We start from the raw sequence: 72,089 nt of genomic DNA, 5'->3' as shown, positions 1-72,089 counted from the left end.
ATTTATAACTGCATGATCTAGGGGCCACCGCCACGGACTCCTCTGTGGTCTAACAGAGTTCAGGTTTGCTGCATAAAGAGAGGGACATACCACAGCGGTGTCACCACTTTGACTTGTTTCCTCCCAAACAGCAGGTGACAGCCAAGATTTAGGTAGGTACCAGCCAAACGGTTTGGTGGGCGGATTTTCAAAAGAACAGTTGTGCACATATGATGAGCACTTAATTTGTGTACAGCACAGCTGCTGCATTGCACGTGTTAATAAGCTTTTTGCACAAGCAAATGCTAGTCTGTTTTGAACATGTTATACTGTCTGTGGGTGTGTTGTACCAGGCTCATGTTGCATTAGCCAGGTGTAAAGGATTTCACTGAAAACCCAGTTTTTAATGTCTGGGGAATAAGGACAGTATTACACTTAACACTCAGACTGCAGAAGATTGCCTAACCGAACACAAAGATGGTTTAGACTCATTTTTGCCATTAAAAATAGGGGGAACACTTTATTTTCCTAACACCTCCTCCGCACCTTGTGCTATAACTGAATTTCATAAACCTTTCCTAACTTTCTGGAAAAGGCTTTAATTGCAGTATTTGTTAGCATTACCTTGTTGCAAACACGAGCAGGACTCTGAAATCTATTCTTTTCATTTTAATAAACATGTCAATAGCAGAATGGGAAGAGATCTGCTATTCTATTTTTAGCCTGAACAAAACAACCTGTTTACTCTTCCGTGCTTCTAAGTGACCTGGTAATTGCATCTGGCCATGAGGGGAAAATAAAATAAGAAGAAAAGCACGATGTGGCCTGATGAAAACGCATTTGGGTTGAACAGAAACCAAAGGCTTACCTTTCTGACACGCTCTGCAGGCTGCAGCCCCGGATTCATTAGCGAAATGGCCGGGCGGGCAAGGGATGCAGGTGATGCTCCTGGTGGTGCTGGGAGAAAAGAGGGGGCAAAGCTGGTTGAAGTCACCCAACCTCCCCACACTCGAAGAGGAGAAAGCAGAGCACAGCTCTTTTTTTCACTAACAAGCCTAGAAATAGCATGATTAGAACATAATGGAGTTCAGGCACAAGAATGTCAAAGGTCCGCTGCAAAAATGAAGCTTTTTCTATATTATTAACGTCAGAGATAACCTATGCTTGCGGGCTGCATGGAAAGGGTTAGCTTTCTGAGCCTGAATTCTAGGTCTTGAAAAATATGTCGTAGCCAGGCTTAAAAAATTTGTTTTAAAGTCAGGCTCTTAAATTCACGCTTGAATTGAGTTGGAAAGGTGCTCGGTGTTCACCATCCGTCAGCAACTTTAAAGCGAGCTGCTCTAGTGTTGAAAACTCAGGTCACTCAGGAGTTGAAAAAAGGGGCTAAACCACAGGCACTGATGTGTGAGTCCTGACCTTAAATAACAGGGACTGTGGGAAAGGGGATGTGATACGTTAGGCCTCCGGGAGGAGGAGGGAAAGGCAGAGGAAAAGGAAAGCAATTGCATTCATTGCCAACAGAGCCAAATCCCCCACAACAAGCATGTGGGTGTAAGAATCTGCTAACATAGGAGGAGAAGCTCTGGAGGAAAACAAGGACATGCTCTTTAATTCCTCCTGAAACCCCAGGGCTGAGCAAGGTTTGTGGAAAAAAAGACTTAAAATCAATTGGAAACATCACAAATGCTTTGCTGAAAACAAACCAATGCAGGGGCTGTGCCAGCCAGAGCCGCTCAAACCTCAGGGCAGCCTGGATTCTCCAAATGCCACAAAAACGTTAAATGGTCCCATCGGAGCCCTGAGGCCTGAGCAGCTGCCACAGAGATGGCCATGAATGTGCTGCTCCCTCCACTACCCCGCATCTCCCCATCTTCTGGTCCCCTTCTCTGCTTCCCCACGTCTCCCCATCTTCTGGTCCATCCCTCCGCTTCCCCACATCTCCTCATCTTCTGGTCCCCTTCTCTGCTTCCCCACATCTCCCCATCTTCTGGTCCATCCCTCCGCTTCCCCACATCTCCCCATCTTCTGGTCCCCTTCTCTGCTTCCCCACGTCTCCCCATCTTTTGGTCCATCCCTCCGCTTCCCCACATCTCCTCATCTTCTGGTCCCCTTCTCTGCTTCCCCACATCTCCCCATCTTCTGATCCATCCCTCCGCTTCCCCACATCTCCTCATCTTCTGGTCCCTACACCAGCACATGGAACCCTATTGCTTTCTACTGACCCTTTCTGGTCCCCAGTTCTGCGCTGTCCTCTCTGACATCCCAATAGGAATATTTGTGTGCTGCCCCAGGGACTGATCCTGATTGGGTTTTTTAAGTGCTTTTTGGGGAAATAAGGCAGGGCAACACAAACAGCAAGGAGGGAGCTGGAGGAGCAAGCTGGGGGCTTCAAACCCAGGGGCTGCTGCAAACAACCTGCATGGTCCGGTCGCCCTTCCCTGTGTCCAGGTTTTGTCCCCTCTTGTCTCTTGCCAGGGCTGAGCCAAACGGAGCCGCTCGGTGGGGACACAGCCCCGGGAAGCTGTTGTCACCCGTCCTGTCCCCGCAGACACCCAAGGGACAAAACTTGCAGAACACATCAGATACACCAAGGGAAAACCCGATGGGGAATGGTGAGAGCGACACGTGCGTGTCCCCACAGCCAGAGGACACGTGCTCGGTGCCTCTGGGATGAGGCAGCCAGGTGACAAGTCTGGGCTTCTGGCTGGGATGTCTCAATAGCTCTTCCACACTCCACCAGCTAAGGATGTTGCTTTGGTTGCCAGCGACTTAAATGCAATGAGATCCCTTGGAGGCAATAAAATAAAGACTGAGAAAGTGATTGGGCAAATGACAGAGACGAAGCCAGTTGGCCACAGGTGTCCAGAGGAAAGCCAAGGAGATGAACCCCACTTCACTCCCAAGAGTCCCCCCACCCCAAAAAGCCATGTGATCTCCTAATACATACAAAAGGCCATGGAAAAAGAAAAGGGCAGCCTGCAGAGAGCTGGAGTCGGCTGCTGGGAGCCCTCGGCACAAGCTGTGGGGTTTCCTGGTGGGAAGTTCTGCAGCGCTGAAGAGCTGCACCCCTCACACCTGCCCTACAGGGACCTCGTTCAAAGCGCAGACCAAAGGCACCCCGGGGCATTCTCCAGCGTTTGGGCTGTCTGCTGTTAGTTTGGCATGCACTTAGTTACTTCAGCTTTGCAGCGAATGAGCTGCCTGCCCCAGTTTGCCGCAAAGCCCTGCGAGGAGCTGGGGAGCACGTGGCCTCTCGCTGCCTCTGCCGAGTGTTCTGCACCACGGGTGGGTGCTGGGGCAGCAAAACCCCGTGTGCTTCCCACCGAGAAAACACCCCGGCAGCACTTCTCCCTTAGCCCAAGGGAGGGGGTTTTGCTGGCTGGGAAGTGTTTCGAGGGAGAACATCCATCACACCGGGGCTCGGCCACTTACTTGGCATAACGGCCCTGCGGACAGGGCAGACATGACGGTTGCCCGCTCAGGGGCTGGTAGTGGCCCAGCGGGCAGGAGGTGCAGGCAGCGGGGTCGGTGCACGAGCCTCCCGCACAGCACGAGCAGCTCCAGGTGCCTAAATCAGAACAAAAAGGTCAGGATCAGGACCGGGAGACTGGACTTAAACCGCTTTGCTCATCAGGACAGGTCACTGCAATGAATGAAGTAGTGTTGGGATGCAACCGCTCCAGCAAGAGGATCCTAGGGGGTGGAGAAATGTAATATTAACACAAATTATGGTGCTGTGCATTATTGCTAAGCAGAAGAATGGCCATAAGGTCTCAAGTCTATTCAATGTGGATTTCTGCTTTTTAGTCTTTTAATCTGAGCAGCCAGGAGGGTTTTCCTTTTTTTCCTCACCAACACACAAACAAAACCCCCCCCAAAACATACTCCTTTCATTTCCTGATAACTTAAGCTTGTGGGAAGCAGAACTGAAGAGTAAAACCCCAGAGCAGAGGATCGGCCTAAGAAGCAACAGCTTTTCTTCAAGCACAGGTACTACGGTGTTCCCACCAGGCACAAGCTCTCACCCTCCATGCTCCACAAAACAGACCCGAGCTACACAGAGTAACTGGGTGGGATTTGCTGGAGCTGCAGCCATCAGACCTGCAGCCATCAGACCTGCTGTCCCACCACCTGAAGGAACCAGCCCTTGGTGCTGCAGCAACCAAGCTCAGGCATGATGAGGAGATGCCGTGGATGAAGATCTGCACACAAGGGTGGTGGGAATCACCTCCTGTCTTCTGCAGATTTACCCTAAAACATCATCATTCTTAAAAAGTGCCCTGCAGTGGGGGAGGAAAGCAAAAAGTACATGGCTTCTATTTTAGGGATGTTTTATTCGGGATATTTTTCAGGGTGGGGTGGAGGTGTAAAAAAAACCCAACCAACCAACCAACCAACCACATTACAACATAAATAACCTCTAAAAAAAAAGTAATATCATGCACTCCTAACCACGATAGAGGTTGATCAGGTGGTTTCTTAAGCTCAAGTTGAAAGGCTGTTTCTTAGCCAAGATTCTCTTCCAAACGTTTGAGACAGATAGCTGGCACTGTACCTCAAAACAACATCCTCCTGCCAAAAAATCAGGTTGCACTTGTGTTATGCTTTGCAGCCACAACCCTACTGCTCCTTCAGGCTACTGGGAAGCTTTGGGAAGACCAAAGAACAGAACAAAGGCAGCAAAGGCTGAGTTTTTAACTTCAGAAAGGTGCAGTGAATGAACTGTCACTCCTGCTGCGTGTCCAAGGCTCCAACAGCAGAACATGTGCCAGTTTCACCACCCTTGAAAAGTCACTTTTGCACCTGATGGGAGAGCTGGGGTGAGCAGGGCTCTTACCCGCGCTGGGAAACGTCCCCGGGGAGCAGCGGGCACAGGCGGTCACGTTCACTCCGCTGCAGTTCGAGGGCCTGGCCGTGGTGAGGAACGGACCTGCTGATGGGACCCCAGGAGACGTCGTCACGCCTGGAGGGGACACTGAGGTGCTGGTGGATGCGGCCATCGGTCCTGTAGATGCTGGTGAGGTGGCTGTGCTGCCAGAGGTGAGGACGGTCACATTGGTGGTGGCAGGCAAAGTCTGAGAAGGTGTTTTTGTGCTGGGATCGGCAGACGGTGCTGTCGTGGATGCGCCAAGGTCTGCAGGGGTTGATGCTTCTCCAGCCGAGAGCGTCGCAGAGGCAGGTGGAGGAGCAGATGCCGTGGAGGCGGTTGCACTGGAAGGTGCTGAAGTTGATGCAATGGGGACCTGGGGGGTGGTTGCACTGGAAGGTGCTGAAGTTGATGCAATGGGGACCTGGGGGGTGGATGCACTAGGAGACACTGGGGTTGATGCAATGGGGACCTGGGGGGTGGCTGCACTGGGAGGCGCTGGGGTTGATGCAATGGGGACCTGGGGGGTGGTTGCACTAGGAGGCGCTGGGGTTGATGCAATGGGGACCTGGGGGGTGGTTGCACTGGGAGGCGCTGGGGTTGATGCAATGGGGACCTGGGGGGTGGTTGCACTGGGAGGCACTGCGGTTGATGCAATGGGGACCTGGGGGGTGGCTGCACTGGGAGGCGCTGGGGTTGATGCAATGGGGACTTGGGTGACAGTTGTCTGGCCTAAAGCAATACCTAAGAGAAGAAAAAACATAATTAGTGGTTCAAATTATTGTTCTCCCTTTAAAGGAGGCTTCCCATTAGGTCTTTACCCACTGTTTAAGCTGTGTATCCTTGCTCTATGTCCAAAACTCCCTTTTGCTGTGGTCCACAACAGAGCAATACAGAAGGAAGGAGGCAAACAGCACGAGCAGCATCTGAGCATCCCAGGCACACGGGAGACTTATCAAGGAAATAAATTAGAAACTCCATGAATCCACAGCTCACTGATGCCAATGTCCAGGAGGCCTGACTCTCCCAGATAAAAGGGTGAGAGAATTGCCTGCAACACCTGGTTTTGTTAGCAGCAGCTCATGACAGTTTACCCTGAGATCCCACGAGAATCTGATTTAAGATGCTTGTCAAGTAGCTGGCTGTTTTATCCAATTCCTGTTAAAGTGATCAGTAAAGAAAAGTCACGAGTTTGGGATTTTTTTGTTTTTCCAAAGCTGTTCTGGAGAGACATCCAATAACCAGAAGGGAACCCATAGGCCAAGACTTGCTTTGATTCTGAAATCCCCCATGGCAGGAGTGACAGCTGTAATCTTCAGAGAAAAGGGGTGTTACTGCAGTTCATGTTATTTTGCTGTAGCACAGAGCCGACTAAAGTGCTGTCTTGCTGGTGAAAGCCGCTCTCAGCACACAACCACGGGGGATGGCTTCCAGTCTCCAAACAGAGGAGAAAGCCATAAAACTAAACATGAAAAGCAGCAAGTTGCTTTAAATTTAACCATGTGGTACACAGAATCACAGAATGTCAGGGATTGGAAGGGACCTCAAAAGCTCATCCAGTCCAATCCCCCCATGGAGCAGGAACACCCAGATGAGGTTACACAGGAAGGTGTCCAGGCAGGTTTTGAATGTCTCCAGAGAAGGAGACTCCACAACCCCCCTGGGCAGCCTGTTCCAGTGTCTGTCACCGTCACTGAGAAGAAGCTGCTTCTCATATTTAAGTGGAACCTTTTGTGTTCCAGTTTGAACCCATTACCCCTTGTCCTATCATTGGTTGTCACCGAGAAGAGCCTGGCTCCATCCTCGTGACGCTCACCCATTATATATCTGTAAACATTAATGAGGTCACCCCTCAGTCTCCTCTTCTCCAAGCTAAAGAGCCCCAGCTCCCTCAGCCTTTCCTCATAAGGGAGATGCTCCACTCCCTTCAGCATCTTCATTGCCCGGCACTGGATGAAGCAAAACAAAACCAAAATAGCCAGCTCCTGCCACAACAAATGTCACATGGGTTTGGGTCAGGGATTTACTCTGAAATAACCAAAGCTTCTGGACTTATCCAGCTTCATACAGCATCAGGATTGGACTGCGGTTGGTAACATGGTGTTTACATTCTCAAAACCAGCACAGATCTGCTAAGCCGGCATAGCAAGAAAGCCTGATCAATCAGGTGGCCACTGGCACAGAAAATAAAAGGACTATTTAAAGAAACTGCTTTATGGGTTTCAAGGAGCCCAAAGAGCACAGCCAATGGCAAGATGTGGATGAGAAAGGACACAAAGAGGATGAGAAGCTGGAGGCTTGGAGGGACCACATGTTTGGGTGGTGACAGCACAGGTACCAGGTCCCTGCAGACCCAGAGGTCCCTGCAGGCTTTTTCCTAAGCCCAGTTCTGCCCTGGCCTTTGATTTCTCTCTTGATTTGGGCTACACCACATGAGGCCGGGGTCCATGGGTATCAGTGCTTAGCACCGCCATGGTATGAACAACAATATACAGACCACATTGATAAATAACTCCAGTTAAATTTCTACAGCAAGACCAGGACATAGAATAAAAGAGTCCTTAGACAGTTGGGATCACATGGAGAGCTCCCATTGGGAGTGGTCCCTCCTCTTGCACACTGCCTGCTTTGTCCTCCATGGAGTGCAAACCCATCTTTCTGTAACTATTGAGTACAGCAGCAGAGGAGAACCCAGCCAGCTGGGCCACTGCCCATGTTCTCTTGCTGTAGCCCCCAAAACAGAGATGCTGAATTTAACAGTCATTGCTTTGTGGCATATATGTTTGCTCCAGGCCCAAATCCAAGTGACCTGAAGATGGTCAGGGCTGGACCTACGCAAGGAGAGCTGCTCTGCGGTACCCACAGAGGACACCTTGGCCAGGCCTTCATCCAGGATGAAGATGCGATTCCCCTTGGCTGACTCACCTGCCCAAAGGGCTGAAGTCAGCCTGCTTCTTTTCCCTCGCGTTTGGTGATGAGCCGAGTCAATCACTAGTAAACACTAGTGGTAAGTCAAGGGCACCATCAAGTTCTCCTGGGAAAAGCTCTCAGAAGGACCACTGGGATCAAAGTCCAACCTGCCAGAACAGCCTGTCCCCAACATTTCCTCGGCTCCACCAGCCAGAGACACTGCAGTGGATTTACACACCGTGGGCTGCACACAGCTGGATGAATTTTGTTGTATTTGTTTTTTAAAACAATATATATTTTTTTAGTTAAATATTGCCTCTTCATGAGCTTTCATTGCCTGGTTGGTTCTGGTGTAAAATGGTGGTACTATTACGATGAAAATTTTAATAGGAAAATATGTTTTCATAACATGTTTCTAAAATAGTCATTAAAGAGTTGCTTGCAGAACTTCAGTAGCCAACAATAGCCTTCAGTAGCCAGTACTTCATAAACTCATTTAAACAACTTCAGGAGAAGAAAATAAGTAGGCAGGCTGGAAAAAAACAGTTTTGAGCATCTAGTAAAAATGGGTGACGTTTCGTTTTACCAGCTGTAGTATCACAGGTGTGAAAAAAAAATAAACCACTTTAGCTTCATCATTTTCTCTCCTGTACTTACACTGTCTATGCCAGGGAGCAGTGATTTTGCTTTCTAGAGACTTTTTTTTGAGGGGGCGACACTGTGACTCAACAGAAGTATCTCCAGGGACACTCCAAGGATGGGACTTTTTGTGACACCTCAGCCGATGTTTCACTCCAGGAGCCTTGAGGATGTCAGGGAAGGTTACTGAACTCTTAATTGCAGAGCTAATCCTCCCTGATGTATGAAGGCAGCCCTGCTGACTTGTGAGACACACAGACCCTGCTCGGGACTCACCAAATGCAGAAACAGGATGGACAACCCCTTATTTTTTTCCTTCCCTCCAACTTGCACAACCGCACAGCCTGCCCTTCCGAAGAACTAACCCTTCCAGCCAAACAAAACACAACCAAGTCATTTACAGAACCAGGTGAAGACAACCATCATCTTTGATGAATTCAACAGGTGAATAATTGGTTCCTGAAATGGAGCATTTCTCCAAGTTGTTTCATTTCATGAGAGTGGCCTTTCAGTGCTTAAAAGAAGCCAATAAGAAAGATGGAGACAGACTTTTTAGCAGGGCCTGTTACAACAAGACAAGGGGCGATGGTTTTAAAGTAAAAGGGGAAAAATTCAAGCCAGACACGAGGAAGAAATGTTTTACACTGAGGGTGGTGAGACACTGTCCCAGGTTGGCCAGAGAGGTGGTGGATGAACCATCCCTGGAGACATCCCAGGCCAGGCTGGATGGGGCTCTGAGCAACCTGATCTGGTGAAGATGTCCCTGCTCATGGCAGGGGTGGCACTGGATGGGCTTTGAAGGTCCCTTCCCACCCAAAATATTTTATGTTCTGAATTGCAACAAGCATTGCAGACACCACAGAGCAAAAACATGAACTATAAGAATGCAGACTTTTTTTTTTGATAGGTAAGCAGTACAAAAGGATGAGAAGAATGAAGAGCAGATAGAGGCATGATCACAAAAACATTCAGGCATTGTTATACGTGCTCTTTTTCATATCAAGACCCAGTTAGCAAAACACCCCAAGAAAGTGCTGCTATCCTGTCCCTTGGGGTTTACAAAAAGCTGTGCAGAGGCCACTACAAATCCTCAACAGGCAGAGTAGTACAGCTCTATTTTTCCTCTTTCTTTTTACGTTTTCCTTGTAAAAGCAGGTTTCTGTGTTTACCACGTTCAGCCCGCTTCCCACACTGCCTGCCTTACCACACTTATTTCCTCCGCTGCCTTCCCCTGCCCCCTGCAGCACCCCAGCACGGTGAAGCCCAGCCTTGCATAAGCCTGTTTCAGTTTTACCCATGTCCGTGCTCAGAAACGCCGCGTCGGGAGGACTTACCTGTTAAACACGCCGTGGTTAAGCTCCAAAGCAGAGGAGAGGGCCAGGCGCTCATTTTCCCTTGAGGAGTAACGCAGCTTGTCAAGAGGCAAGATCAGCAGCTAATCTCCTCCACCCAACTGTTTATTCTCCTCCAGTTTTGTGCCCAATATTGTCACCTGACTCTGATCATGCGGCTCAGTCAAATCAACCTCCCCTCCAACAAAGGGGGGTTTTATATTCGGAGGCTGCAACAAGTCTTAAGACACTACTGGCCTTCTCAAAGCATAGTGCAAGCTAAACGCTGGGCAGAAGAGCAAACCTGAGCCTCTTCTTGTGGTGTACAGGAATACATGCGAGACGAGCGTCCTGGAGGAAGCGACGGGTTGGTCGAGAGGAGCGGGCAGAGCCGCAGGAGCCCTGTGCCTGGCTGCCGGCCAGCCCCCCGTGACCTCGTCAGGCGAAAGGATTTCATGTTGTAGACACCCAGGATTTCCTGCAAGAAGAAAAACAACCCCAGAGAGGTCCCCGGTTCAAAACATCTCCCATTTTAACTGGCGCCAACCATGCCATTACCAAAACTCACCCTCTGGTGAGTGTAGAGCTTTCCCAATCAGCATTTAACCCCTGCCTTCTTGCCCTGAAGGTGTTAAACTTGGCGCATCAAGTTGTGATTGGCATCAAACTCAATGATCCTGATTATGATGAATTTGAAGTGAGGGTGTTAAGTTCAGCAAGGCCCATCCCATTTTCCATGCGTTATCTGGTGGCTCTCCTGCTTGCTGTTCATGCCCTGAGGCTGAGTTTTCCTGCCTGTGCCCACGCTGCGCAAGGATACAGATGTCCACATGGTTTCCTCACCATGCAGCCCTCCTTTGAAAGATTCCCCAAATCCCTCAACAATTGGAGTTGCTGAGCCCCCACTGCGATACAGCATTTCCTTTTGCATATGGCTGAGTGCTGCATCTCACCTATGTCATATCTTCCCCCAAATTCAGGCCACACATGTAGGATTGTGGATGCTCAACATGCTGAGCACCCCCGGTCATGCATTTGATGAGCAGACTGGGCGCTGGCATGTGCTGCCTGTGTCTTTTGTGCTCCAAAATCTTCCACAGGGCCAATCCTTAGCAGGCTCTAACCCAAGCCCGCAAGCTTTCTTCACAGTGGCCCAGGTAGGGTCAGTTCAGCATCACACACAGTGCCCTGGCATCACCGTGCTGCAAGTGTGGTTGCTCCTCCGCAACGTGTGGCCACCACACAAGCTGGGGGTTGTGCAATGGACAATGCTCACACAATCCTCGCTTGCACAAGCTGCACAGAGAGGCACAGCCCCCACTACACCATTTGCAAGCACTCACTAGTCCCCACCCAAGGACCTTCTCTGATACCCACAGCTTTGCTGGGAACACTCTCTTGTCCTCCTGTCTCCATCAGCAGCACTCTGTTGATACCTTGTGGTAGCTTCAAGGAGACAAGGCAGTCTCCATGACTCTGGTCACGGTCACTCTGGTATCACCAGTTTGGGTGGGGTATAGGTCAGTCAGTGACCAGCTGGCTTCTAGCTGTCAAATATAACCTTAATCTGAACTACTGCCAGCATGCAAAATATCACACTTAAGGAGACAACCCAGGCCCAGCACTCCGTCCCCACAGCTTTTCAGCTCTGCCCAAGCAGCCCCTTGCAGAGACACTGCCTAGCTGCTCCGGACAAGGCAGGGATGGAGCCGCCCTTCCCTGCAGGCAGGCAAGCTCTCAACGTGACATTTCTCACCTGGGCTTTATAGGTTTTACAAGTGCCTCTACAGGATGTTTGGTTTCAGTTTACGTAAATCACATAACGACCTATTCCACCCAGACCTGTGGGGGGCTGATGATCTGCAGCGGTGGACACGTTCTGCACCAGCATCACTGCCAGAGGAAGCAGCCCTGAGTGCTGATAACGCACCACCAGCAGCTACCCAGCGAGATGTGTTCTGTTAGAGGAGCTGATGGCAAATCACAGTATCACAGTATGTTTGGGATTGGAAGGGACCTCAAAAGATCATCTAGTCCAATCCCCCTGCTGAAGCAGGAACGCCTAGGTGAGGTTGCACAGGAACATGTCCAGGCGGGTTTTGAATGTCTCCAGAGAAGGAGACTCCACAACTCCCCTGGGCAGCCTGTTCCAGGCTCTGTCACCCTCACTGAGAAGAAGTTTTTTCTCAAATTTAAGTGGCACCTCTTGTGTTCCAGCTTGATTCCATTACCCCTTGTCCTATCATTGTTTGCTACCGAGAAGAGCCTGGCTGCATCCTCATGGCACTCACCCTTTATATATTTATAAACATAAATAAGGTCACCCCTCAGTCTCCTCCAAACTAAACAGACCCAGCTCCTTCAGCCTTTCTTCACATGGGAGATGCTCCACTCCCTTCAGCATCTTTGTTGCCCTGTGCTGGACTCTCTCCAGCAGTTCCCTGTCCTGCTGGAACTGAGGGGCCCAGAACTGGACACAATATTCCAGGTGTGGTCTCACCAGGGCAGAGTAGAGGGGAAGGAGAACCTCTCTGACCTACTAACCACACCCCTTCTAATATACCCCAGGTACCATTGGCCTTCCTGGCCACAAGGGCCCAGTGTTGGCTCATGGTCATCCTGCTGTCCACCAGGACCCCCAGGTCCCTTTCCCCTACACTGCTCTCTAATATGTAATTTCCCAATTTCTGGAGATCCTTCCCTACACCCCAAGGGCCAGGAGCAAGTCACGCATTTCCCGAGCAGCTACAATACACATGTACACGCACTGGAAAAGCAATTAAGAACTGGATGTTGACACTGAGCGCTTTGACAGCACTTTCAGGTGCAAGTTTGGGGCTGATACATGGAAAAGAAAATTGCATCTTAAACCCCTTCCCCCGCCCTCAAAGCCCCTTCTTGGATAAGTGACCACAGCCCAGCTGGGAGGTGAGACAGGCTGCTTTTCTCTTAGTTACTTTAGCAACTGGATGAGTTGGAAATACTCTTCTGCCAGGAAAAGTCCAATACCACTTGAGGGCAGAGAAGTACAAATAGGTTAATTTATAAACTCCTGACCTGCCCTGGCTCGCCTCTGTTGAGATTAAATACTTTTGCTAGTTGGTTCACAGTGAATAAAAAAGGTGTCATGGCTGATCAAAAGCAATGTCCTAGGCTGGCACAGGGCCCTCTTCTTGTCAGTTTGGTTGCTCTTCCATGGGTGGGGAACCTTGTGTCTCCAAATAAACCAGACACTGCCCTGCACCTTCAAGACTTGTCTGTCTCCATGCAGGCCAGGGGCAGCAGTGGAGACGTTTCTCCTGGGAACACATCATCCTGCTCACACATGCTGGTAGTTTGTGTTTGGAAAGGACAGCTGCTGTTCAAGGCTGCCTGGGATCAGAGCTCCATCCAAGCTGGGCAAGTAGAAAAAGTGTTATACCATGGGGGATTTAATCTGCTGAGGGCAGACTTGTATTTCTGAGCTATCCAGGCATCACAAACCTGAGGGCGAGACCAGGACCTCTCACAAGTGGACTGCAAGTCCCTTGGGTGTCTCATATCCAAGTGACCTGTCTGTTTACTAGGAGAGCTACTTAGTTATTGAATAAAAAAAAAACCCTGAGCAAGGAAAGTATCTCAAACACCAGCCCTTGCAATGGCAAGTGGGAGCCGGCACCACCCCAGTTTTTATTAACTGGGATGTGATGGTAAGTGCTGTGGGGGTGAAAATCCCCAGATGAGGACCCACCTACAGTGACAGCGATGAAAAGTGCACAAGCTGAGAGTGGACGGACATATGCATCACCTTGAAAATAGTTACAGTCACTGGGTGAGCCACGCAGCTCAGAAAGTCCCTGCTAGCTGACAGCAGGTGAGAGCAGAAAGATCACTTTATTCTTGTATCTTTAGGCTCTTCCCATGATCATCCACCACTCTGCTGTCACTGCTGAGGTCCTGGGCTTAACAGACTTGTTCCAGTGCCAAATTACTGTCCTGCTCCAAGCTCAGCAAGCTACTGCAAAATGATCTTGTTTCTAACTATGCCAGGGGAAATTATGGTCCTTGGTGCATTGCATCCAGCCATGTGGCAGAACTGTGGTCCTTCAGCACGTTCCTGATTTGCACCATATTGCTGAGCAAGTACCTGGGGGACTGGGCTACACCCATTGCCTGGGAAAGAGCAAGATATCCCCAGAAACTGCAGGTTGGCTTCTGACAGGTGCTTTTCTGAGAAAAAGAGTTTTCTTCAAGCAATACAGCTTGCAAGTTATACCAAAACCTGGCTGCACATTAAAGAGATACCAGCCAGCAGGTACCATGTCCTGTGCAGACAAAAAGACACTGAAGCATTCCAGACACCCATGGGATTCACTGCCCTGTGTGCTGGATTGGGAAGCAACTGATCCAGAATTCTCTTTCAGATGCAAAGTTCTTCAAGTCCTCGGTACATCAATTGAACACAGGAGATCAGACTTCAGGAACACAGGTCCAGCATCAGACATCAACGTGCAGGTCAGCAGCATAAATCCAGCTTATCCTCTGCAGGCTCTTCAGCAGCTTACCTGCAAAACCATCGTGAGCACATGCAGTGGATGAGCCTCCCAGTCAGGAGGACCCTTCCTACAGAATTGTGACCAGGCTCAACAGCTCTAGGTAGATCTTGAATTCAATAAGCTGGAAGGAAAGCACCAGGAGTCTCACATTTCAGGTAAGAAGTTCTGCCATACTGTGCTAGTCCTCAATGATACTGAAACCAGCTTAGTGCCCAAGAGAAGAGGCCAAGACACTTCTACACAGGCAAGAAAGAAAAACAGCAAGTCAAAGCCTCAGCGCTCCTGGGGAAACGCACACATTTTCATACTCTGAAGAGACATTAAAACCTGTACCTGACCAAATGGCCACATGATGGCACCACAGCTTTGGGGAGCGAGGAAATCACTACAGAGTCAAGACTAAAAAACCCTCTTAACCAAAAGAAAGAAAGAGTAGTGTTCTTCCCAAACTCCACCAGCAGAAACCTCCATTGTTGGTGGTGTGGAGATGGAATAACGAAGCACACAAAGGAGAGCTGAAGGAATTTCAGTATCAAAAAGTTATTACAGCCACTCTGAAACAAATAACTCAAAGCATTTTTTTAAAATGTATTTCTTCTAGGCTTGGATTTAGAAGGAATATTAATAATAATTTAAAAAGAGTAGGGATAGCAAAAGGAAAAGTGTGGTATTGCAGCAGAGGTCTGATGGTTTATCCAGCCAAAAGCTTGACAATATATGAACTGAGTCCAGAAGTTTGTTTTCTCACAAGCAGCACTGAACGTTTAATTCTTAATTAGTCCTCGTCAGTTAAAAATAGTATTTTAGGACATGAAGAACTCCAAAATGGCCCAGCGTGCCTTGGTGCAATCAGTGTTCAGGGTGCAGGTCAAAATGCAGTGCTCTAGGCATAAAAAAGAAATACAAATTGGCCAGCTGCCTTCGGGCAGAATATACAGAAGAAAAGCATGATTGAATGAAATAAAGGTGAATAAGAGTGATTATCTGAAATACAACACTCTGGGATCAGATGCAGCTGAGACACTAAGGGCATCACCAGGTAGGAAGGTCACTCATCAGCAACCCAAGACTCCCCAACACATCACCCATGTCCCTGTAGGTCCTGTGGGGATTTTAACTCCTGAACACCCAAGCTGAATGTGTCGGGTTTTCTGTCAGCAGCTGCCAGTCCATGCCCACAACCTACCTCTGTCACAAAAACCTAGAGTGTCTAACAGGATGGGGCCTTCCAGCAGCGCTCTAGCCCTACTGGATCCAAACCATGATCCAGAACAAAGGACTCTGTAGACGGGGAGGTGCTTCTGTCAATACATGGCTCAAAGAACATCAAGGTAGGGTGCTTTGTATTTTCCTCCAGGTCACTGCTCATATATATACACACAATTCATGCTGTGGGCAGCTTTCAGCCACCAAAAAAAGGCACAGAGGACCGCTCTAGCAATGCATCTGACCTGGAGAGCTGAGGTTTGATGGATCATCCAGCATGTCTACAACCCCAACTCTAAGCTCCCCTGGCCTCAGCTTTAAGGAATGGCAGCTGGTGGTCTGTGAGAGAGTAAACCAAAATACTTTGTGGAGGGGATTGCACAAGTACTGTTGTAGAAGACACAGAAAACAATGTTTTAACTCAGTGAGAGACCTTTTAATGAACATCACCAAGGTCCTCACAGAAAAGAGATAGAAAGGTTTTCCAAATGAGCTATGTTCTACCCAAAAGAAAATGCATTTAGAATGCAGTGCAGGTGGTGTTGCTTTTGCTGTCAGTGCCTGTAGCATTTGGGGGAGGGAGGAAACAAGGTTGATCTTTCATTTCAGTACTTCTGTACATCTAGACAACAGCTCTGGATCAAGGCGGAGCCTGACCATGGCATTTTAGCACAAGCAAGATCAGTCCTGACAGCTTGGCTGTCCAACTCTACTACATGAAGAAACAGCCAACAGTAACTTCTATTGAAAGTGAAGAAGGACTGTGGACTTTAATGACACCAAGTGATGGATCAGACACTACAACCAAACTTACATGCTACTGAGGGTTTGAATCAACCACTCTTAGAGAAATGGACTGTTTTCTGTTGTTTGTGAATTTTTTACCAGGAAGGAGTGTATTTTAACACCAAATGCTTCTCAGGAATCATGTTCTGAGAGACACTAAGGAATCTCCCCAAGTTCCTCAGGAGAAGGTCTGGTACCATGCAAATGTCTTGAAACACAGTAGGTTCTGAAAACATTACCTCATCTACTTCAGAGAAATCACTTCTTGGCTTCTTGCCTTATTTTTCCTTTCCTGCTCTCAGCAGAACCTGTATGTGCACACCCACAAGCACAAGGGCAGGGAGAAGAGTGAAGTCTGAGATGTTCTAGGTTCTTGTCTAAAGGCATTAGGAATGCACATCAGCTTTAGGACAGCATCCAACACTAGGCCGAGTCTTAAAGAGGTCAACATTTGGTCAACCATCAGTCACAAGTTAGTATTAGAGCAGCATCCTAAGCATTAAAAATGCCCTTACATGCTTGTACCAGCTAAGCCTGTCCCAAATGTCTAGTGACACAGACATCGTTAAAAATAGATGTCTGATTCTGCACGGGCCACTCTCAGAAGATGGGCAAACTGGCACATACCCGTCCACATAAACCCTATCAGCGAGTCACTCCTTTGGGCATCAGGAAATCCCTCTGACAGAGCAAGTGCCTGTGAAATAACAAACAAGCTGTGCCTCTCGACCTGTTCTCAAAGCTTTGTCCCAAGCGTTCTACCAGAGCAGCTGACCTGGAACAGAATTCCCTTCCCAGCTATTTGATAAGGTCAATCTGACACAGAGAAGAAAAACCTCAGGCTGTGTCTGGCACTGCACCAGCACAGGCAAGTGTTACAGAGCCACAGTGTCACACAGTGTGTCACACAGCTGTACGTAACAACACTGCAATGAGGCTGGCCACACACATTCAAGTAACTCAACATTGTAAGATACACCTTCATGTTTGCCACAGGATAAACCAGACCATAGAAACAGCACCTCTGAGCACCCCGGAAAACAAACAAAACCAAACACACCACACCAACCCCAAACTAAAAACCATTCACCTTCTGCCACACTCTAAAATTGAGAAGCCACCAAAAGTGTAACTCACCTAAACGAGACTTTAAAAACAACCAACCGACATCAAAATAGGGTTTATTCCACACTTTCATAGCACATGGGCCATCCACAGAACCCGTGCATGACGTACCTTCCTGGTACCACCAGGTCTAGGCTGCGGCTCAAGTGCTTCAGTACAGGCGCACCCACCCATCGTGGAGACATCACCCAAGGCTCGTCAGCTTTCAGCTGATCCACCCAGAAAGCAAAAGCAGGTATTTTGGTAACACCTCCCACTCACAAATATCCTCAACCAGCAAAACTAGCAGCAAAGCTAGCATGTGTCAGCTTCAAAATGTCAACTTGGAAATGCATCTACAGAAGCAACATGACATAAGTCTAAAATGTATACACATTATCATGCCATTTGGCTGTTTGGTCTCAGGTCAGTGGTACTCGTCACTGATACAACTGTTCGTACAACACACAACTTGATTATTAAAAAGAGCACAGTCCATTTCCTTAGAAAATCTAAATTTTTATTATACATACTGTATTACACTGAAAATACGTACCCAAAGACAGAATATTTTGAATTTACAACTGTACAAAAAACAAAACAAAAAACCAATAGAAAACATACGGGCTATGCTATAGATGTAACATATTACAAAATGACAGTTCTTGTTAAAGGCACCAGATTCCCAGAGGGCTCTGGTTTAACATTTTTTAGTCATCTTTTCCAGTCAGATCTTACTACTAAAATGCAATTCACTCCAACTGTATAATGTCAAAGTCTCAAGCTTCTTTCACCTAGACAAGTGGTCTACACTTGGACACAACTTAGTGAGAGAAGTGACCAATTTTACATAGAGGTGTCAGGCAACTACCAAAGGCTCCTCCCCATTGCATCCAGCACCCTGTGATGATATTTAGCTTGGAGATTAAATGGAAAAGCTACCAGTGAAATTCAAGTTAACCCATAAAATATCAGCCCAACACTAGAGCGTTAACCAACCTAAGTCTAGGTTGTTTTGTATGGAGATATCTACAGAGCACTAGAGCAGGAAAAAGGTGTTCTGTCTAAAAGCAAGTTGGAATCTACAATCAGAACTGTTGCTCAGCATCCCTCTTGGGCTCACCTTCTTCATCACACTCAATTCGCTCTTTCTGGTCCTCAGGGCACTCATGAAAGAAAATGGAGGCTAAAGAAACCTAGCATTTTGCTGTAGGAAAAGGTGTTAAAGCAGCCTAGGGGGTACACGTGTGTTTTTATTCCCCTTAGAATAAAAAGTTTGGATTGGACAGGGAAAAACATGAGCCACTTTCATTGCTTCTTTCTCCAGTATTCCACACTTTAAAAACAAAATAAACTAATTCATATCATGCCTAGGCTTGCACAGACAGATGCTTCTTAATAAGCAAGGGCCAGAGAAGCTCGTACATCCTTGCTGAGGAGCGGTAGTACACTTTGGAAGTCTGGGCTTCCTATTTCCTAAAACTTCATGCTCGGAGAAAGGGCAAGACGAAAGGACACAAAGCTTTAAGGAAACTATAAGCTTCTACTCTGGTAAATTTGTCAGCACGTGTGCAAGTCATTCTAGAGTCAACAAGCACATACTGAGTCTCACTGAATGGAATCCAGCTAACATCCAAGTGTCTGAATATTCAAGACAAAAAAGTATTAAGTTCCAGGGCCAGATTTTGTTCTGTGTGCAACAATTAGTTTATATTGGAATCTAAACGCTGATGTTGCCCTTCCTGAATTGCCTAGTATTATCCCTAATTTGAGGCCAATGGTTAAATGATTTCAATCTCTGAACCAAAGAACTCCATGTAGTTTTACTTCTTACTGTATCATTTTAACAACGTTGCTAAAACTTCCCTTCCTTTAGGCATTAAAAAAAAACCCCAACACTTTCTAGGTTCACAGATCAAGTTGAAGTAATGCTCTGCTACTGGGGGTCATAAATTCACTTAAAAAATAAATTATTTTTGCAGCATTGTCTCACCCTAGTGATTTAAAGGAATTAAAAATATACTATGCTTCTATTTAAAATTTCAATTTATTGCAAATGACTGACTTTAGACAAACGGGTCTGGAGACCAACTTTGTTATGCAGCAAATACAAATAGGTAGCAGCATGGTTAGGCTTCCTATCCACTACTGTGCTCAAGTGACTCCACCACATTCTAGAAAGGCTTCTTAAAAAGGAGGGGGGCAGCTGTCTCCATCCCAACAGCACAGGTCTGAAATTCAGACTTCTGCCAACTAAGATTAGCAAGGGACCCCCATTAACCTCAACTAACCCAAAAGATCCATCACACAGCAGCTCCTGTTCACTACTGAATTGCAGAGAGTCTTGTATCGACAATTCACGGTGACAGTACATCCTCTCAAGTCAGCCAATCTTCTAAAAGTTCTTTCTTAAAAATTGTATTTGGTACGTGCAGCTTATCTAGCAAGCTTGAACAGTTAAGACAGAAGTATCATATGTGTCTACAGAGAACTGATCATCACAAGAAAACTTTAAAAATCTAAATTCGGACAAGAAAAGGAATGTCACTTTTCTTTAAACCTTTCTTTTAAACGATGAATATATCATATGCTATTGTTAGCCCTTACTGTGTAACATACTATAATCAAATAAGTTATAACCATGAAAACACATCTCTACTGAACTCATTTCTAAAAACTAAAACCAACTAACTCATCCTCACTTGTCAGGCTGGTTTCTAGCTGTTAAAGAAAAATCACAATCAGAATCACAATCGACATTGCTTCTGAAATGGGGTAATTATGTGCAGGAGAGCCCCCAGTGTGACAGTTTTATGTGAGTAACTTCCACACCAATACATGCACAACACTCCGTAATGGTAGCAGGTACAATCAAATAACTTGCCCACCACAGGAGCTAGAACATCCCATATATTTGCTTAAATAAAGTTAAGAAATCTATACTTTTGGTCACATTTTAAAACACCGTAGCATACAGATCATCTTATTTATACTTGTCATGTCCTGTTGGATAATTTGTTTGAAAAACTAAAAATAAAATGTAATGAAAATTCCCCAATAGAAAAGGACTCTAATCAATCATCTAAGTGTCTTTGCTAGTATATAAGTGTACTTATGGGATTTGGTCTGTTTTCTTTTCTGAAAAAAAAAAAAGAAGATAAAAGCTCATTTTCTCCTAAGAGCTCCACTTTAACATGAACCTCTAGTCAGCCCAAGGTAACCCCTCAGCACCAAGCAACCACTGTGCTACTCGTTCCCAACCAAGCACAGCTCCACATACAAGTACTGGCAGAAACCAAACATTTAATCCAAGTCTCCTTCAAATGATGAAGTCAAGTCTCCAAAGGATGAATCCTGAACTATGTACATAGACCCTCTCAATAAATGCAAGCTTTATTTGTACTATTAAAGTCAGATTATACCAGTGCTGTGAACACAGTTATAAAGATCAAAATGTGCTTTGACTAGAAGGGGACAAGTAAAAGGCACATTTATATGCCAGTATAATTGTGGTCACTTTTGCAATTCTACAGATAAAACTACACTGGTAGAAACCAGAGCTAAAGTCATTCAAAACATTTTGCATCAGGGTTTGGCAATCAAGTGCCTTATGACTGCTCAACCAAATAAAAATGAACACTGCCTCAAGTCAACAAATCTTCCCAACCATCTATATTCAGATATGTGTCACTCAACCATTTCTAGGGCCATTTTTTATTAAGCTGCAATTGGTCTTGAGATGTAATAGTATCACTTCCCCCAAGTAAGTTATGCTGCTCAAAGGGTTTACTATGCAAGAGCCATAGGTCAGCTTCGACCTTAACACTTACATGGCAGAGAGTTACCACTTCCAGGCAGTGACAAGACACCACTATTTTTTTTTTCTTCACAATTTTGATAGTTTTTTCCTTCAGAAAGTTAAGATACTGTTTCGCCCAATCTCAAATAATGCCAAATAAAGATTAGCTCATGCCGGGCATGGACATTGACAATATAGCGAGTTAACAAAGCTGCTCAATCCCATCCTATGACACAAGCATAAATAAGCTAAACATACAGTGGGGACCATTGGACACTGGACATTACCACCCGCAATATTTTGTTATACTGCAGCTGAATTACAAAATAATCAAGCACTGACCGGTAGTGCTTGAAATGTCCATTCTTACAATAGAACCCATGTAGCCAAAGAAAATATTTTATACAATAAAGATCTGTGCCCTCATTTAATGGTAAACTGTGAATGACTGCGCAGTAGTCCTCTCTTCTGGTAAACTGCTTCTACCTGTAACCTTTCAGTTGTGATCTTTTACAGCATCAAACTGTAAGAAAACAAAAACACAGCAAAACTTTCCCTCCTAAAATCACCTTCCCCCCTCCCAAGATGTGGGAAAAAAAAAAAGTGAGTTTGACACCATCTTCTGTGTTAACTGAGCGCAGTTAGGTTGAAGAGCGACAACTTTTACTCTGGAGGGTAATAAGAAATGTCCACACGAATGCCGTTTTGTACAGTTGACATACTCTATGAGCTGGTTGACTCTAAGCTTGATTTGGTCCAGTCTGCTGTTGCTGCATCTCTTAGGAAACATTAGTTATAGGTTTGTACTTCTTGAATCTGGTCCATTCACCAGTAGCATAGTTCATTTCAAAGACTGTATCAACCAACATAGTGGTGCTGCCAGTGCCATCTGCCTTTGGTAAATCTTCTGTATGCTCACTAAGTTTAATTTGGATGATGTCACCTTGCTCTTGGCAAGGATTTTCTGTGGAAACAAGAGGAAGAACAAGTTACTAATTTCAATACTGTATTAGAAAAAGAGCACTTGATGGAGATCCTAAACCTTATGCTGAAAAAAACTGAAAACCCAACAAACCCCAAACTGAGCTTGCAATGTCACTAATATACAGTCACACAAAGATATTCCTCCCTCCATACATCACAGATTGAGTTTTAAGGATAACAAAACCAGAACCCAAAGGACAAACCCCAAGGCTAAAGTAACTGGAAGAACAACAAAAGGTGGAGTCAAACATGCCAATGCCATTTCTGCCTGCCTCAAGAACCATATGAGAAGCTTATATTTAATGGGATTTGGTAAACTTGAACTACCAGAGTTACTTTATTTAGGATACATTTTGTAGTTAAAAGCCTCAACAATTTTCAGCTGTTCCAGAAATCCACACAGGGTCACTGAAATCACTTTTCCAAGACTCAGTTCCATTCCAGCAGAAGGACTGAGTGTTACATCTCAAGGTGCTGAAATTGACACTCAGGAAGCTCAATATGGTTATGGTTGGCAGTTATTTACCCAACCTTCAGAAGATGCTGATGTCATTACTGAAGGAATCCATTATGTTATATACTTATCTATATATGCATATGGGAATATATAAAACATGCACATGCACACTTCTAAAATAATGTTTTACTTTGCATTACAAAAAAAAGTCCACATAGATAGAAGTTAAAAGTACACCCTCCTACTGCAGTCTGAAATAGCATCTACTACTAAGAGCACCATTAGTAATACACAAAACTTACTGTGAGCCCTGGGCTTCAAGAAACCCTACCCTGGTCATCTTGAGTAATGTATTGCATTAATCGAAATGCATGAGCCACATTTAGGCTCCAGCACTCCACTCCAGTGATAAGAGCCCTCACATACCAAATTAGAAACCAGAGCCAGTGCAGATGATAGAGTTCACTTAAGGACTCTTAATCTCACTCTCATCTTACATCTGATAATCTTCTGGGTATAACAGCTTTGATCTATCAAGCCCAATAACAACAGGATCTAGCTATAAGACAGCTCAACTCCTTGGAGTTCACAGCACCTGTGGTTACCTGAAGCCTCTGAGACAACAGCTGCTACATTTCCAATGCCAAGGACTCAAAGAGGCTCTGCACTACCCAACTTGGACCTCAACCCGCCATGAAAGAACTGAGATTTATTGGTCTTCTAGACAGACTACTAGGACAGTCCATTCACTGCTCTGACTGGCTGCTTTGTTTCTCCTCAACCTTAAGCCCTAATATTACATGTGTTCAGTTGTATATATATTGTATTTAGCAGCTGCTCTGACAGACTGTTTGACTTACTGGAAACAGACACTAAAGACCTGCTGACAAGTAGTTAGAACTGCAATCCTACAACTCCAAACTACAGACAGTTCAGAGCAAAGCAGAGAGTCCAGTATGCACAGAGTAAAGCTAAAGCAAGAGTCTTGCATTCACATATGCACATTTAGAAATGCTAGGCTGTGTTTCAAATTTGGGTATTCAAAAGTAAGCTAAATTAATCTTGATACATGCCTCTGGATCCTGCCATGAATCCAAGTATAAGAGCCTTTTCCGGCCTTGTAACTTTGTTTGCAGTCTTGAACATTTCCTGTGCAGCATACATCTGCTCCCTCTGCAACAGATACAACAAACAAATTTCAGTGGAGAAAACACTGTCAATAACAGATACCAGGTTAATAGCGACAGGCAAGCCTAAAAGTAAGGTGGAAGTCTGTAGACCTACAAAAAGTAAACAAAAAAAGCCTTAGGCTCAAGGGTTCCCATCTTTAATGCCTGCATCTGACATTTATTGCAGTGACAGCTCAAGTCTGAAACTGTAAAAGAAATATCACCTTTAAATAGTTAGAGAAACATGTGCCAAGTGATTTAATGTTTACATTATCAATTTTGTGTTCCTTATGGCATTAGGAAAAAAAGAGGAAAAAACCCAATGCTTCCTCTACAGTCCAAACCCTGCCTTGCAATAACTTCCGAGGATTTTATTTTTCCCTTTAATAAATGAAGCAGGGGTACTGAAAAAGGCACTCAGTTTCTTAAAGTTCAGATATTTCAAGCCAGGCTTACATATGTATTTACCAAAGTCTTCAAATCAGTTGCATCCTGAATTAGTTACCTGCTTAACTTCAAGTATGCACATAAAATATACCAACATATCAGCAGTAAGAAGCTTCAGGACATAAGTAACTGCTGTTTAGTTTCCTTCCCACTCTCAGGCTTTAAAAGATGCGTAATGAGGGGGTGAGGGGATGAAGAAATAAAGGCTTTCACGTTAGAATAATCTATAGATGTGTTTTCTCCTATTGTGGCCACAACGGGATCCTTTTTAGCAGCCTACATTACATGCAATTGGCTGGGCAACAGCTCCCAAAATTCTTTATGAGTGACACCACCTTATTTTATATAATAAATAGCAGTAAATAAAGACATCTTACTGTTACATTAGCATTACACAACTAAAAATTTGATTAACGTTTTTAAGACAGCAATACTAACAACAGAAGAAAACACTTTCATTATCTTCGGTTATTAAAAAAAAGCAGCCTCAATCACTCCATTATTCAAAGGTCAAGAACTGCCAACACACTAAATGAGATTTATAATAAAAATCTGCATTTTCCAATCTACAAAGGCAGCAGTCAAAAAGAACCTAGTTTTACTTACTGTGAGAGAGAGGCTTTTTTTCGGTGGTGGCTGTTGCTGAGTTTGGGGGGCCACTTGTGGTGCTTGTGCCGCAGGGGAAATGGCAGGAGGTGTGGTGGGTGTCAGGGGTGAGGTAGGTGTAGCTGTAGGTGGATTAGAGTTACTATTGTACATGGGTGTTCTTTGCTTGAATTGTGCAGGAAGAGTAGTGGTGGCATTTGGAGCTGCAGGCTCTTCAGTCTGCCTGTTAGTCTGCAAGGCCTCTCGTGCAGAGCCAGCTGCAAGCAAATCAGGATTGTTAAAAACATTCTAATTCACAAACAGGGATTAGCATCACTAACAGCCTTTGAAGAAAACTAAACATTCTGATTATTCCATTATTCCACAACTCAATATGAAGCATTAAGCTCCTCTCACTCAGTTACCCTTAGCAATAGACAACTGTGTGGCTAGCTGTCCAATATCGATTATACTATATTTAGCACCAAATTTTATGTTTAATGGATATCAGATTTATTAAAATGAAACCGCTTTATATAATTTTAAGCTTGTATTGTTGTAACAACTGTACCCTGACCCTACGAGGATTATGGCTGTACTGTTATGTAGAAACCAAAACCATAAAAATATTTCATCAGTTTTTACCTAACACAGCAGCAGTTTCTAGTGGAAGTGATAATTAAGTCTCAGCCAGTACCAAATACTAAAGATATAAAAATAGTTAGACATATGACAAAATGAAATGTAGCCTTCACAAATCACTAATTACTTAAACACGGACTGCTAAGAGGGTTAAAACTCCACAGTATTGACAAGTCTTAACTCTTATTTCATAAAGTTGATCTGTTCACCTGCACTTAAGGAAGGTACTATTCCAAACTGGCTGCAGGTGGCGATTACATATATGATCAGGTTACTGTGAATTCGTAAGTTACCATCTCTCCAGCAAACAGTAATTACCCAGTGCACACTCCAGCCAGCTACATTCTTTTACAGCTCTTAGACACAGGCACAGCTGCTAAAGTACCTTTCATGAATCTCATGAGGTTTAAGACATGCTGCTTACATTGTGTTCACAGCAGACTACAAGGCAGGTACAAATCAGAGCTACACTGATGCCTTTCAGATCAGATTTTGGAGAAGTCTACCACCATCCATCTAGACACAGACACAGCACTGGTTTTAACATTATGGCTATTATCCGTTAATATGCAGAACAGGACAGTGAACACTTGAGAGGACAAACATTTTTAACAGTTAGTTGTCTCTTCATTTTGTACAAATCTCTTAAGTTTAATTACTGGCTTCCTCTCAAGTCAGAATAACTAACTTGCATAAAGTAACATGTCTTAATTTTGCAACCTCAGATTATATGAGACCCAATCTGTGGATCTTCTGTGTGCATCAAGAAAACAGTTTTATGTTCCTCTTTCCTAGGAAAAGCTAGATACCCTATATTCCAGAATGAAAAAATAAGTTAGAAAAAACACAGAACAAAGACAACAGTGAATTTTAAACTAACTAGGCTTTTCCTGCTGTTCAATACAATGCCAATGCTCTGGAAAATAACACCAGCTGCCAATAACACCGATGTGCTCTCGGCTGCGTTCCTTCTAGAGATGCCAATTTTCTGCCAGAGGAAGATTTGCATGGACCTTCAGAAAGATTCCGAACTGTTTCAGGGCCAAGTAGTGTAATCACATTTTGCATATGCAAATGACCAACCTGTCACAGCTCACATACATAAAGACAAACATTATAGTACCAAATGGCAAACAAGCAAGAATAAAAATAACGCATTAAACTGAAATGTTGGTTCTGTGTTAGCTGCGAGGTCTGGTAATGAATCTTATCATGGATATCTGCTAGTGCAAACTGATATGTTCCTTTAAGACTTCACATGCAGCAGGGAAGCAAAAGTAAAACCACGTGTGTTATAAGTTAAAGGATTTGTACAAATACCATTTTTTTTACTATAGGTAATTTTCCAGAATTGAAAATAATGTAGCACTTTTCAAAATACACAGGAGCTCAGCTATTATCTATCATACTGTTCTAAAAAGGTAAAACGGTTGGCTTGATGCCAGCCTGTATGAGAGCTAATATGTACTCGCTTCTAGAAACACATTCAACTCTTGAAAGCAGCTGTTCTGTAAGTGCATGCATATGGATGTGCGTATGGAGTATATACTCTAGACTTATGTCTATTACTGGTGTCTCTTTAGGGATTAAAAAAAATGCTGGATTTCATATTACAGAGTAAGAAAAAAACAGTAAATTGCTTTGCTTGCTTAACTAGCAGTCATTTTAAGACTTAAAACAAGAAGAATTTTCTTTATTTAGGTTAAATGACATGTCAGGTTATGCAAATCCCAAAGGCTCAGTTACTGCAATGGATTTTTAGACTGCTAAGGTTAAGTTTCACTAGACTTGATGGATAGTAGGTTTGTAAATTAAAAGAAGAGCTAGACAGTAAAACTGTATAGTCAGAAGCATTAGGTCCTAAAAGCAAAAAAGCATCTTTTACCTGTCTGTGTTTCAGAGCTTGGGATATATGAGGAAGATGGCACCACACTGGGGGTAGCAGGTAAATAACTTGTAGAAGGTAGTGCAGGCTCATTGTTCAATGAGCCAAGTTTCTGTAAAACAGAAAAGAAAGCATTATAGTCATACTGCATATAATTATGTGCTGCTTCTGCATTTTAAATATAAATTTCAACATTAGTTCTGCTATGATATTACTTTTGGGAACTTAATTATGGACTCCTGTTAGTGTAAGTTTGCCATTTCAACCCTAACCCCCTATACAAACTTCAGACATTTGAATGACCCTAGGAGAAAAAAAGCAGCTTTTATTTCTCCTAATTCAGGTCAAAGTTGCTTCCAAAAGCACAACCTGAGCCAGTAAAAAATACTATTATGGAGAATGTACTTTTGCAAAGAGTCAGGCTGCTCTTCCTTTGTCCCATTCCTCAGTTAGTAGCGTGGAGACCAGATGATGAAATCTGTGCAGACGATGCTCTCTGAAGAATTAAGCTACAGAAATAAGTGATCTTCTGCCTGAGCAAACACGCTCTTCACTATCACCAAGCAGAAATCTGTGTTGATCTATGGGCAAAAGCCCTACTAAAATATCACCCAGGAGAATGCAAAGGCCTCTGGGACACAAGCAACCAGAAGGCAGCAGTAAAAGCACAGGTAAAACCCTGTTGCCACTGAAATGGGCAGCCAACATCAACATGACGGATGTCATCTACCATCGAGCCAAAGAAAATGCCACATTTTTGCTTAACTACACATGATATTGCACACATAGCATAAAGACAACAGCATGGTATCTGCAAAGATCCAACCTTATAAACATAAGGGGTTGACAGAAGAAGGAAGTTTCGGGGGAATTAAGTCCAGCAGATAAACCACTTAAGGTAGCCTTACTAGACAAAAGATATTCTGTACAATGTGGAGCTTGCCAACAAAAATACCCTTAGCATTCTGCAGAAAGACAGGCAATGACATTCACTCCTGACACAAGCTTAACAGTATCTGCCTATAGATGTTGGTTTTGGCATGTGTGCCATAGTTTGCTACCCCATAACCATGGGACCAATGTTGCATGTGCTTAACATGAGGCTCTAGAAAAAAAAAATGCCTGGCTCACCAGCCAGGCCACAGGCCTTTTAAATAGAGTGCTCTCCAAAGACAAGTGTTGCATGTCAACATACAGACTTAAAGAGGCAGAGGTAATCACAACCACTTTAAATTTGGAACAAGAGAAGACACTTCAGATTCAGGATGGATTTCTGAGTCCTGAGAGGCTGCAAGCACTGGGTGCAGCAGCCTGAAAGTATCTCTTAGTATCTAAAGAACCCAGTTGTCAAAATTCATTCCAGGCCAAGGCTTGCTGGAATAGAGCAGACAGTTTCTAACTCAGAAGTCAGGGGAGGACCTAACATTTTTCTATTATAAAAGCTATGTCCTGACTGAGAACTAACAAAGCTGTACCACAGTTTTTCCAATGCACCATTAAGGATAGGAGAAAAAAAAACATTACGTGCAACTCCTCCCCCAACACCTCGATTGAAGGTTTAGTGTTTTCAGTAGATCCTAAACAATTTCATTTCAAAAGAAAAGAAGACTGTTAGAAGAAGGAGTGGCGACTTATGAACTTTATGTTTTAAAAAGAATGAATTTATAAGCCACGAGCAATTTGGGCAGATCAATTCCACTGTATTTCTCCCCCTCTTCCAGTAGTAATGGGACTGGCTAAGTCTAGTTACAGACAGGTTTGGAGACCTCAGTAAAAGCTGTCTTCTGGATTAAGCATCAATTCTCAAAGATTACAAGCTAAAAGTTGAAAAAAGAACCACAGAAGGGTACTAGTATGTGGGTTCTTTTCTCAGGCCAGAAGACAGACGAGTTGTAAAGACTCCTGTGTTACTTGGCTGCTTATATTCAGCTGTCCTTCTTGGGCACAGACCAATGTCAAATGCTCCTCACCAAGACATTTGTGGGCACTGTTCTACCAAGGTCACAAAGGATGGACTCGCATAGTCCCAAACCTGCAGGAACTCCTCAAAATGTTTCTGCCTCTGTAGGGTCAGAGAGCCCTCCTGTCCCTTTCCTCTCTAACAGAAGGCTATAAAGCTCAGCTTCAGAAATACTATCCCCCATCACAAACTTAGAACAGCAGCAAGAAAACAATCAAAAACCTTAGCTTTATCCTGCCTTGAATTTTTTAATCTAGTTCAGTGAAAATATAATGGAATTTTGAAATAATTATGTAAAGACTTAAACATTAAGAGGCAGTTTCACCAACTTAGTAAGACACCATTCCAGTGTTTAAGTATTTCAGAATAACATGATCCATGGTTTCCTCTTTCTATTTTTTTTCTTCTTGTTTGATTTTTGTGTGTTTTGATTTTGTTTGGTTTTACCTGTGTAGACACAAGGCCAGCAGCATAATCTGGGGTAGCATTTTCTACTACAGTTTCTTCTTTGGTTTGCTTTTCCACAACTTCTGTATCTATTGCATTAAAAAAACAGTCAGTTCAAGGAAGTTTTCTGAATATTGAATGACATATACTTTTTTAAACAAAGATCTAAAAGTGCTTTCCTCAACGTCTGTTGAAATGTGCTTAAATAGATGCTGAAAGGTTGGTAGATTCAGTAATCTTCATACACAATTTCATAATCAACCCAATTATGAACTGAACCACAATGTATACCCATCAAGATAACACTGAGTAATTAGGCAGAATTGCCTAATTTTGTGATATTAGAAAGCATCAAAATCCAAGCAAAAATTTAATTGCAATTATGATTTTGTTGTCATACAGTACTCATTTTTTTGGTGACAAATACAAAAAGGTTGTTTTGAGACAAATATGGTGCCCAGCATATCTTCCTGATATGGTTAAGTAGAGCACTGCACTGTCACTTGACTTATGAGTAGTATATCAGATATTAATCACTTATTAAGACCTCTCAGCCAGAATTTTGGAGAGTGCTACAAATTTTTCCAACATTACTTTCAATTATTTTACTTGGCCACATGGCCAGTAGAAATAAGCACACCATGATAACTCAGAACAATTCCAGTCCAGAAGCCACTTACACACTGATGCGCTGTGCAAAGCACAACTGACTAGCTTCAATTCTTTCATGCAACTGAATTAAGTTATTGCCTGGGCACATGGCAATATGATTAGCGCATTAAAAAAAGTAAAAATCCTCCCTTAAAGCTCTTTTTCCCCCCCCACTTTTTAAAAGTTTAGCTGAAGACAAGTTTCTACAAGTGACGAACTAAATGGTACTACAAATCTAGACCCTGCTTATAGGTACATTAATAGCCTTGTTAAGTAGCATGCTATACTAACCTACTGTCTTTCTTCTTCTCTTTGCTTCACGGCCAGCACCTACCATATCCAGCTCAGAAATATCTAGAAGCTAAAAAGAAAGACAATTCTTAAATTTATGTAGTTGATCTCTAAATATTGTCCTTATTTTTTTATTTACTATATACAGATACTTGCAAGGAAAAGAACTGAGCAGGAAAGCAAGAGACTAAAAGAGAACACCTACCTTTACTCCTCTTTCTTTGCGCAAAGGTGTTCTCGAGGGAGGGATAGGAGTTCTGTTTCCAGAAGGACTAAATACACTGGGTGCTGAAGTACTCCTAAATGGCGCTTGTTTTGGTATTCCTTTGAGTGGTGCTTAGGGAAGATAAAAAAAGGCAACAATTGTCATATATGTTCAATGAGTTACAAAAAACAATAATAAGGAGTTCTTCAGCTTTTCCCCTTCTTAAGGCACACACCCCCTTCCCTTTAACTGCAAACGTTTACAATGTGAAACTGTCTATAATACATTAAATGTTCCTCAAAGGTCAGATTAGGTTTCACCCTTCAAACAAGGAGTAAGGGACAATCTCTAGGCTTATGCTTGCAACTCCATTAAGTAATCAAACAGATGCACTGCTGTCAAGATATACTTTCTGTACATCCATTGATGCTTTCCTTACTTAAAACAAATACAGTTGGAATACACAAAAAGGTATTGGGCATGAATGTTCCAAATCCAATTATTGCCAAACGTTGCTTTTTGAACTTTAAGATCTAGTTACTTGGTAAAACTGTATTTAACCACAGATTCTTAGCCAAGCTTCTGCAGGGCTAAGGGCTTGTAATCTATTGGAAAGGTAAATTACTGCTTCACAAAGCAGTTCAAAATTTTGGAGCTGCTGTTAGCAGAAGCAGTAGGATCAAATTTGGGTCTATATTGCAAACAGAAAAGCTGCTGTCTCAATACTTAGTAGAAACTGCTACAGCTGTAAGAAGCTGTCTTCCCCCAACTTTAGACTGTTACCTTTCTACCTCGAGTTTAATGTAAGTGCTGAAGACAGCATTCTTTCATCAACTGCTAAAAAATTAGGGACACGTGTATCTATCAGGTCTCTGAGCCTTCTGACAATTTCATCATACTGTGTAATCTGAAGATAAACACAGAATTTTAGTCTGAGGTTAGACACTCTGTATCCCTCTGTATTTTGTACTCAAAATCTCTCTGACCAATAAGTTTCAGCAGAGTAAACTCAACTTGTCCCATAACTCATATTTCCAGAGACCACCTGGCTCTAAAAGCCAAGTCTAAAATTAGCTTTATTAGTTCAACAGCTAAAAAGAAAGTCAAGAACTAGTGGTCACCTTCTATATTAGGACAATTTTTAGTTCAAATTACAAATAAACTTTTTGCATTTCCTGCATGAACATGTGGCAAAACTTTGCTGCTCAAAACCACATCTTAAATAGCATTGACATAAAGTATTTCATAGCTTGAAGCCACCACACCAAGAAGTCACTCAAGTTTTATACCTCAGCACCACACTGGTGGTCAGAGAAGTTATGCCTGTGCAGTGATTTAAAGTATGTAGCTAATTCTGAACCCTCCTCTTGCTCCTAGTTAAAAACTTATGTGAAAAAATACAAGCAGTTCAGGAACTTCAGCAAACAGTTGAAGTCTATTAATGTCAAGTTGAAGAATGACTGTGCATCTTTGTCATGTCCATTAAACTGAAGCCACTGTACAGCTCTGGCTGCAATGAGCACACTGACCCCTCTTCTTTTTCCATGCAGAATTACACAAATACAAGACAATTTCAGTCTACTTCACAGCATTACTGTGATACAGTCTGCTCCCTTTTGGAGTAACATGACTTAGTCAGGAGTTATTCCTGGAGTGATGCAAATTAAATTCTCAAAGTCTATAGACATGATCTAGCTGTGTACATTTTAGAAGCATGGCAGATATACTTGCCATTTAAAAAACCCCCACACTTTTGTTCTTTCTGACATGACACCTCAGAAACATTTCAATAGAAAGAGAGGGGGAAGCAGATATGGAGAATACTTTGTTTCAAAGAAGAATTACGTTTTTGTAAAAGCTACACAGTGATTTTACTCCTCATCAAGGCTATTTTATCAGATTTTCTTTCTGGGAAGTCATGAAAGTGAGCCATACTTGTCGTATCTATCTTTTTGACCAGCCCCCTGCCTTTGGCATGGAAAGGCACTCCTGCAGTCTTCTTGAGCTGTTGTGCAGTTTCTGTTGCTAAAAAGAAAAAGGGCTTTAGTTATTACAGAATCTGTGCTGAAAAAATACAATACATTGCTGCTTATGTAAAATGTTATTAACTAATACATAAAAAGACTGGAATAGCAACAAAGAAAGAATTATGTTTTAATTAAAATTCAGGTCATTTATATGTGGTAAAAACAGTATTTGGAGAAAATGCAAAAATCAATATGACTATGCAACTGACAATATGGTCTAAGCTAAAACAAAGTATCAGAGTAGACAATTTACTTGATATTGAAATAAAGTTCTATATAACATCATAAAAAGTTACAAATCTTGCATTTAACCAGACCAACTACTCAAGTAACATGCAAGAAAAGAAGCAAGCTGCTGCACCAGAACAGCAGGTACAGTGAACTGTTTTAAGATTGCTTAGTTCAAGCAGCTAGTGATACATATATGTACACATATGTTGCCTTTTGTTAGTGAAAACCCTCTTGGCTTCCACACTCCATACAGCCATACTGAGCAAAAGATAGCATTAATTAGCAGCTCTTGCTCTCTGCTGCAAAAACTATATGGCAAAATAAAACTAGGTTCTGATTTCAGTTTTGTTTCGGGAGCTTTAGCCAAAGCTATTCCTCACAAGTCTTCACAACGGACTTAAATATACCTACAACACAATATATCTGTGCTTCAAAAAGCTACAGCTTTTTTTATGCCTTGAAATCTGAACAGCATTTAAATCAAGATTAGCATTTTAATGTAAGCAAGGCCAGAATGACTTGCAGCTGCTGTTCCACACGTAATGGTATATCAAAGAAAAGAGTCAGCCCAAGCTTTCATAACTGAAAATTTTAATGTATATGCCCATACCAGAGAATTAGACTGAATATATATGTTCCTTTCACCATTTAATTCGTTACTTAATCTTATCAACTATCTGTAATACTACTTACACTTCTGCAAGAGTTCAGCTCTGAGAGTGGCACTTTTAGGTTTCCTTTTCAGCTGGAAATGTTTAACTGGGGGAGTAAGTGGCCCAGCTAGTGTTGTCAAGGCATTTTTGTTTAAGTATTGGCATTCCAAGGGCAACATAGCTGAAGTTTCACATTCACTTACTGCATAAAGAGTTAACACAATACACATGAGTATTAGCACCTCTGATAACAAATTACAAAAGATTTCACAACTAGACTGTATCAGTGGTTAAGTTTTACTTGTTTCAACACCAAGAATAATTTAGTTCTCATTATAACACAGTATATAACCAGTTATTAGAATGTTTGTTTTTCATGTGAGCTTCCTAAGAGATTCCATGTTAATTATACCTAGTCAAACTATAGGAATCTGAAATATGCTACAATTATCAGAGTAAAAGAATATAAAAGTGACTGAATTCTCAGATTCCTTAAAAATTACACATAAAAAGAAAACTACTAAACAAAAGTTCAAACCAAAAGTGTGAACAGACAAACGATTATTTGTTTATAGTAAGAAAACAATATGCTTCCATCTCCAAGTCATTTCATATTGGTGTGCTGCAATCCTTATTCCAATATAAGGTCTGTCTGTCAGTGCCTGAGGGCTTTTTCTAGGCAATGTGCTAAAGTAAACCCACTGAAGTAGGAGTAGCCTTGCATCACCGTTGACTACATAGTTTGAAGCAGCAACTGTACAAGTGCCTGAGTCAGTATTTTCAGCTGCTAGTCAGACATCAGCAGGACAACCCTTCTTGTGATCAGTTTCCCCTGCAGCACTTATTTTTTGGCTAGGGGGCAACTTTCAGCACAGATGCACCACCAGCCCATACAACAGTGGTGCTTCCACACACATGCTTCAGAAACAGAGCCTTACTGTCTTCTTTGGTACTACAGCATATGAGACAGAGAAATATATGAAAAAGCTCAACTTAATAAGCTGCAGGAAGTCCGTTATTGCCTATCGGTGCACATATAGCCTGTCTACAATACTAAAGAATCCACATTAACTTGCGTATTGTCCATCAAAACGCTCAGGGTAATAATACCTGACATGCAAGTTCTGATGAAGTGGGAACAGATAACTTAAGAAGTTCCCATTGCTCAGGTATCACAGTTCCCAGTCCAGTTAACATGCCAGCTTGTGAACTGTGGCAGTTATGAGATAAGACATACTGCTTGTCCTGATACTAACAGTGTTAAGAGAGCAAGACTGCCTGTGAAATGACAGGTTATTTTTTTAAAAAGGCATCACATTTCTGTAACTATCACCAACAGGAAAGGCTTACCTTTTTCTCTAAGCTCTCCTAAAATATCTTGAACATTGGGATTCTGTTCTTCAAGATCAAGGTTAAGGGAGCCAGTATCTGGAAAGGATTTTAAAATATCAGCTACCATTAAGACCCAGGGGTCTGAATCCAAGGTAGCGAGCTGGACAATTTCAGTCAGTGCCCCTTTCATCTAACAAAAAAAGAAAAAGAAAATCAGCCAATTGGAAACAGTTTTAAACAGTGTACAGTTGGATTTTAATTATTATTTTAAAAAGACACTAACATAAACATGCAATGTTTTACTACTGGGGAAGGGAAGAGGGGGACTGCTTCAACAGCACAGTTAAACATTAACCCTATAACTAAGTAAAGAATGAACCAAGATAATTTTTTTAATATGTTGCTTTTGGTCAATCTAACCCAAGTTTGTTTTGAGCTTTTGGCAGCTCAAAGCTTTGTTGAGCACTGAATGTTTTTGCTAAAAGCAATAGGCCTTATTCTTACATTACTTTCTACTTACATTCTACACTTATACTCCCAGTGTACCCATATCTTATATTCAGTGATAAGAATACACAACTAGAATACAAGAAGTTATTTAGAACAAGCATATAAATGAAGATGTGCCCCTTTCTGGGCTACAGAATAATACAGCAGACAGACCATATCTGCACCATATGAACATAAACTAAGTCCTCAAAATTTTACTTAAACTTAAGCCAAAATGCTAACAAGAACTGTGTTATTTGACAAAAACTAGATATTACAGAAGTACACCTAGCCTTCTAATATGCCACAAGTAACAAGACTTTCCATCTATTCCAAGTTTTCATAGTCAGAAAAGTTATTTTTCTTTAAGCCTCTATCTTGAAGAAGGAGAAATGCATAAGATCAATTAAAAAAATTCACTGTCACAGTAACTTTTAAAATTTCCTTTCATAGTGCCAACAGACCTGCTGATCAGTAATTAAAAAAAAATAAAATAAAATCAAGGTGACTACAGTCAGTAGTTTACACAGTGAATCTCTTAAATTAGTTGTTTTACTTCATTCACAGGTAAGCTTAAACCCCCCAAATAAGGGTGGAATGCTTGTTTTCTTCGTAAGTAAAATTTTATGTGGGCATTAAAGCATTAGCTTCACAGAACTAAGGTGTTTGAGATGTACTGTACATCTCTCAAGCCACAAAACATAACCGTAAAATTGCATATTTAGACATATTCTACCTGTACGGTATTAACACTGAAGAATTTACAAGCAAGTATCGGGGAATACTTGAATTTTGACTTTTCACAAGCCATTGTGGCACATAAGCTTAGTTATAGTCTACATGTTTCTGAACATACGCAGACAAACAAGATTGATCTTTACCATTATGCTGTATTTCTTTCCCTTTATTCAGAACCTGCCTTTTCTTATATGCAAAAGTTTAATAAAATAAGCTTACTCTACTCATACAACTCTAAGAAATAAAAGTTAAATCTCTGCTCTCCATTTTTCCCACGGAGCACTTTTAAAGCTCAGCAGAGGCAGACAAACATATTGACATTTCTCAATTCCTTTCACCTACGCAATGTTATTGCCCTCTCACTTAAGAAAAGTTTACACATGCACTATAGGGGCAGTTTGTCCTTTGCCCCTTGCATGTTTTAGCACTCATAAGGTGCTTGTGAAAAGAACCAGGTGAGTTCATCTGACTGAAAGAAAGCATTTCTCTGTAGCTTTAAGCTTGATCAACCCCTTGATGTGGTTTACCATAGCCACAGAAACACTATAAACACAAAAAGAGGGGAGCAGAAAGGAGACACTACAACAGTCAGTTACCATCTTCAGCAGCATTATTGACTTGCTCTGGATTAAACTGACCAAGTAACCATAACCATACACTGTTTAACATGTTGTCAAATTTAACCAACGCTTACCCAATGGAGAGAATCAATTTCTAAGGTTCTAGTCTTTATTCCCCTCCATTGCTTATTTCTTTCTCAGTAAACATAAAAATCCCACCTCAACTCCACACAGACTTGTCAGTCTCTCTACTCTAATCCTAAATGGCTCATCACAAGTCACTTCTACTACAGTGGATGAGAACAAGTGTGAAACTATCAAAACAAAATCCTTTATTCTCCTATTTATCCTATAGGAATTACAGCACTGATCTATGTAAAACACCTGAAAATTTAAAACATACCATGAAAGTTGATGAAGCTATGGTTTATTCATAGGTCTTCAACAACAAGCTTTTATCTGGACACCACTAATGCAGGTCAGAGTATAGAATGTAATTTTCTTCATCAAAGCAAACTCAGGCAATAGTTGGAGGAAAGATGTCTCCTGTATCCTCTAAATTTACCCTTCATATCTGCTCCAGGAAACTCCTATTTGCAACAAAATTTCAAATAGCTACACGTCTGTACTATGGATGTTCTACATAGCTTCTGTCTGGGCATGTTACATTCACACTGCTCTCAGGGCAGCTCAAGTTCAGGCAACCTACTTATGCCGCATCCCACTGCTTCACATGACTTCGAGACCCTAGCCCAGAAACAACTTGTTTGCCAAATACTGGGCAAATAACATTATCGCAAGGTCTCATAGCAGAAAGAACAGGTCACTGTCACACACAGGGAAGCAAAGCACAGTAACATGTACTGTGAGCTAACCTGAGACACTGCCTGAATACAGGTTTGCATTTAACAAGCCTGGATTTGAGTTTTGACTCAGGTTTGTCTTCAACTGGTGATTTAAATATATGTTCCCAGATCACTGTTGAACTGGCAGATGAAAAAAAATTTCATTTGTGGTTTGAGAATGCAAGAAATGCAACTCAAAATAACAGAGAAACCTACGTACAGTTTTTCTGCTACTTTACAGAGCACAGCCATAATCCCAAACTCTTAATTGTAAAAGATTGCAACACTGGGTCAGTCAGAGTCCCATCAGCTCCAACCAGCATCTTGCTAAGCATGAATGTCAAGGTCTGATGCAACATGTTCTGGCATTTCTCTCATCTAAAACTTAAGGACCTCAAGTATTTTTCTCGGCCTGCTGGCACATAAAAAAAAAAAGGCAGCACAGGGCATGACTAGAAACATCTAACAAGAAAGGATCAGGCAGGATAAAGTCTGGGAACAGAGACAGACAAAGGAAGATTAATAATGGCTGTGCAGGAAGAATACACAAAGAGCACCATGAGGAGGAGTAAAAAAGGAAATGTTGCTAGAAATATGCAAAATTATAGCTCCAAGATGACTTCTTGCAAAGAATTCCTGTTCATTTGCTTTATATTAGGTCTAAATTAATATATATGACTATACTTTAGGCAACTGCATCAACAGTTGGCTAATAAAGCAAATCAAGTTTTAATCTTTCAGAGGTCATAGAGAAGGTGATATTTATAAGGTATCTGTATTATTATAGAGCATTTTCATTAAGCTAAAAGCATTGGATTGGAAGCACATTATTAATATTTACGTAATACAAAACTAGGATGGATCAAATATCACTATTGTATATGTTTTGTATCTTAATAATGAAAAAGAGTAGAAGGGGCCAAGAGTGATATTAGATTAAATTATACCATATTACATCACAAAAGAATTCAGAATACTAAAAGCAGGCCAGAAAGATGCACAGCAGCCTGCCTGTTCTGAACAGAGATGGAAGGTAAGTGTCTTGTGTCCTCTTATTCTTTTCTTACTTCTACCCCACAAACACACACTTCCACGAACAGGGGACTCTTGATTCACATAAGGAGTGAGAAGAAACAGTCTTGACTTTCACGCTCTTGCAGCTACTGTAACAAGAGGGCAGGTCCCTGCCAGGATAGGGATCTTCCTCCCAAGATAATTCAGAGAGCACAGAAGCACAGAGTCCTCATTCCAGACTGGGTTGTAACATCAGAGTCTAACCCTGAACAAAGAAATGAAATGCTGGCACAAAAGAAAACTTGCACGTCCAAATGTGAATCAGGTTAGCAAGATTATAATATATAAAATAAACACAAGTAACTGCTCTGCCAAATTCACAGCTGAAACTCTGGTCAGCACTACACTGAGCTTGAGGCATAATTTCAAATAAGCACGATTACTTAGAAAGGAATTAGCTGATTAAAAGCTAGGGGGCAGGGAGATTCAAGAGTTAGTAAATTCTGCCCAGAGAATTACAGTGGGAAACTATATCTTTGATAAATACCTACAAAACACACTTAAAGTGAAAATGGGAGCCAATTATTCTTATTAGTCAGCGGGAACAAACATGCAGTAATGAGGTTCATAGCATGATAAAAAATTAGGTTTATTACCTATCCCACAGGAATATTAGGAGGATTAAGTCATTTATACCTATACAATATTTGGAGTGTTGAATGAAAACATTATGAAAATTGAAAGATATTACATTTGAGAAAAACATACTTAAGCAAAGTACTGAGCTTTCAAGAGAGCTCAATGAACATTCACTGGTCTACACTGAAGCTTTCACATAGACTTAGAAAGGACCAGAAGCCAGTTAAACCCCTTCTAAAACAAATACCACCACACTTTTCTTGATTCCTGCATAACTTTACTCAGATAGTTTCCCTTTTATTCTGTGCCTCAGTGAAAATGCTATTATAGAGGAAACCAGAAAAAAATATTTTGAACAGAAAATAACTAAGTCCAATCTGTTATCTGCTGAGGGGAGTATCACAGATTCATAGAATATCATTTAACATGTTACATAACAAAACAGTAACACATTCTGCATCCACCAATGAGATTCCCAAAGCTTTACAAAGCTGATGCAGTATGTTTTCCAATACTACTAAGTTTCCAAATGCCAGCTCAGTGCTTCTCACACATGATCGACACAGACTTGCACGTGGCACAGAACACACAGATATGACTTTCCAAAGAGACTAAGGAAGTACCTTTGCAGTTAAATCATTTTCAGATAGGGGCATAATTTCCAAATGAGGATTTAACTCCCAGGCAGCTACAGATATCCTACAATGGTGTATCTCTGCCAGCAAAGAGACACCATGTTCAGCACTCCACAATATACTGAGCAGAGAAGCACACATATACTGAGCACATACATGTGTTCTGCATATCATATGTAAGTTACTTAGTGTCCATTAAAATATAAACAATCTTGACCATAAGTTATGTCACAAATCTTCACAAATACAACCTATTTTAGCCAACTCACTGCACATGATGAGTACCTGATGAGACACCATCCCTTTCCATCAGCAGTTCAGTTACACCACCTATTTTCACCATTTTAAAAGGAACTGTATAATCATAACAGCAGACCCCTTAGCACTATTAAGAGTTTCTGCCTCAATATTTTTTTTTTTATTTTGAACACTTTTTAAGCCCTCCCTCTTAGTTTAAAAAAAAAAAAAAAAATCGCATGTCCCTAAAATAATTATGATTTTACAGGTGCTTTGCAAAGGACTGAAAATATGCTAAATCCCTAGATCTTGTTCCAGCATGCTCTGTAATTTACAACTGAATTCACAAACTCTATCAAAGAAGTGAGAAATGCCCAAATATTTTTTGTTACACAGTAACAAGAGCTTTATATTTGGAAGACAGCTGATAACTTGAACGATACACTAAAAAGCACAACTGACTTGCTGCTCTTCATGTACAATTTATCTCCACAGCTAAAAACCACACAGATCAAGTAAAGCTGCTGGTTAACATCTTCCTCAGAACCAGTTTGAAAAGTTTTTACCCATCCAGCAAACACTCTTGCAGCATTTCAACATCATCTCATTTTTGCTTGAATGTTGCTCCCTCAAAGAGCTGGCATGACCATTATTTATGAAGGTCCCTAAGCTTTTTTAAAGTCCTTTCTCTTCAGTGTAAAAAGATTGCTAATTTATTAGCTTTTTCTGAACACTGAAATACTAATTTCTTCCATGCTAGTTGGATTTTCACAGTACTTCAGAAGAATTTTGCATACTCAGAGTGCACACAGGCTTATGCATAGCTCCTTTCTAGCCTTGGTTATTTTGTCTGTCCAAAATACAACTGCATTTGTCACACACAAGGAAGACAGCTTGTGCACTGGACAGACACTGAACATGAACATCATGTTTTAAAAATTAAGAGTAAACATGCTGAACAACAATTTTTTTAAAGTGACACTAATTACAATTAACAGAGTGAACAATCACACAGATGCATGTGGCAAGACACTGACAAACTATTGCTTAAACATGATGCTTATGTATTTTCAGCTTAGAAGCATAAAAAAGCTGAGCATACAATAATTCAAGTTACATATGGTCTCTCCACACCCTGCCTAGTATATAAATATATTAATCCTAAGCAGCAGCTGTGTCCTAGCCAAGAAAGAGACTAGTGCAAGCACTGCTGAGCACACTCCACACAATAAGGTGAGGATTAACAACGCACCACCTCCGTGATTGTTACCAGGAATCAGTACCATACATGGTAGGAGAGGAATTCCTTGAATCTGGCTGAAGAAACACTTCCCAATTATTCTCCCACTGTTCCCTCCAACATCAGTAGCTGCTCACTGGTCAGAATAAGCCAGCTGCAGATGAGGTAAGGTCCAGGGCCAAGTGAAGAAGCTCACAGAGCCAGCTTGTTAACTGCGGTAGAACAGTAACCAAAAGCACCAGCTGTTCCCAGAAAGGTAAAGAGAAACTAAAAAATGGATGGCAACCTTCCTCGAGGAAGACCAGGCCGCAGTAAGGAGGGGAAAGCACTGCTCAGTGCAGACCCCAGATCTTTCATTCCCAAAGTTTCAGCACTTGCTGCTGTCCTTAAATCTGCGAAGTTTGACTTGGGACACCTACACAGCTGCCAGTATCAAGAAAGGAGAGTGAAGGAAGCCTGACACACACGACTGTTCCTAAAGGATCCTGCCTCTACTTTCTAATCCTAGAGTAAGCACTGCCTCAGAAAAGCCCTCTTCCCCAAAGGCACCCAAATCGTACCAGTACACAGCCCTACAACTACGAGTCTGTGTGGAGGCATAAGAGTGGTTTCGGGTTGAAACTGCCTTCAGAAGACCATTGCCAACCAGAGACTCCCCGAAGAGAAGGAGCAGCAGCAAAGCTGCCACTGACTCCCTTATCACCGGGAATCCCAGCCCTTCCCCTCACACCAAGGACCGAGTCCTCCGAGCTGGGCCTCAGCAGAGCCCCCTGACAGCTCAGACCTCCAAGAAAGAGAGCGGCGGGGATGTCTGCGGGCAGCAGCCTCACATCTGCCCTTGAGGAGCTGCCGCCGCCCGTTCGCCCGCCCGTTCCACCCGCGCGGGACGCGGCAGCGCGAGGCCGCGGCGTCTCCCCTCCCCACAGGCTCCGTGTGGTAAAGGCGGGCGGGGGAGGTGGTGCCGCCGCTTCCCTTCTCCCCTCACGCCACCTTCGACCAACCTCTCCCCCCCTCACACGCACCCCGCTCCGGTTGAGCCTCCCGCGCAAGCTCCCACCCGGCTCTCACCTCATCCACCGCCCGGCGGGGCAGGTGCAGCATCCCCAGGAGCAGCTTGAGCTTGACGGCCGAGGAGAGGCCGTGGAAACAAAGGCGGATGTTGTCGATCACCGAAGCCGTGAGCAGCGAGGCAATGCTCGGCGGCGCCCACAGCTCGTCTGTGGAGCCCAGTTTGTTGTGCAGCCACAGGCCAGTGTCGCTTTCCCGCATCGACGCCATCTTGGGAGCGGGGCGAAAAAAGAGGGGATTCTCCACGGGCATTTTATGAAGACACCTAAAGGGAGGAAGGGAGGGGGTAAGGACCCCTGTGGGTCGCCGTTTTGTTCGTAAGCCAAAATGGCGGCGCCCAATGAGACTGCACTAGGGAAGGCGGAGATTCTGCCGTAACCTAAAATGGCGGCGTCCAGACGGCGAAAAACTGCGAGTCTCTCCTCATCTCTCGCTCGGGTGCAAAATGGCGCCCGCCGCAGCTTTTCTTCCGTATTGCAAGATGGCGCCCCCTCACCGCGGGAAGCTTGTCTGCCAGCCCCGACTCGTTGTCCCTCACAGTTCGCCCTAATTTCTGCAGGGCTCTCCCCGGCATTAGATACCTAAGAGCCTGGACCGGGGTGCCGAACCGCCGCGGCGCCAGACTGCACAACTCGGATGCAGGCCGGGGCCCGCCCCTCCCCTCCGAGAGCGCTGCCCGGCTCCCGCCTTCCCTTTCCCGCCCGGGAGCCGCCTCACGGGCTCAGCGCGCCGAGCGGCGGCCGCTGGAGGCGGGAGAAGCGCTGAGGGCCCCGCTGCCGGCCCGCCCTTCCCCCAGGGTTTTGCGGCACCTCCGAGACAGTGCTTGGCGGAGCCACGTCCCCTTTCCTCCCAGCACCCATGTCCCCGAGGGGGCGGGTGACCGGCCCTCAGCGCTGCCCGCTGTGCACCGCAAGCCCCCGCCAGCACCCTCCTCTGCTCGGCCTGTGTTGCCTCATTTTCTCCACACAGCTCCATGAGGAGCTTATTAGAGCTAATAGCACCTTAAAGCGCACCTACCTCCCGGGTTTCCTCAGATCCTGTCAGACCTTGGCTTGATTCTCATCCCAGCCCGCTCAGCGCAGCTCACTGAGGCGGTTCTAGACAGTGATACCTCCCCGGCAGCGCTGCGGTTTGACACAAGATTTGAGTGTTTTTCATCGTTTTCCCCAGAGATTTTTGTGCTGGGTGCTTCAGAGATGTAGGAGGTTGCCTCAGTGTCTGGCATGAGTAGTAGGCGCTCAAAAATTGGGAGTTGGTGTGCATACATTCGTATTCCCTCGTGATTCAGCTCATTGTTATTTAAATATGAAAAATTAATAAATTGCCTAAATCCCAGAAGACGAAGTTTTTCCAAGTGTGGCTTAAAGGGCTCATCTTAGTGTGTTTCTAATTGAAATTCTAACACAGGAGTTGTAGGAGTGCATGGCCAATTCACCTTTCTCTAAGCTTTTGAATCAACACTTTTTTTTTTACAACATCCTTCCTTTAAAGTAGTTTTTTTTTTACAACCTGATTTATCTAGGAGAGCAGAGCAATTGTTGCTGAGGTGCTTTATATTTCCTTAATGTGGCATTGTGGAGTGTTATACTTTATTCCTGTTCCCAACTTTACTAATATCCAAAATACTGAGTGCGTGCAACTCTTGGTTGCCATAAAACTGACATTTATCAGTGTGGAAGTGTTATAGAGCAAAGAGTTTTTATGGGAATAGACTATGCATTACTACATTAGGATTTTTTTTCCACACCTAATCGTTTCAAATGTGTGTGCAAATGCACACATGCGTTTTGTTGGTACTGTCAATGTATACTCAAAACAAATGTTATTTAAGACAAAACTTGTGTATAAAGTCAGCTGACATTTTAAAACAGCAAAATTGGAGTAGGGACAGTTTGGCACATAAATTGTTCTGTCCAGAATTTTAGGTGACTTCTATCTCAGTATGATAGTTCGGTACACAGTTGTAGGAGAATTATTTATCCACAGGTAACTATCTGTTACTTTGTACAGAAAAAAAAAAGTAAATAAGAGAGTGGGTTAAACCATTAAAATGAAAACAGAATAGGAAATGAACTAAAGTAAAGGAATGGTATTAGTTTAGACATGGAATTAACATGCCACTATCACTAATAACCTTTACCCTCCATTAATTATACCCAGCTGTTTAAAGTAGGCACCAATATTGGCAAGAGGCACGTGCTTAACTGCAGTGCAAAATCTCATTGAGATCACAGGAACTGTTTGTTTCATGGTAGGAGAGTGAGCTTTTGGTTGCAGGTTACTTGGGGTAGAGACCATGTGTTGCTGTATGTAACATGGCTCTGGATACATTTAGGTCTGATTTTACTTAAGGGTATGGACTCTGCTGTGAGAAAATGTTCTGAAAATAAAAAGGTGCAAAGTGGCACGATTGTGACAAAATTCCCCAAACCTATTGGTGAGGCATAGCTTAATAATTAACTGTTAACTCCACTTTCTGCAGTCAGCTACTATTGAAAATGCATGATCTGTGAGATTACAAAAAGAAATCCAGTTAAGAAAGGAAAGCTAGTGGTGTTCTCACCTTCAAATGTGAGGAGAAAGTGGTTTGCACGGCTGGTTGTCTTCAAGCAGTAGCTAACACAGAGAGTTAACCCAGTTCCATGGGTGGCATGAATAGTTTTTAAGCATCAGACCTGATAAATGCTCTGCAGCTCCATGGTGTAAGGTGTGCACTTGTACTGTTCACGTGGACTGAACTTTTTTTTTTGAAAGGGTAACTTTGTTCCGGTAAACTTTGAGTGGGATTAGGTACTGGCTTTCTCAGGCAATGCCAAATTGCACGCTGGTGGAAGCTAAGGGAGTATTATTGTTAATACATCCTTTCTTTGTTCTTGTGCTTTCCTCGAGGCATCTATTTTGGGACACTGTCAAGTGTTAAAGCACGGAGCTGCATGGCCATCTAGTCTGAGCTGCTGTAATCATGTCTGTGTTCTTATCTGAAGTGTGACTTGGAAAGGGAGCCCATTCTGTGACATGTATCTGGAATACAGTTTTGCAGAGTCTATTTGGCTCCAGTCCTATTGCCTGCAGATTTGTCCCTAGCAGCTGTTAAGTGAACGGGCATGCCAGCGCTGTGGAGATTAAGACAAAGTTCCAGCGAGCTGAAAGAGGATGCTTTTGTCCTCTCTGCTTACTAGTACCTTAACTTTCTGTTGGAATATAATGAAGCTTTATTTATTTTTTTACCTAAATTTTGTTTGGCTTGAATAGTGATTTTCAGAGTAATGTGGCAAATAAAGGAGTGTTTATTCCTCAGGGATTCCTGGAGCTAGAAAGGGTATACTTGATTTCTCTGGAAGTGCTTTACATCCCACATGGTGTTGCATTACACAGTTAATTGTCTGCAGATGTTTTCTCCTCTAAGTTGCAAGGCCCTCTTTCAAAGTTGGTGATGTTGAATATCGAATTTTTGAGAAGAGTTGAAGCATGCTACGAGACAGACTGGGGGGAGACACCAGAGATTCACTTCCCCAGTTCTGACAGCATTCAAATAAAAACCAGACATAGGCAAGGATTCATCTCTTTGAATCCACTTCATAATTGTTTTGAGAGAGACACAACTTTATCTCACACCAAAACCAGTGCTGCTTCAGGAATTTCCTAACCTTCAGTTTGTCTGGTTACTGGTTGAAAAACAGACATGCTGAGGTGACTTAGTCCTGCACTGCTGAGGACAGAGTGCTGTGTTACCCATCAGACCCAGAATAATTGTGTGTACTCAGAAGGATGTTAACAGAGATGAAGCCTGGAGCTCTCCTGGTTTGGGGGAAAGCAAGACTGTGTCTCAGCGGAGCACACAGGTTGAGGAGTGGTGTACTGATAGGCGAAGATTCCAGATTGGTGTTGGCATGGAGCTCTCAGTGAACAAGAAGCTGCTTTTACCATGTTTTAGGAAGCACTAAGGCATGTGCAATAAACACAACATTAGCATTAGCAGTGGCACTCAGTTCCCACCGGCATCTCATCCTGCAACGGTAAGGCCAAGCGAGGTTCTCCTCCTCCTCTACTCTGCCCTGATGAGGCCACGTCTGCAGCAATGCATCCAGTTCTGGGCTCTCCGGTTGAAGAAGGACAAGAAATTACTGGAGGGAGTCCAGAGGAGACCTACGAAGACGATCAGGGGTCTGGAGCACCTTTCTTACGAGGAAAGACTGGGGGAACTGGATCTGTTCAGCCTGGAGAAGCTGAGAGGGGATCTCATCATTGTTCATAAATATCTCAAGGGTGGGTGTCAAGAGGATGGACCAGACTCCTTTCAGTGGTGCCCAACGATAGGATGGTGGCAATGGGCACAGACTGAAGCACAGAAGGTTCCATCTGAATATGAGGAGAAGCTTCTTTATGCTGAGGGTGCCGGAGCCCTTATCTGACTTCCTCAAGTCGAATGGGAAACTCACTCATGGGAAACTCTCGTGTCAGCTGTAATACAGCCAGCTACCTTCCCTGGCAGGCAGAGTCTCTTGAAACTGATGCAACTCCATTCTGGCAGAAATGAAGATAAATAAAGACAAAAGCTATGAAAAGTGTCCTGGATACATCTTGTCTTGTGAACTGGAATGGCCTAATGGGCAGTAATTATTGCGATCGTGCTCCATCTGGCTATCTTCGTCCAGGATTATGCTTTTATTCCTGTCATACCCTCTTACAAATCACCCACATGATTCTGCTTATATTTTTCCCCAAACAAGCTTCAAAATGGAGTGGTGACTTCAGACCTAAGATGATAAAGGCCTGTGGAGAGTGAGAGGTAGAACTCAAAACAGTCATTTCCTTCCTATCTTGCTCTAGAGCACTTTCATCTGATATGCTGCCACTCTTGGACTCTGATGTCTAGTAGCGGCTAATGGGGCCTGCAAATTGAAGCTTATCAGCAATGATGAAGCAATTTCCTTGAAGTCTCTGTGGAGTGGCATAACTATGTGACAGGTCCCATCCTTGAGAAAACAGCCATCTGTTTGGAAGCTCCCCTTCTCCTTTCCCCTGTCACCATGTGTCACTCAGCAGCAGCTCATCAGTGTGGTGATCGAGCATCATCCTGGAGTTGCCATGGCTCCATTAATATTGCACTGCTTTGAAGAAGGTGCTGTTGGGGTGATTAATGGGACTTCCAGATTTCACTGGAGACTTGTTTGCTTCTCATGTTTGACCTCAGAGGTCATCAAAAGGGTGTTTGTTCTCAGGACTGGTGACCCTGGCTGAAGAGTGTTCCTTCAGCTTTTTGTGGACATCTCTGCCTACAGCCATTGCTGCTGCTTCCACTGACATAGCAGCACTTGCCTTTGCTACCTCTCACGTTGCCTTTCTGTTGCTCTTGATTTTAGTAAGTATTTTAATGTATTATTGTAACAAAAGGAGGCATTTAAATAGTTATTTAAAACATAAAACTGTGAATGCAGAGCTCAATTACCTTCTCAATTACCTTTTAATAAACAAGAACACAATCACTGTGAGCACTACAAATGTCATTAATCAGGCATAACAATGTACAGAATTAAAAACCATTAGGGATTTAAAAAAAACACTAGAACCTAAACCACAAAATGCTGCACACAAATAACCTTGTTCTTTCAGAGACATACATTTGTGTATGTGTGGTGCCTCAAATCATCTCTGCTTACGCTGATATGATCAAATGGTAGATGGCCTTGCTTTGTAGATAAGAGATTCAAGGGAATCATTCAGCATCATCTGTTACTTGACATCCCATAGCATACACTGTATAAAATGTGGTATTGCTGTTTTTCTAGAAGCAGTGATGCTTCTAGCAGCCGTCACAATGAAATTGTGCTGCAAAATGAGGAGTATTAAAGGCAGCGGCATCAGGTCACATTGAGACAACATTGTGATCTCTGATGACAAAGTCAACAAATTTTCAAGGAAGATTGCTTCCCTCTTCATTACTCCCCAGAGACTCTGTTTGCCAACAACCAACTCCCTCTTTATTATGTTTCAGAAACTACTATTCTTTCATTTTTTTCAAGCACTCATTGTGCATGCAGGATTCAAGATTGTAGGACTGGATAAGACCTCCTACATCACCACTTGCTGTCACGTGCAACATTATTGCATCGGTCTTTTAATAAACTATTAAACTCCATTTTACAACTAGCTCGATTGTTTTACCCTGCTACTGAAGGCAGAAAACTATTCCAGAAACACACTGCTCCGGCAAGGATTGCTACCTTCTAATTTCCCAGCTGCATTATGCCTGTTTTTATGACAATGCACTCTTTTTCTTTCTATGCCTACTGGATTAACATTTAGTTAAAGCAGAGTTTGCCAACCTCTGTGAAAACTTTTGCACCTAACTTCTGTGTTTTAGTGACTGTGGGATAATACCTTCCCCGCCACACCTCTCTTGATGGTGTCCAGGGTGCAGTTTGCTTTATCTGCAGTGAGGGTGCAGTTGGCTGAAATGGGCTCATTCTCAGCCTGACATCACCATGGTCCCCTGGTCCTTTTCGTGGGCTGATGCTCAGCCAGTTTCCTGCCTGTCCTGGTGCTTGGGAGTTATTCTTTATTGAGCTTGAGGTATCTGTTGGCCTAATCCTCAAATTTATCGAGATATCTCTGCCGGTCCTCTTGCCGCTCCTGATTTGGTGTCCATAAATTTGCTCTAGGTGCATTCTGTGTCATCATCTGGGCCTCTGATCAAGATGCTGAACACTGTGTTCTTCAGCAGCTACATGTCAACCGTTCTTTTTTACCAGCTGAGCCTGGTGGTCCAACCAGTTTTCAGACCCTCTGACAGACTGGTGGCCTAGCCCATGCCTTCTCAAAAAAGACCATTTTTGTGCCACTGCATACATTAAACTTGTACACTTTTTGGCACAGATCCCACACTGAGCACTAAAAGAAGATCGCAGGAGGCACAGAAAGGGCACACTGAAATATGCAGATGGGAATCATGGTATCTAAGACTTACCATGATGTTTTATTGTATCGTACATACCTTATTCTACTGTTTGAGAGACTCTATGTGTGATACATCTGGATGTTCTAGGTGTGATTTAAGAGATAAAGTTATCTGGGCCAGAAACTCTTTGCATATTTATGCGTTGATGGAGAATCTGGATATCACAGTCCATCTCTGATTGCTCTGGCTCCTGATCACTATCAATCAACATTGGTAGTGACACAAGACAGAAGTACTTGAATTTACAAGTTGATAACTCCCACAAACAAAATTTTAATGGTGGCTGCTGACCCAGTGAGCTTTGCAGAGTTACTGCTGATGTATTTCTTACTCTTATAATTAAAAGAGAGATTATGGCAGTATTTGCTTATGTTCCCATTGTTTCCTTCATTTATTGGTATTTGCTTCTGTATTTGTGCAGCACGTTGGGCAGAATTCCAGTGGCACGGCATGTACTCCTTTTCTGAGGACAATGACATTGGGAGCTGAGTACCAGACCACAGTGACGCTTGAGGCTTGGCTGGTGCAGGTCCACTGGTACAGGGATGTGTCAGAGCTGAAACGCCAATAGTTCGGGCTGTAGAGACAATTGGTAAGTGTGATAGAAAGGACAATCCCAGTAGCCAGCAAAATCATAGTTTTTATCAGTGGAACCACTTAGGAATTGCTTCAGGACAGTGTTTCAGTAAGACATGTTTGGGCTGATGGGCGTTGTTTGAGTAATACTTTTTCCAAAGAAGTTCTAATAGCAGTGCCTATAAAGCCAGAGAATTCACAAAAAATATCATTTGATGCAAATAATTATCATAAAATTATACAAATTCACCCACAATTAATTTCAAATGCATACATGCTTTCCCACTTGTCTGAAAACAGTAAATATCAGTTAGTGCCTAGCAATGAAAATCTCTAATAATAGTTCAGATATTGCTTTGGGAACCGGAGTATTTTTGAAAACCACAGATTATAGTGGAAAAAATACAGAGGCTTCCAAAGAGCATGACAAGATATGCATAACTGAAGAGTCTGGCTAAAATCAAAACATCTCTCACAGTTTAAGTGATATTGTGAACTTGAACTATAGTCACTTACAGATAAAAAGAACTAAAAGCTTTTCAACTTTTTTTTTTTATGCCAGCGGATTTTCTCCACCCATTTTTATGCTTTTGCAATGACTCTTTATAAAGTTTTTTGGTTTTGTTCTTATCCTTGCTATGAGAAAAATCCAAATAAGGAGGTAGAAATTACTCGCTTTACATAGTTTTAGAGCTATGTGGAGAACAGTGAAAACTATTATAAACCTTCTAATATTTTTCAGTTATAACTTATCGTAGGCTTTATTGGCAACAGAAGTGTTCCAAATGGATATGTGTTATTGCCAATTCATATATCCATTTTTTTGTTAATGTTTATCAACCGTAGTAAAGTGTTTCTTGTAAATGCTTTACTTTGAAAGTAGTACTGTTGTAGTCTATAAGAAGGTTAGGCTTGTAGGAAGGCATTGTATTTTATCATATATAATTGGAAAAATAAACAAGCTTTCAGGCTTACAGTCCTTATATTTGGTCTGACCTTATCTAATAAAGCATATTACCTTTCTTTATAGATGCATTTGTCAGCACAGATTTTCTCAGCATGGCTGGATTGCCTCCAGAACTGTAATAATAATTTACAAGGTTGCAGTATCTGCAGGCAAACTTACAGTATCTAGTATGTGGTTGTTGATGAATTATTGAGACATTGCTGTTCTCAGTACAAAGTGATATTGCATGTGCATTGAAGACCCAGTAAACAATTTTACTTTTCCTTAGATTCTGGATTAGTATTATTTGTTTCACTCTGATGTGCTGATGATTTTTTGTTATTGTTTTTTAAGAAAATCTTATTACATTTTAGTAAGACTTCTGCTCTATTCTAGTAACGGAGGTGATGATCTGATGCATATATTTACAAGGAGCTTCAAAAGGTATAAATTTAGTTTACATGTAATATTTGTATCTGTTGGTGTAGTTTAAATTGCCATTGGATTTATCGATTCAGTCACTGATAAAAAGGATTCTCACAGTTTTATGACATTCATACACGTGTTACCCTGTTTAACAAAGAGGGAGCTGAGGACTTGGACAGATGAAATTATATATTTAGAGCCAGGTAAGAAAACTAGATGAGGTAAGTCTTTGACTCAGTTCTCCAGCATGTGATGAGTAATTTTCAATCTACGATTTTCCTCTTCTGAAATTTAACTGGGCTAAATCAATGAGGAGAAAGTTAAAAATAATTAGCTTGAAGGAAGATGTTTTGAAATGGATTTTATTGACCCTTACATAGAAGAGCTTTTGATCTACAGCTCTCAAAGCACTTTTCAAAGGTGACGTTATGGACTTAGGTTTTCAAACTGATGGAGGAGGGGAGTGAGAACAGCTAAAGAGAGAAGAGTAAAACAAGGAGGAAAATGTTTTGGAAAAAGTGAGGGCAATTTTCATGTTAATTCTTAAAATCCCTTCAAATCACAGAATCACAGAATGTTAGGGATTGGAAGAGACCTCAAAAGATCATCTAGTCCAATCCCCCTGCTGGAGCAGGAACACTTAGAATCCTACTGTTTGTTTGTTTGTTTGTTTTTAATCAATATGAGACCATCGTTGAGTTTAATGGCAAGATCAGGCATAGTAGGAAAACACTGACCATGGGGCAATCCTGACCATCAGGTATAATTGACTCACGGGTACTATGTTATTTTGTTGGATAATGATGAGTGTGTAATTTACTGTGACCAAGTGGAATAGATTGTACACTGACATGTGGAAAGCCCAGTAGTGCTATTGTGCCTTAATTATATATCAACAGATAGAGAACAAATAAAATGATTCCACAACTGCCCAGCTTCTTTGCAAACTGCCAAGTGCAAAGCTGCCAGACGCCTTGTGAAGATCTCAGTTTAATTGTAGCACTTAAATTGCAAGCCTTGAAACTGAAATAGAAATATCACAGTCCTACCCTGCAGGCTACACAGAATCTTTCCACAGTAATTGGGGGAATAACATGATAAAATGCTGATGCTGGTGGGGCAGGGATAAACCAGTTCTTTGCACATTTGGCAACATGGCAGGAAAATGCAGAACAGGGAATGAGCAAGCAAAGGGAAAGCTGATCCCAGCCAAGCACGGGGTGATGATGAACATGAAAACAATGGTGGATTTAGGTGCTTTTTGTTTTACTGTCATTTGCTATTTGCTTTTTCACTGTTAAAACATTCACAGATGAAATGCTAAAAGGCCTGATGATTCACTTACAAACCTTTACGTGTTGATTCCAGAACCAGCTATACAGAAGAGCTTGCAGGAACCCAGGGAGGAAGCTCAGAGGAAGGCGATTCAGTCACACGCGTAGCAATGACAGGATCGTTGCATCTTCGAGTAAATTCAGTTAAAGGTCTTTGGAAAGCATATTTCTGGCAGCTCTGTGAGGTATGAGAACAGATGAACGTTCATATAGGGAGAGGTCTTCTGTGTAAAACCATGAACATGAAAACCCTTATTGTTCTAATCGCTGATTTACAAGTATGATCCTGTCTTCTTGGCTGATGTATTGGGATTGTGTTTTACCTCCTACAGCTTGAATTTAAGAGGCAGGATTTGTTACTGACAGCTCAAACAACCCATATCCTGATGAATACAGAGAAGGAGCTGTAAGACCAACCTACTGCAGTGCCATAGACCCAGGGCCAAGTATATCAACTTTATGCACTGAAGCATGACACACAGGTACTCAAATAAGTCAACTACAGGTGTCATTTCATTAGTATAGTGTTCCATAGGGAATAATTAGCTAAAATAGCAAAATACTCTTTAATCTGTTTATACACAAGAGTTGCACAGCCTCATTACTGTTTGGCAGTAGCTGAGTTCAACTAGTTCAAAACTCTGTGGACCTTCTTACAATCCTAAGATTATGATAAAGCTTGCTCTGATAAATATGTAGGTTTAAACTAATCCACAATAATCAGGTTAAAGTTTCAAAAATTTCAGTCTTAATGTGCTTCTACTCTACAGGGATTCTTTTTATGGTTCTTAATGCTTTGTTTTACATAATGTATCTTTAAATTCTACACAAAAATCATATAAAAGCTTTTAAGGCTGCAAAGTCAGACATTATGAAGTTAGAAAATGCCAGAATTCATGTTGTTTGCAGAACTCGGATTTGCCTCCCCTTGCATTTGGTTGCAAGGTAGTCATTAATGACACAAGCTCATTCAGTGCACGGAAAGGATGGTAGTCACTTAATGAGCAACTATACAACTTTTTGTTATCTCTTTGATGCTTCATGTAGGACTACTTGCTGCTCAAACGCTGCTCCGAAGACAGGATGAGTAGTTTTGTTACGGACTTCACAGTGGTATACAACAGTGTAGGAGCTGAGAGTTTCACAAACAGAATTCAATGTATTTTGATAGCATCCTCACAAAGTAAGGAGAAGATAGCATTGCAGCTAATTATATTACATTGCAACTACATTTTTAGCACAACGGTAGAATCTATGCTTTAAGCAAAACCCTGCACCCAGTTCATGGCCACCTGTGAGAAATGGGTTTTTAAGTGGTTAATTTAGTAGTCTGCATGAAAGACAAAAATAGAATCCAGTTCTTCTGAGCAGCATGCCAACGCCTTAGCCAGCAGCCGCTTCTTTTCTTCCTGCAGTCATTGTGTTTACTTTCTGCAATAAAGGAGCCAGGATTCTCTGGACAAGACCCGATCCATCACACAATCCTGACTCATCTCCATACCATGGTCCATTCTGTGTACTGAGGAGCTATATACAACTCTATACCAACAAGCTAGATACGCTTCCCTAAAAATGCCTGAAAAGTTGCAAAGAGAGAGAAAAGAAAAAAAATAGCCCACCCCTGCGAGTATTTCTAGCAGGCCTGATGGTCCAGGTATTTCCCTGCCTTTCTAACATGATGTGGCTTCAGTGATTGCTTTGGGCAACTATGTGTTTGTACTGGTGCTGAGCGTGTAGGTAAATGGATAAAAAACCTACTCTTAGAAGATGGGTAAAAAACAGTTAATGAGGTGTGTGGAAGATGAGTGCTTAGATGGAGGGAAGGAATTCTGGTTGCCAGGAGGCTTAGAGGAGTTTACTGGTACGGAAAGAAGGGCTCGTTTACTTCTGGAAGGATGTGTCTTGCTGTTTCCCACCACTGACCCAGATTGCTGCTATATGGCATGATCCTGACCTGTGAAAGATATAACAGGATGCCCTCCACTCTGAGAAGTAAAGCATGGCACTGCAACTTAAATCAGTGCATCACTTTCCTCCTGAAAAAGAGCAAGATAAAATCAGTTCCTCCGTTTTCCTGATGGATGATGGAGCTAACCCCCCCGAGGAAGTAATAACACATAGGCGGGGGTTGTTTTGCCTCAAAATTCCAACCAAAAACCTTCTTGTAGGTCACCTTCTTGATCTTTACAGGGTCTGTAATGCTGTGGAGTGCCTCTGCTGGGACTGTCAGTGAGCGATCAGCGCATAAACAAGATAATTCCTAGTGATTTTCCCATGTCTATATTCCTCTGGATACTCTTCAAATTGGCAGCAGAATCTAGAACTCCACAAAGTGCATGAGTGCTCTCTAACTCCCAGCTTTTGGAGTGCAGTGCAGCAGAGTGTAGGGTGGCACCGTTAGTATATTAAAGGTCTGCATGTCTTTCCTGAGACAGGGACATTTTGCATAAGCACCCGCGTGTGAAGTGTAACGACAGCATGATGTGGCATAAGGGCCTAGTTCAGGTCTGCTGCACAGCTCTGCTCACGGTTCAGTGACTGGGGCTGCTCCAGGTGCACCAAAGTGCAGCCTGCACAGGTTGCACGACCAGTGTCCCGTAAGGTGATCTCACCACCAGCCACCCTTAGGGTATATTGTCCTGGCGTTACACGTGAGGGAACTCCCAGAGCTAGTTCTTGCAGACTGTCAAGGGCTTCAGATCTCAAGGACCAATGTGTCACTGGTGTGGGGCATTACAGGCCTATCAACACTGCTTCGGTGGTGGCTGGAGGATTCCTGTCCCTTCTGCAGTACAGACAGACAGGATCCCCCTTTATATTACCCATGTGCCAGGAAAAGAGACTGAGAACTCAGCGCTGTCATTGAGAAACAGAAGATGAAGTGTTTGATGGGTTTTTGTGGCCCAGGATGGGGCACACTCAGTGAATCTGTATGTGCACTGAAAAGCTTCTGGCACATGGGAGTTGAGAGTAACAGAACATTCATGGACTTGAGCTCACAAGCTCCCATAAGTCTTTACAGAACATATTTGAACTGAGATATTCAAAGGCTTATCACTTGGCCCAAATTTGTGCAGCGACTCATGGGAGCAGTGAGAAGCACATCCCTGATGCAGATAGCTTCTCTGCTAAATTTTTGAGGTGCTGCATCAAACTAGAAGGTGCACAAACTTTTTGACAGAATGATCTTGCATTTCTTTTATTAAGATGGGCCTTCTTCTATCTTTTATTCTCATAGACAGCTGAACTAACACTTTAGTAAACAAGCAAGCAAAATACCCTTCAATTCCTCAGCAGTCGGCTCAAACAGTTAACGTTAAAAGTTGTAACGCATTGATCGTGCTGATAAGGAACATAGTAATGAACGTGTCAGGCTACCTTAACTATGTGTATCCGTATAAATAGTCAAATGGGAGTTATGTCATGCAGTAACTTACTTTTACAAGCTACTAATTCAAGAGGTCTAGTACCTTCTATTTTTGCAGCTATGTTCCTCAAATCAGTTTAGTAATGCAGAGCATTAGTTTTAGGTGAGTGAACTCAACCCTATTTGTTTTAAATGAGAGAAGTTATTAATTGATAATTGTTAATTAGCCCAAACAATACCAAACAAATGTGAAATATCTGAGGTAAGCTCATAGAAACTGTTTAGAACATGAAGGGTTGCATCTCACACTATATGGACTTTCAAGTTGTTTTATTATAGCAAACAAGCATAGGTGTCTCTTAATTTCCATCAGATACGTCTGTTCAGAAAATACCTGTTCTCATTTCTATAACCAAAAGGTGGCAGCATGTTGTCTACTTTCCCTTTCCATCTATCCTAAATAACCTTACTTGCTCAGTTTGTCAGAATGCCACAAAGTCCAGAACAATCATGCTGACTAAGGAATGCTGATGAGATCTTATGTGAAATCAACTGTTTATCACCTTTAAATAGAAACAGGAATAGATCAAGGACTGTTGATGTTATTTTGTTGTTTCAATGACAGCCTGACTGACTTTTGGAAATGTGAAGAAGGGTTACATTTCAGCTCAGTGGTGTAACTTCAGAAGGGACACCTACCTATAGACCTTAACGCTTTTATTAACAGTAATGACTGTCAAGAAACATGAGCCAAGAGTATCTGGCAGATTCTACTGACCTGTCAGACTTCAACTCAGTTTTGTTCCTACTCAGGTTATTTCCTGATCTGGTAACCAGACAAAAGGCCCGTGGGCATCTAAAGGAGCAGCAGAGGTAGGGCAAATTCTTTATGTAGTGTGAATACCAAGGTGAAAAGCACATGAATGTACCTGTTGAGTTTTGCTACATAAGTACATCAGTTCAGAGGCTTCTGGAAAGATGCCCCAAGACACCCATTTTGCATTCTGGCTGGTAAAGAGATCTGAAGGCAGAGGAAAGCATTCTGAAACATAACCTGCTCTCAGATCTGCAGGGGAACTGTAGACTTGGCACAATGCCACAAGTCCTCAGGAAACACAACTGCTACAGAACACTGCAGCATGTGTCCTTAGTAGCTCAGAACACCCACATGCATATTGAACTGACTCCTGCTCTCAACACTGGCTTCCCAAATTCAAACTCAGGGTCTCAGTCATGATTTCCCAGCTGCTCCGTGGCCTGGCCTGGGAACTGTAAATGACATTGCTCTGAGATGTTGGCCAGAGTTAACAATACTGTTCCTGAGGCACCATGAAGCTTTTTGCCACGAGGGTAAATAAAGCTTCTTGACTTGAGAGAATTGAGAAATTCAGTGAGCTCCATTTGCCAGCTGGAGAATAGATGCACAGAAACAACATGTCTGATAATTACAGAAAACTTTAGGGTTACTTTCAGGCCCCAATTCCATAGATGTCTGTAAAGAAATACCCTAAGTACAAGCCTCAGCAGGCATCCAGTCTGTGTCCAGAAGCTTTTCTGAAGTTATGTGATATATAATACTTAGTTCATCTGGTTGCTGCAGCTTGCAAGTATGGGTAGTGTTGAGCAGCAATCCCACACGGCACTGCAGCTACTGTCTTTGCTCTCCATAACTAGAGGTCAGACTTAATGGAGAAAGTAAATTCATAGACAGGGCTGGCTGGAAGATTAAGGAAAAATATGTGGAAGCTGATGCTGACAAGCAAGATGCAGATGCAGAGAAGGTTGCTCAGGTTGCTGAGAGCATGTGATCCTTTGTCTCACTCATAACTGCCCTTGTAGATGCATTTTTGGGGAGCATCTCACAGACTAAGACGCAACTCTTCTGGATATTAAGTATCATCTTAAATTATTACTCATTGCTACAAATGGAAGAGCAATTTTCGGCCTGCTCTCTCTCACACAGCAACACACACATCACATTCTTCCTCATAAGAGCAGAACAACAGCAGTGCTTATATGAAAATCATATGTGATATTGAGCCCAGCACATGAATGCGAAGTGCTAAAATATACATAGCAATGAGGTCATGTAAAAGCACGTATGGAGGAGGATTTCCAGGCTTTAGTTTGGGTCTGTCACAAGTAGAAATGCCTTTGAGGGAGGCTGGAGGGTTTTGATGCGGTGGTTGTACCAAGATGCTACTCAGCAGCGCAGCATCGGGTGGGTGGATCACTGTGCAGTATTTCTGGTGCTCCTTATTGTAGAGTGGCTGCTCCTGCCTGCAACTTGCCTTCCTGTTTAATCTGTCCTCAGTTCAGTCACCTCTCCACAATGGCAACGGTGGCTCCTGAAGGAGATGATAACCAGTGAAAAGGTGGCACGCGTGGTGAGCCCCAGCAACAGCAAGTCTGGTACTCAGAATGAAGGATGCACCTCACCAGTCATGCCTGGTTCATTGTCCAGCGTTGGAGAGACAGCAAAATGGGACCATCACCAGTTTTCTTCTATGTACTTACAAATGCACAGGTGGGAAAACCCTCTGTGAATTGTCTTATATTTTACATGCTGTCAGCCAAGGGATGAGTTAATGCAATTCAGCTGTGCCAATATGAGCAGATTTCAAAGCTGCCTGTCTGTAACTCCCTCCATTTCCCACCTCTTGTTGAACAGCTGGTCTCTAGAAACAGAGGAAATATTTCTGTTTGGAGGTTTCAAAAGCAGGTTGAAAGATAAAGGACAGAGAGCACCTCAGTGTGTTCTCTCTTTCACTCAGTGTTACTGCAGCTGGAAAACTGTCTGTATGACTCGTAAATCTCAAGCCTTTTTAGACCTGGAATAGACATTCAGCACAGGTTCTATTTTAAATGGGAATCTATTTTCCTCTATCCCTTATTTTAAAAGCATCTGTAGTTCACAGCTACGCTCAAAACTGGCAAGTCTGCACGTCAAATGGAAATGCCAACATAGTATGGTGTGACATGAACAGCGCTCAAACATTTTCTTATGGCTTTTTTTTTGCTGGTGCAACAAAGGTGGTTTTTTAACACTTATCTGTCTCAGACAAAGGTGGGATCTTAAGACCGTATTTTTTTCATCCTGGAAAGTTACTATTTCTGCTACCTTTATACCCACCTCTTTTTCTTCAATGACATTGGCAATTTAACACTGAGTAGAAGATAGGAAAGCCAAAATTCACCAATTCAGGAACAGCCCACAGCACAATATCCAGTCTCTTTTCCATCTAGATAAAAAGTCCTAGCAAAAAACCACAACCTGCATCAGATTTAAATGGCTGATCTCAAGATAGAAGATGATCCATCTTCAAAGGCCATTTTTATGCAGAAGGTGACAGTTTAATCCTCTGTTAATTTTGGTGTTTGGAAAGAAGCAATTTTCAGCTCCAGGTTGGAAGGAACTAATTGCCAAGTACAGCATTCTATAGCATGGAGGTGGGATCTCCAAGTATGGTGTGTGCCTTTGCCCTTCAAGGTACTTTTACACTTAGATCTAGCCCTAGTCCATGAAAAAAAACCCCTTGTTTTGGTAGTTGCTATTAGTTAATGGGAAGCAACAGGCTTTTTGAATAATCTTATGACTCCTGACTATTTTTAATTACAGCCTTTTTAAAAAAAAATACATCTGACACTTTCTCCAATAAATATAGTAGTTTACTAAGTAGAAACAGTCCAACTAATAAAATAATTTATAGTAAACCAGCAATTATTTTCCTCTCAGATTTTTTAAATTCCAGAATATGCATATGCTTGTTGGTTTTTTGTTTGGTTGGTTTTTGCTTGGTTGGGTAGTTGTTGTTGTTTTGTGTTTGCTGTGTTTTTTTCTTCCCCCAGCAATCCTGCAGCAGAAAAGCAGCTTTGCAGGTCTTAGTGATAATAATGAGGAGAGGCACTCCTGAGGATCAGGATAAAGAGGGCTGCACTGTTGGCCTGGAAGTGCTTCATGTTTCTCTACTCGAAGAGAGGGTATGTTTTCCTGCAGAAGCCTGGTGAGAACCAGGAGATCCTGCCTCTCGGGGAAACCGTGTCCTGCAGCCGCTTGGCTGATGGGAGGTGCTTTGCCCCTCTGGAGGCAGCAGCTCTTGCTGAGCTCAGCGCTCAGGTTGAAGCAGGAGCTGACAGCTCTCACAAATGCCTCTCTACAGAAGCTGTGGCTCCTGGCCCTGCAGCGGCTCGACTGCTGCTGTCTGTCCGCTTGCTGTCCTGCACTGCTGATCTGTCCTCTAAATCCTGCCACAAAGCCCCCCGAGTAGCATCAATACAACAGGGCACTGAATTAAATTGTGCAAATCAAGGAAAAAATGTTAAATACCTCTAGCTTTAAAGTCACCAAACAGATGTTCTCTGGTTTTGACTCAAAAGGATTCAAGTTTAAATACAAAAACAATGGAGTGGGAGCGTTTCAGGCTCAAAAACCTCACTGGAACCAATGAGGAACGGTAGGCTTATTTTGCTCTCACACCAGTCCATCAGTTCTGTTTAAAATACTTTCTCTAAATTGACTTCTGTGCCAGGATAGTGTATGAAAAAATTAGTAATTCGAGAGGTTAAGTGAGGATCACAATAAAAGTTGTGATTCAGCTTTAGCAACCCAGTACCCTGTAGCCACGTTTATCTCCCAGGTGTAGTGTGTGCTTTTCCAAACACTGTAGAGAGCCCTGGTCGCTCCCTGTCGAAACAATACTTCATCTGGTGTTACCTGAAAACCTTTCTTTGCCTCAACTATATTGTAAAGGCAACACAAATCCACTGGAATGTGTTTTTTTTTAATCTTGAAAAATATTTACTTCAAATAGGTTATGAAAATATCTCGCCACATGACAACTACATGCCCTAGATGTGAGCCCATTGCCCCATAGTGATTCAGGGTCACATCAGATTAGACAGTAAATCCTGAGAGGTGGCTGCTCCTGGTAGCAAAATTAGCATATCACAAGTGCACCGTTAGCACAGACATTGCAGGAATTTATGCTTCAAAAAATTGGATCTCTTAACGCCCTTAGCTCCTTTTTCTGCCTCCTGATGCAATTTCCAGAAGGTAGTGGGAAACTGAGTTAAAGATACTTGCTTTCTGAGGTGAGGATGCTGCTCTCTGGGATAAAAATGCAGGATTGCTTGCCCAGAGAAGATTCCTTGGCAAGCGAAATTTATTTATGCAACTGAGAGCTCTGCCTTGTTATTTTCTTTCCTTTTTTGAGACGTGGAGATGAGAAGTAGTTTGTGCATTATCACAAATTCAAATGTAGCACTCAAAATAACGCAGGATGGTACTGTGGGCTGCCCACATTTCTGGGGATAGGGCAGTCCTCCCTGTTGCAGACTCATCCAGAAGCAATGAGGAGGAATAACCAGGTGGTGACTGCCTTGTCTTTCTCTTATCCCTAAAAATAAGTCCTACAAAAGGCAAGATGAGCCTCAGTGTGGGAAAGGTGGGGACCCTCCAGTGAAGGTCTTTCCAGCACTCCTACGGCTTCCTGCTGGTGGACGAGGCTTTGACTTGGAGACAGCTGTTATTTTTTGGGAGATGGATTGGGTGGATTTTGGGGATCGGACTAGATGATCTTTCGAGGTCCCTTCCAGTCCCTAATATTCTGTGATTTTAGTTCCAGCCCTCCCCTGCCTATAACATTCCTTTTTTAAAAAGGTATGTTTGTGTCTTACTATCCTCAAACAGCTGATATACACTGACTCAGTGCAGTCCCGGTACCCATATTGATTTATTGATCTCAGGGAACCTTTGCCACTGACTCTTTCCACAATATTTTGAGAGGCTTCCACACATGTTTGAAGTTCTCAGCGTGGTTATGTGAGTTTTAAAAACACGAGTGTCTCTTTGTTTTAAACATTCATCTACACCTTTGTTTACAGTCTGCCCTGCTTGGAGCCGGCTGTGTTTGGAGCAGAAAGCCAGTGAGCTGATGCTAATTCTGGCAGATGAGACAAGCGCGTTGTCACTCAGTGCCACTCCACAGTGCCCTTTACAAAGCACCCTATGATCTGTTCTGCTGTACTGTGCCAGACTATCGACCACAACAGGCTGAGAAGCCAATGTGTTTGCTCCAGCCATCTTTCTACAGAGCAGCAGCATTTTGGCAGAGGGATAAGGTGGTGGAGAGGTGCACGAGAAACTGTTTCTTGGGGGGGTTGCTGAACAGCACATGGAGAGCTGAGAGCCCAAACCAGGGGTCAGCGTTCACACACTGCAGCTGAGCATAGGATTGCAGGAGAATATCAGGGGCTGAGACAGCAGAGGATGTCAAATCGGGGACAAAGAACTAAGAGAGAGAGAGAATGAATAATTACAGCAGAAGTTGTATAAAAGCCAAGAGGAATTTACGCAAGGAGCAGAGGCAAAGTAAGAAAGGGAGGAGCTTAGTTGACAGACACCTCTTTCCTTTTCTCTCAGCTGTCACACTGTCCAGTGCACATCTTCTAGGCACCTAGTAAAAGATCTTCTGTGATTTCCTCCTCACTTTGAAAATTTGGCTGCACTGTAAATTACCTGCTCCTGCTTTTAAACACAAGCTATTAAACTTGTATCAGCACCTGTCCAACTCCCACTCAGGCAGTGCTGACTTCTGGAAGAAGTGTTCAGCTGTTTTGGCAGGCAGATTCACCTGTCAGACAGACATGCTTGCAGCTTCCTGACAGTTCTGGGTTCCAGCAAAACAGTGAAAATCCTGGTTTTCTTGATTCGCTGACGTTTAAGTTTCTAAAACCAGTAATTCACAGAAGTCATGGTCATGGGACATGTCTAGAGAGTACCCCATACTGGAGAGAACCTCTGCCTTCTCCTCATCTGTTGTATCCAGTTTGCCAGTCTTGATCATCAGGGGGGTACGTTTTCTTTGACCTTCCTTTTCTGGCTGATGTACCTCTAGAAGCCCTTGTTATTCTTTGCATCTCTTGCCAAGTTCAGCTCCAGCTGCACCTTGGCCTTCCTGACCCCATCCCTACACAACCAGGCAGCATCCCTGATACTCATCCCATAGTTCATGGATCAGTTCTAGACCTTCAAAATCAGGATATCTGTTTCTTCCTTGGCGTGTCAATATGACTATTGACATTTTTGAGAGGGTCTAGAAAAATGTTATTTGTTGTTCACCTCCAAACATTTGTTCACCTCCATGTATTTGTTCGCCTCTATTTTTGTCCATCACAATTATACCGATCTTGTCCGAGGACTTGTAAGGTTTAAGAACATGGATCTTTCCTCCACTTTTCCAGCCAAACGAGGCCTTCTTTTTCTCTCCTTACCCAGCTTACTCTCTTATCTCATAACACTTTTGATGTTAACCTAACTCCCCACTTTTGTCTGCCTCCTGCGTGACTGTGCTTGCTCTTTTCTCTACAAAAGGAAATCTTCCTTCAATCTGACCTATATCTGGGGCTGCTCCCCACATGCCCTTCAGCTTATTTGACACAATTAAATTTACCATTATCTTCTTCTTGTATTGCTAAATGACTTATAGATGAATCTCTGTGCTCCAAGGAGAGGCATGGAAGTACAAAGAGTTTTCTTTGTATGCATGGGCAAAATATTATTTTTTGTTCACAAGAGGAGAATATTCATTTTCTGGGCTTTTTCGGTTTCCAAGACTTTCTACCATCTATTAATCATAGACTCATAGGACGGCTTGGGTTGGAAGAGACCTCTAAAGATGATCTAGTCCAGCCCCCCTGCCACAGGCATGGACATCTCTCCCTAAATCAAGTTGCTCAAAGCCTGATCCAGCCTGATGTTGAAATACTATACATCTGAGTGCTTTAGAGTTTTTAATATACCTATCATAATGGCATATTTGTTTCCCTTCTACATCCTCATCCCCTTAAAATACACTTTTTTTGCCCATGTTAGGGATTTTTGTTGCTTTTTAAGTGGATAAATGTGAAGACTAGAAAGAGCTCAGGAGGAAACTAAGCATTGCAGTGGAACATTTCAAGATTTCAGCCTACTGGGAGATTGCTGGCTATTAAAAGGCTTTTATTGAGAGGAACATTTTGCAGCATTTTCTAATTCTGGCCAGACTCTGGATTCATGATATTTCTTTTGAAGCTGCTTGTGCAGACAAATGCCATCACCAAGACTGATTTGTTCTCAGCTCTCTTAAAGTGTGTTCTGCATATTCTCAGAGCTGCAGAACTGCTGTTGTGTTTCATCAGAGGAGTTTGATGGGGCATGAGATACTTAACTGCCTTGCGTATTTTGTCGGGTGTTGGAAGTGGCCATGTGTTTGTCTGCCTAAAATTGATGGGGACCTTGTACTAGCTGGAGCCTAAGTGCTGTCTTTCTGCATACACTAATGTGACTTAAAACAGTGCACAGTGAAACCAATAACATGACCAGGAGGATGGGTGTGGAAACAAGCAAAGATATCTCCTAGGTTGCTAGAAATGAAAGAATACATTGCTTAGAAACTGAGACTGGCTGTCAGAGCATAGAAAGGCAGTCACGTCCAGTATGGGATGTGCCCTACAGTGCATTTGGACAGCATTGGGGGTCCTAATACAGGTTGACAGTAGTTGCTTCTCCTAACTGTAACTTAGCAAATAAGTCTAAGTTAGGTTTCTTCATATTTTTTTTCCTTCAGAAGAAGGCCTAATCTGTTGATTTGAGGGTTGTAGACTTACACTTTTACCAGCAGGAACAAATAACCCACTCTGCCCTGGTGGTCACTGTGTCTCCCTTCTTGAATGGTAGCCAGGTGAGCCTGAGGACTTGGGGAGTGTTATCTGCTAATAAGTGTGTTTTAGAACTTGATCCCTGCCTAGATTAAGTTCTAGACCTCCTGAGGATAGGAGTCTGTCCTAACTCCAATCACTGATTCTTGACTCAGTCACATATGCTGTAACTAGCCACGCTTTTAGCAGGGGTGGTTCTGGTCTGTTTTCCAGCATCTCAGCCAAGATTGTGACCATTATAACGATACTTAAGGAATATTAATTGCTTATTTCTCACTGGCCACTTTGTATAAACATCCTTGGATCAAAATTAGGAATTCATTCTCAAGACATTTTGAAGGCAGACATGAGTAAGCTCTTAGCTGGAAACTGCAGTCACAGTGCAACATCTGATAGTGCAGCACTAACCAGCTTGCAATTTATAGCACTGTAATTGTATAAAGGAGAAAAAAATTGTAAAAAGGAGAAGCTGTATCTGTCAGCTTGCAAATGTCTTATAAACATGAACTGAGATTAAACATGCTGTGTTCAAACATAAATGTATGAAGGCACATCCATCTTTAAGCCATTAAATCATAGTGGTCTTAATGTCAGAATTATTGATTATCAGTGGGATCCAAGTATTGGTGTCATAAAAGTCATCCTGGATCAGTCTCCAAGCTGCAAAGGAGTTGATTCCTAAAGCAGGGAATAGATCTGGAGGCCACTGACTGTGGGTCTCCTGGATTCTGAAGTCTGAGAGTCCTTATTCAGGCTTCGGATAATAAACATCTTTTAGGGGAAAAAGGGACATGGATAAAGTTGCAATTTTAGCCATTTCATTTCCTTTCATTTCCTCAGTTGCTGTTTTTCAAGGCCGCCTTTGCAGGGAAGCTGGCTAGTGGCGCACTGCTTCTCAGCCCAGAGATCTCATTATCTTTCTAGGCCACCCGAGTTAGAAGAAGTCCCTGAACTCTGAGGTCTAGTTCTAGAATGGGAAGCTCAGAAAGGCAGCAGTTTCTTCCTCTTGGGTTCAAATCCCACTCCTATGTGTGTGTATTTTTGTAGTTGCTGCAAAGTACTGAAGACATCCCTGTGGATTTAGCGAACTAGTTAAAGTTGCAACTATTATGTACCTAGAAATAGCTCAAGCGCAGCTTGGAACACAGCTTCCCCAAAGATGTATGTGCAGGAGGGTGGATAGGGACAGTGCAAGCCAAGGACAGCTCAGCTAGCGCTAACCCTTCCTGAATATTGCCATGGGATTTTTAAATGCTTCTCAACTCCCAGAGAGATGCTGGAAGATTTGACCTCAGTTTAACATCTCATCCAAAAAGCAGCAAGTAGTTCTGACAGTGCAGGTCTCCCTTAGAGCTGTGTGGAAAAGTCAGACTTGGAAGTGAGCCCAGCCTTAGTGTGGCACTGAAACTCAAGACTTTTGGGGCCTGAAATGATTTCTGAGACACACTCTGACAGATAGGGACTGCAGGAATCAGATTACTGACAAGGAAATTATTCCTAAAATTACTGTTGGGAAAAACGACAAGAGAAAATGTTAGCAAAAAGGACACATAACCACGGACGTAGTTATACGCAGTGCTTTTATTCCAGCGCTGGGAAACCAGGGGTTCGCACCCAAAGCTGGCTTCGACCACTGATTCAAAGTCCACTATATTTATACAATTTAGTTACATACATATTCATTACAATTCTTGACAACCATTAGCATATTCCACACCTATTCTAACACAAACTGTCTATCTAAGCGATGCTAAGTAACATTCGCATGTTTATCAGTTATTTCTAAGTTACCTGTTTTAAGAGAATATGTCATAAATCTATGTCAATTTTAAGAATAGGGTATGGTTATATAAGACCATGCTTGAATGCACATCTCCTTGGACACAGTCCGAAAACTTCAAGATAAGGTAAAAATCTTGGATACAGCATCTTAGATACAGTTTACAAAACCAAGAATCTTAGATACAGTTATACAGTTTACCAAACTAAGAATCTTAGATACAGTTTGCAAAACAGAATACATCTTGCAAAAACTAATTCAACTATAAGATGCAAAACTAATTCAACTATAAGATGTAAAAACTAATTCAACTATAACAGAACAATTGCAAGTATTTGCTGCTACCAAGACATGCAAGACCTGTTCAGGGAACAAAGAAAGGCTTCATTTCTTAATCTGGTCACTCTGACACTTCCCAAGAGCTTTAAATTGGAAGGAAAAGAATAAGAGGCTTGCTCTGTGAATAGCTCATGTATCAGCATGTGGGACAACTTCAACAGCTTTAGGTATTTTGATGATATTATTCATCACATCTGCCTGGAGGTCTCAATCAACACTCCAGCCTTGTGGTGCTGCGGCAACAAGTGCAGATACAGCCCCTGCCCTCCAGCCATTGCAGGGGGGATTGTGGCGGGATGACAAGGGGGGGACTCGGGCAGGGGTGTGAGGCAGCCAGATTTTGGAATAATGAGCACATTTGCATCCCATCAGCAGTCACAGCCGCCTTCTTCCCCAGGCTCTGCCAGGCAGCAGCGCTTTGTAGGATTCGTGGCAGAAGTAAAGCTTAAAAGAGGATTTGATGGAAGACAAGATGGCACCTTGCGGAGAGATTTTTACCATGATTTAGAAGGCAGGTTGTGAGAAAGCATAAAAGTGTCTGCAGGAGAAGCGACAGAATCTGTTATTTTTAGTGAGGGAAGAAAGTTTTCTGCTGTGACAGAGTATTAGATTTAAGAGCCGAGGAGAGACCAAGCAGTGAAGAGGCTTAGAGATAAAGGCTTGAGCTTTTCTCCCAATCCCACAGAAATATTTATAGTATCGAAACATGTGCTATCAAGATGAAAAATTGAAACTCAGTGCTTTGATGCTTTCTAGCTGGTAGGGATCTTGGAAAAAAAATAAATCCATTGCATTTTACTTTATTACAAAAAGAAACGATAAATTCTCCCTGATTCCCTCATGGTTGATCCCCCAGGGCAGCTGGGAAGTCAGGGCGTTCCAGCTTTCACCCGAATGTCACTTTTCACACTCAGCCCGAGGTACCACACAACCATCACCGCAACTTTGGGCACACCAGAGAAACGGCTGCTGAGGGCTGTAGTGCAGGTGCTCTATAGGCCCAGATCAGTTTTGGGGTGCCCTTAGGCTAGCATCTGTACCACCCATGCTTTGTGCGTGGGAAATAAGAGAAGGTAATATTTTATTGGGGTTGTAGTGATCTGGTGGGGTTATGCCCCCATACTCTCAATGTAAGAGCTGGTCCCACTTTGCAATGCCATGAACTGAGCATGAAATGTATTTTTACTTTGTTAAGCTCAGGTTTAAAAATGAAATAATTTTGAAACAGAAAGCCAGAAATTATAGATTCGAAAGCTGTCAAAATACTTTTTTCAAAATATTTTTCAAGTAAATATATACTAAAATAGAGTCTCTGCCTCCTCGGTAGATCTGTTTCTTGGTTAGCTGATATTTTCCAGCTGAGAAAATACCAGCTTCAGCAAAGAGAAAAGCTGGTGCTTAACACAGTACAAAGTGGAGAGAAGTGAATAAAGAGGAAACGTTGCTAAAACATTAAAAAGGAAGTTGTTCCTTGCAGGCCAAGTAGACTTAGGACAAGGCTAAAGAAGGAAGGTCACAGAGGCTGGTATGAGATGCTTAAAGCAAGGAATTTGGCAGCTGAGAGTGGCAGAATGGTTTTTTAAATAGTATTTAATGGAGTCAGAAGCACATTGCATGGGTCTAGAAGAATGAATCGGTGACAACACCGGGGCTGGCTGCTTGGTGTTACTGCTGTGATAGAGAACGGAATGGATTTGGGAGAACAGGGCAAGATTTACCAGGAATGATAAAGAGCACAGGTTAATAAAAGGCATATATATGATATGTGTGTGTGTGTGTATATATATGTGAATATCTATGTTATTTATCAGGAAGAGAGGCCAAGGTATGAGATCAGATGGCTCAGAATGATAATGAATAGAGTTCTGCATTTTAAATTTGTGTTTAGGCAGATACCTAATCAGACCAAATTGTGTATGGTTATCTCTGCAAGAAATGCTATAATAAATCTTGTTTGCCCAAAAGAACAGTGTATAAAGACAGTTTTTCCCTTTTTTCTGTTTTTGTGATGTATAAGGATGGCAGTAGTATAATTAATCCCTTCTTGACTTGTGGATGCTCTAACTTCATATAGCATCAGAGTTACACACTGAAAATTGCAACCTGGAATTTTAGCATCGCACTTAAAAACCTGAGTTAACGGGAGCAAACCATTTCCCTAGGGCTGAACAGGAAAGGCAGGTTAGAGAGCACATTGGAAAGAAACGTGTTGGCCAGCGATTTAGTCATAATTCTGAGAAGGAGTTTCTGCTCATGAGTAAAAAAGGCTGTGTGCCTGACCTTCCTGGACACTGAGTGTCCCCAAATGTCACCACGAAAGCATTTGAGTCCCTGTTGAACTGGCTAAAGCAAACACAGAACGCAGTCCCTTTGAAGTTCTGTGCACGATTCCCTGTGCTGCACCTGCCCTCAGCTGTGCTCCTTCTCCCTGGAACAAGAACTGCTGGTGTCTAATTGTGACGGGAAATGTGTTTTGGGGAGGAGGATGTCACCCCTGAGCTTAGCTTTGCTTCGACAAGACCACTTTTATCACCTGCGCTCCGTTATTGCATTGCATTCAGCACAAGCGCCGTCAGTATTGTCCTGGATGCAACACTCGTGGGTGCTGACAGGGGAAGAGGTGCAGGCTGGAAAAAGAGGTGAAGTTTACTCTGAGTTTGGACTCGATTTCCCCCTCACAGTTTAAATCCCTGCACTCCTACAGCTGTTCCTGGGATCACAGAAACGCCCAGGAAAGCGGGTGTGAGCCGTCATGACCCCTGTAACTCAGCACCGTTCCAATGGCAGACTGTTCACTGAACAATTACTGGCCTTCGCCAAAGTCTCACCTGCAACATGTCCTGTTTTTTGCCAGTTTCCCACAAATCAGGTGTAATTTGTCATGGTTATTTTCAGGCACTAGGGAAGCAAGTTGCTTGGAGCAGGCTGAGCATCCAGCTGCACAGACTTTGGGAAAAGCTTCCAGCAGACTTCGAGAGAGATGAATCGAATGACCCGGCTTTAAAAACCTTACCCAGAGCAGGTAAGTCGCTGCTGGAACTCACTTGTCAAAACAGAAACATCCTTCCCCAGAGCTGGGAGACACAGCCTGTTCCTCTTTAAATCTGTGCTGCGTGCTGCAGAGCTCTGCATTGTTGCCATGGCAGAAATCTCCCCATAGTAATAACCTCTTTCGGAGAAGGTTAAAGAGAGACAGTGCACATGCTCAGAAATGCTGCACTTGTTCTGTTAGCAGTTTGCAGCGGCCATTTCAAAGAGACCATCACAAAGACGAAAGAAAGAGAGATCAGGTACCGATATTTTTTTCCTTTGTTAGAGGGGGTGACTTTTCTCTTTCACAGAAGTCCGCGCACAGATCTGTCTCCATTCCCAGTTGCACTGCAGAGAGAGACCACCCTTGAAGCCTGTCACGATTATTCCTTGCAGGTAGCAAATAACACGGAATAACTAAGAGGCAGTAGTTAGATGTGATCTGACGTGATTGCTGCGCTCAGGGAACATTTATTTTGCGGTGGGGCTCACATATGGAGCAGAGCTGACAGTGGGGTGGGTGGTGCGTGAGGTACCCTTAAAAAGTTTAACAGCAAATCCGCTTTGTTTTGTTGAACCTTTGTAGTGCTTATGGTCAGCTAGGAGAACAGCCTGTGCTCCTGCTCACCAGGAGGCTTCTGCATTAGGTACTTTCAAAGGAGGCTGGTATTATCCTAATTTACTGCTACTTGGAGACACTGCTGCATCCTGTTGCAAAGCCTGGTGTCTTCAATTGTATGAATACTTTATTTGGTTGCAGGTAATGATTAATTAAAACAGAAAACACAAGTTGCTTGTTATTATTTTAATCCCTTTGTTTAAGGTTTGTAGACATAAAAAAAGTATCACATCAGGTCACTTCTAAATAGTGGGAGGGAGAGGAAACCCATTCTGAGGTTAAAGGAATTACATTGCCAGATCTTTTTGTTTGTTGTGGGCCCAAACATGTCAGTGATTCTACTTGTACGTGTGCTTCTGAACCGTTCCCTACTCTAATGTCTGGGTTGAGGTGCACAGGAAAGGGATGCGTATAATGCTGCACCTTTCTTGGGTGAATTGCTGGTTTGCACGGGCTGCAAGTGTTCATGCAGAATTTGCAGCTTCAGCTGAGTTGTGTCTGAAATCGTGGATTGCATATATCCAAGAGCAAACTTGTTCCATTCTATGTTTGTGGCAAGATAGGGAAAAACCTTTCCTACCTCCCTCCATTGCCCCTCCAAATGTGACATATAAGCTGTTTTGAGGAGTGCTTGTACTCTTGCCTTCAGCACATGCAAATTTGATGGTTTTATGCAACATCATTTGGTTAGTATGCACCAACTCAAAAATCAGGAAAAGACAGAATGTTGTCCTGCTTTCCTGGGTTCAGCTGAAGAGAATTTTCATGTGGATTTTGTTGTGTTGCTACAACCTACCCTTATTTGATTCTTCATTTGAACATACAGGAACAGAAGGTAAACTTGGCTGAACTAAGGACCGCCCTGGCAGGTTGCCAGCATCCTCGAGACTTGGATTGACATCTGTAATAGACAATTGCAGCTTGACCTAGTCCAGGTTCCCCATATTCCCCCTTGACCTGGACAGTTTACCTGCTGGACCAAGAAAATACTTAATTTGAAACCTGTGTACTATATATATATATATATATATATATATATATATGTTTACCTCTGTGTGAAGGACAGGTGTTACTGGACCAGACTGTGCCTGTCTTCAGGACAATTGCAGCTTGACCTAGTCCAGGTTCCCCATATTCCCCCTTGACCTGGACAGTTTACCTGCTGGATCAAGAAAATACTTAATTTGAAACCTGTGTACTATATATATATATATATATATATATATATGTTTACCTCTGTGTGAAGGACGGGTGTTACTGGACCAGACTGTGCCTGTCTTCAGGGCATGGTGTGGCCTGGCTGTCATGTTCAGGAGCAAATGGATGGCTGCAAATAGAGGTCTGAAGCTCAGATTAGGAGGGAAAACAGAAGGTTAAAGAGTTTTGATGTATTTACCTTTAGAAATTCTACCTATGACTCTGTGGAGGTT

General features: G+C 42.7%; 1 protein-coding gene across 1 annotated transcript; it reads right to left on the bottom strand.

The window, feature by feature from the left end:
- Positions 1-20,486: 20,486 nt before the first annotated feature.
- Positions 20,487-43,075, bottom strand: NELFA (negative elongation factor complex member A). The gene is made up of 12 exons (XM_080343411.1): positions 42,967-43,075; positions 42,588-42,852; positions 35,141-35,312; positions 33,831-33,992; positions 32,815-32,904; positions 30,880-31,010; positions 30,675-30,744; positions 29,733-29,821; positions 27,326-27,437; positions 24,820-25,076; positions 23,671-23,770; positions 20,487-22,120 (listed from the first exon to the last, which is right to left on the bottom strand). The coding sequence occupies exons 2-12, from the start codon at positions 42,837-42,839 to the stop codon at positions 21,936-21,938; spliced, it is 1,620 nt and encodes a 539-aa protein (XP_080199537.1). The 5' UTR covers positions 42,840-42,852; positions 42,967-43,075; the 3' UTR covers positions 20,487-21,935.
- Positions 43,076-72,089: the final 29,014 nt, after the last annotated feature.

Source organism: Nesoenas mayeri (assembly GCF_963082525.1).
Source record: "Nesoenas mayeri genome assembly, chromosome: 4".
In the NCBI taxonomy this organism is placed as follows: Eukaryota; Metazoa; Chordata; class Aves; order Columbiformes; family Columbidae; genus Nesoenas; species Nesoenas mayeri.
The sequence above is the reverse complement of the archived record's forward strand: the minus strand, read 5'-3'. Positions and strand labels throughout refer to the sequence as shown.

Coding starts and splice junctions, on each gene's coding strand:
- NELFA (XM_080343411.1), bottom strand. CDS start 42,839: ATGCCCGTGGAGAATCCCCTCTTTTTTCGCCCCGCTCCCAAGATGGCG. Junction 32,905..33,830: donor AGCTGAACTCTTGCAGAAGT/GTAAGTAGTATT, acceptor TTTTCTTTTTAG/CAACAGAAACTGCACAACAG. Junction 29,822..30,674: donor GAGAAGAAGAAAGACAGTAG/GTTAGTATAGCA, acceptor TTAATGCAATAG/ATACAGAAGTTGTGGAAAAG.